This window comes from Rhincodon typus, chromosome 8, assembly GCF_021869965.1.
Source record: "Rhincodon typus isolate 14 chromosome 8, sRhiTyp1.1, whole genome shotgun sequence".
In the NCBI taxonomy this organism is placed as follows: domain Eukaryota; kingdom Metazoa; phylum Chordata; class Chondrichthyes; order Orectolobiformes; family Rhincodontidae; genus Rhincodon; species Rhincodon typus.
In genome coordinates, this window is record NC_063339.1 from 71,439,938 (window position 1) to 71,512,026 (window position 72,089).

A 72,089-nucleotide genomic window follows, 5' to 3' on the forward strand; every position below is an offset into this window, starting at 1 on the left:
ATTCAGAACTTTGGGATGTAGTCCATCTAGTCCAAATGATCTATCTGACTTCAGATCTTTCAGTTTTCCCAATAACTTCTCTTTAGTGATGGCCACTACACTCACCTCCACCCCCTGACTCTCTTGAAGTTCTGATATGCTGCTGGTGTTTTCCATTGTTAAGACTGGTGCAAAGTACCTATTCAGTCCTCTGCCATTTCTTTGTACCCCACTACTACTTCTTTAGACTCATTTTCCAGTAGTCCAATGTCCACTTTTGCCTCGCTCTTACCTTCTAGATATCTAAAGTAAAAACTTCTTGCAATCTTCTTTCATACTAACAACTAGCTTAATCTCATATTTCATCTTCTCCCCTCTTATTGCTTTTTTAGTTATCCTTTGCTGGTTTTTGAAGGGTCCCAAATCCTCTGTCATCTTCACCACATTGTATGTTCTTTCTTTTGCTTTTATGCTGTCGCTCACTTCCCCTTGTCAGCCATGGTCGCTTCATCCTCCCCTAAGTATATTTCTTCTTCCCTGGGATGAATTTCTGTTGTGCCTCCCAAATTACCCCCAAAACTCCCGCTATTGCTGTTCCACCATCTTCCCTGTTAGGCTGCCCTTTGATTCAACTCTGGCCAGCTCTTCCATCATGTCTTAGTAATTACTTTAATCAATTGCAATACCACTGCATTTGATTCTAACTTCTCCCACTCAAACTGCTGGGTGAATTCTATCATATTATGGTCACTTTTCCCTGAGGCATTCCTTCACCTTAAGCTCCTTAAACGAGTCTACTTTATCACTAAATCCAGTATTTCCTGTTCCCAAGTGGGCTTGACCACAAGCTGCTCCAAGAAAAATCTCATAGACATTCCACAAATTCCTTTTTCTTGGGATCCGCTACCAACCTGATGTTCCCAGTCCACTTGAATATTGAAGTTTATTGTAGCAGTGCCTTTCTTACATGCCTTTTCAATTTTCTGATTTATTTTCTGCCCCATATCCTCAACTACTTGAGGCTTTTAGATAATTCCCATCAGGGTCTTTTTTACCTTTGTGGTTCCTGAATTCTACCCATACAGATTCCAGTCCTTCTGACCCTGTATCACTTCTTGCTATTGATTTAATTTCATTTCTTACAAACAAGGCAACTCCACCCCCTCTGCCCATCTGCTTGACCTTTCAATAGGACATGAATCCATGGATATTCAGTTTCCAGCCCTGATCCCCTTGCAGCCACATCTCTGGCATAGACTCCAATTTCAGTCTGTGTTGTTTTGTATACTGTGTAAATTAAAGTACAACACCGTGAGTCCTGTGTTGACTGGCCCCTTGCTCTTAGTTGTCCACTTATCAGCTGTGCTTGAAGTTAGATTCCTGAACCTTTATACACTCCCTGTCCTTTACTTGCTCTGGGGACTTTAATAATCTGTGCTGACCCTTCCCGTTCTAACATTTTCCATAATTTTCCATGCAGCTGAACCCAACACCCTAATACTTGGTTCAAACCCCTATCCATAGCTCTAGTTATGCAATTCACCAGAACTCTGGTTGCAGCATGGTTGAGGTGGAGCCCATCCCATTGGAACAGCTTCATCCTTCCCCAGTACTGGTGCCAAGGTCCTATGAATTTGTCCCTGTTTCTCCCACACCGATCTTTGAGTCATGTGCTAACCTCTTTATTTTTGTCAGTCTGCAGGAATCTCAATCTTGGCCACAGAGAACAGTGTCTATTCCCCTGATTGTACTATCTCCAATTACAACTACAATTCTCTTTTCTCCTCTTCTTGAATGGCTTCCTGCAGCACATGGCTATGGTCAGGTTGCCCATTAGACCATAAATTCGTAGCTGGGAGAAGTTGGTTGCTGAGCAGATGTTTCCTGTGCAAGTTCAGCCTGTTGTTGACTGTCAGTTTCCTGTCAATGATCAGCCTCTTGTTGAGTACCGGTTTTGAGTGAATGAACTGCCTGATGTTGAGGGTCAGTTTTCTGTGAATGATCAGACTTTTGTTGAGTATTAGTTTCCTGTGAATGATCAGCCTGTTGTTGTGTGTCAGTTCCCTGTAAATGATCAACCTCTTGTTGAGTCTTTGTTTCCTAGAATGGTCAGCCTGTTGTTGAGTAATGCTTCCCTGTGAATAATCAGCCTGTTGTTCAGTATCAGTTTCCTGTGAATGATCAGCCTATTGTTGAGTGTCAGTCTTCTGTGAATGATCAGCCTGTTGTTGAGTATTGGTTCCCTGTGAATGATCAGCCTGGTGTTGAGTGTCCATTTGCTGTCTATGATCAGCCTGTTGTTGCGTGTCAGTTCCCTGTAAATGTTCAGCCTGTTGTAGAGTCTTTGTTTCCTATGCATGATCAGCCTGTTGCTCAGTGTCAGTTTCCTGAGAATGATCAGACTGTTGCTGAGTGTCAGCTTCCTGTGAATGATCAGCCTGCCAAGCATACGTTCCATTGAATGTTCCATCTATTTAACTGTCAGTTCATGGGCTGCAGAAGATTGTTGCTGAATGGATGTTTCCTGTGAATGATCAGCCTGTTGTTGAATAATGGTTTCCTGTGAATGATCAGCCTGTTGTTGAATAATGGTTTCCTGTGAATGATCAGCCTGTTGTTGAGTGTCAGTTTCCTGTAGATGATTGGCCTGTTGTTGAGTATTGGTTGCCTGTGAATAATCTGCCTGTTGTTGAGTGTCAGCTTCCTGTGAATGATGAGCCTGTTGCTGAATGTCAGTTTCTTGTGAATAATCAGCCTGTTTTTGAGAGTTCGTTTCCTGTGCATAATCAGCCTGTTGTTGAGTATTCACTTCCTGTGAATGATCAGCCTGTTGTGGAATGTCAGCTGTTGTGAATGATCAACCTGTTTGTGAATGTCCATTTCTTGTGAGTGATCAGCTTGTTGTTGAATGTCAACTTTCTCATAATGATCACCTTGCTGTTGAGTGTCATTTCCGTGTGAATGATCAGCCTGTGGGTGAGTGCCCATTTCCTGTGAATGATCAGCCTGTTGTTGAGTGTCAGTTTCCTGTCAATGATCAGTCTGTTGTTCAGTGATCATTTCCTGTGAATGAACAGCCTGTTTTTATGTGTTCGTTTCCTGCGAATAATCAGCTTGGTGTTGTGTGTTAGTTTTCTGTGAATAATCCACCTGTTGTCAACCATCAGTTTCCTGTCAATGATCAGCGTGTTGTTGAATATCAGTTTCCAAAAAATAATCAGCCTGGTGTTGCATATCAGTTTCCTGTGAATGATTATCTTGTTGTTGAATGTCAATTTCCTGTGAATAATCAGCCTGTTGTCAACTGTCAGTTTCCTGTCAAAGATCAGTGTGTTGTTGAGCAATGGTTTCCTGTGAATCATCAACCTGTTGTTGAGTGTCAGCTTCCTGTGAATGATCAGCCTGCCAGGCGTTTGCTCCTTTGAATGTTTTGCCTGTTCAACTCTCAGTTCACGGGCTACAGAAGACTGATTCTGAATTGACGTTTCCTGTAAATGGTCAGTCTGTTGTTGAGTGTCTATTTACTGTAAATGGTCAGCCTGGTGTTGAGTGGCAGTTTCCTAGGAATGACCAGCCTGTTGTTCAGTGATCGTTTCCTGTGAATGACCTGCCCATTGTTTAGTCTCAATTGATGTGAATGATCAGCCTGTTTGTTGAGTGACAGTTTCCTGTGAATGTTGTTGACTATTGGCTTCCTGTGAAAGATCGGACTGTTGTTGAGTGGCAGTTTTCTGTGGCAGTTCAGCCTGTTTTAAGTATTGGTTTTGTGTGAATGATCTGCCTGATGTTGAAGGTCATTTTGCTGTGAATGATCAGACTTTTGTTGAGTATTAGTTTCCTGTGAATGATCAGCCTGTTGTTGAGCGTTTGTTTCCTGTGTATGATCAGCCACTTGTTGCATGTTAGTTCCCTGTAAATGATCAGCCTGTTGTTCAGTGTTCATTTCCTGTGAATTATCTGCCTGTTGTTGAGTGTCAGTTCGATGTGAATGACCAGCCTGTTGTTGAGTGGCAGTTTTTTCGTGACAGATCGGCCTGTTTTGAGTATCGGTTTCTGAAGAAGGGTCTAGGCCCGAAACGTCAGCCTTCCTGCTCCTCTGATGCTGCTTGGCCTGCTGTGTTCATCCAGCTCTACACCTTGTTATCTCAGATTCTCCAGCATCTGCAGTTCCTACTATCTCAGTGAATGATCAGTCTGTTTTTGAGTGTTTGTTTCCTGTGAATGATCAGCCTGTTGCTGATCATCAGTTTCTTGTGAATAATCAGCCTGTTGTTGTGTTAGTTTCCTTTGAATGATCAGCCTATTGTTGAGTATGTTTCCCGTGGATGATCGGCCTGTTATGTGTTTGTTTCCTGTGAATGATCAGCCTGTTGTTGAGTGTCAGTGATCAGCCTGTTATTGAGCGTTCATTTACTGTAAGTGATCAACCTGCTTTCGGGTGTCAGTTCCTGTGAATGATCAGTTTGGTGTTGAGTGTCAGTTTCATGTCAACGATCGGACGGTTGTTAGGTGTCAGTTTCCCGTTCATGATCTGCCTGTTTGTTGATCGTTTTCCCTTCTTGTGAATGATGAGCCTGTTATCGAGTGCCCGTTTCTTGCGGGTGATCAAGCCTGTTGTGTCAGCTGGGTGTCCACTCCCAGTGAACGATCTGCCTGTTCCGAGTCTCAGCTGCAGAAGCTTGCTGCTGAGCCTGGGTTCTGAACAGCCAGCCGGCTGGTAAAGTGCCTGTAACCGCGGGCTGTGAGTGGGTGTTGGTTTACACTTCCTGTTGTGCAGCCGGTGGGTGTGGAGTTACACTACCTTTGCTGAGTTTCCGGGTTCACCTGGAACAACCAGCGCCCCGGTTGAGCCGAGACAGACGGAGAGATTCGCAGCCGCGATAATGTGCTCCCTGCGCCCAGGGCTCCTCAGCCTCCTGTCCTGTTCCCTCTGTTTGCTCCAGGTGAGCCGCGCCACAGATAACCAGCAATGCCTGAGCGACTACATCCTGGGCCGGGATGACTTCGTGCTGGACACCGATGACTCGGTGGCTGACGGAGCCACTTTCCTGGGCTCCCCCAATGTCAGCCGTGCCCGAGACTGTGTGAGAATGTGCTGCCGGACCGCGGGCTGTAATGTGGTCCTGCTGGAGGACCAGTTCCAGAAGAGCCAGCACGACCCCCTGCTCAGGCAGGTCAGCGGCTGCTTCCTGTTCAACTGCCTCTACAACCAGGTCTACGTCTGCAAGTTCTTCAGGAGAGAAGGCTTCAGTAACTTTATACTGAACACTGTCCATGAGGCCTACATCAAACCAAGGAAACCCGGTGCAGGTAAGCAGCTCCCTCCCCATTACAACCCACCCTTTTCCCTCTTGCCCAGGGGTGAAACTGTCATCTTTTCTCCCGTCCCTCTGTTCTCGCCCTTTTGTTTGCTGTGCCCTTTACCCTCTGCGTACATTGCCCCCCCCCACCCCCCCCACCGAGTTATTGGGGTGCGCAAACAGGATGAGGGGAATTGAGAGCCCAACTAGATCAGCCATTGAATGACAGAGCAGGGCTCAAGGGACCGAATAGCCTACTCCTAATCCCTAATCCCTAATCCCAAATCCCAATTTCCTCTCAGCTTTGCCACATCCTTCTTGATGCATCCTTTGCTGCTCTGCACCCTCAGTTTTAGCTGGTTATTACGCTGGTTAATCCCATTGGCATCCCGGAACTGGCTTGGCATCCTTGCCAACCCTGTGCATCAAAATGTATCCCGGTTCAGTGAGTTAGTGGAAATTTCCCTGGTGGTTAGGAGGCTCTTGATTAGGAACATAGTATGCTCTGAAACTGAGCAGGATGGTGTGTAAAGAACAGGCAATTGTGCCTCGTGTAGCTATCATTTGGTTCTCTCCACCCTCTCAGAAAGTAAGATTCAGTGCCCCTCAGACATGAAAGAGCAAACTTTCTAACAAACCTACGCTTGCTCCAATTCATATGTATGTAAACCCGAATGGTCTGAAAGCAATTTGCTGCCAATTTTTAAAGTATAGTCTCTGTTGTTAGCCAATGAAACATGGTAGCCAATTTGTACATTGGAAACTCCCACAAAGACCAATGTGATAGTGATTAAAATTAGATAATCTGCTTCTGTGTGATGTCAGTTGAGGAATAAATATTGACCACAACTTTAGTGAGGGGAATGCCTATTATTCTTAAAGTAATGGAATATTAATACCTACCTGTGAAGGCAGACTTAATAGCACAAGCAAAAAACTGAGATTTTGCGCTACACCTCTACAAGTCATTGGTCAGACCACATTTGGAGTATTGGGTTCAGTTCTGGGCACCTTTATTAGCAGAAGATTGTTAAAGCCCTGGAGAGAATCCAAAGGAGATTTATGTGAATGATACCAGGATGGATTTGGATACAAGGAAAGATTAGAGAAATTGGGCTTATTCTCCTTGGATCAGAGAAGATTAAGAAGTGACCTTATTGAGGTGTTCAAAAGTGTGAACAATTTTGACAGGGTGAAGAAGGATATTCTGTTTCCACTAGAAGTAAGATGAGGAGAAACTTCTTTACTCGGAGTTGTTAGGATTTGCAATACACTGTCTGGGAGACTGGCAAAGGCAGATTCCATAGGAGGTTAGAAAAAGAGAACTGAATATATATTTGAAAGTGATGAATATAGAGGGCTACAGAGATCAGGCTGGAGAGTGGGACCAGCTGGGTATTTCTTTTGGGAGGTGGTACAGACACAGTGAGTTGAATGGCCACCAATCTTCTGATTCAGTGGGTTTTTGAATATAGTAAAAAAGGAACAAGTCTGAAGAATGTTTCCTGTGAAGTCTCTCTGTTTTTTGGTCAGGAGCAATTGCCTCTCTGTCGCTAATTGCCACCTCATCTAGGCATGTCTAATGAAAGGGATAGAAGAGGGGAAGATTACAAATTCTGCATTGTGAATGCAGGGCAGGGCATGAGACTGTTCAAAACTAACCTGTGCCCCCAAAGTGGATTTAATTAGCCTTGCGGTTTCTATGATTCTCATACCGAGGTACCTGCGATAGCAGCTGACGACGGTAATCATTAATGAACAAGGGCATGCCTCCCATACTTAAACGACATTTTTTCTCCTGTATTCAAACCAAATCAGCATCGCTTCATTGACTTACACCAGCTATGTGAAAGAAGCAGTTTTTACCCGGAGTCGATTTTTCCCTCCTTGGGCACTGATGCTCAGTTTAAAGAATGGTTGGCAGAGCAATTACTGAGGAAGCTGGTGATCCCTGTGGAACTGCACCTCTGTCTGAGTGCAAAGCTCCAAAGACCAAAGGGAGAGAAAAAAAAGAGGTTAAGTATTGATAACACTTCAAGCTCGGTGCTGTTGATGAATAATATTTAAATGACTTTAGGGTACTTCGTGAAATTTCTACAGCACTTTGAAGGAAAGAATTTTCTCATTGTCCATTGAAAATTGTAGGATGTTCTGAGGTACATCACTTTTTAAAGTATATCATTGTGTCAAGTAATTCTTGTAGGAAACACAGCAGTCGGCTTGTCTACAGCAAAGTTCTCACTATGCAGATGTTCAGAAAGTGATAACTGCTTCTTAGAGTAAAATATCTGCTCAAACAGAACTTTTTGCACAAGAATACAGATTCTCATTGAAATGGCTCTTGGATCTAGGTCTCGCAATGATCCCATGAGTCCATTAACCTTCCTGTCTCATTTGCATGTTGCCGCAATCATTTTAGTTTATACCTAATACCTTTTGTGGTGACTATGTACTGATAATCCCTCCCCTGCATTATGCTAGGTTGCATTTATAGCTTAAATCCCTGGAAACAATTCTAGAGCAATATTCTAACATAACACATTTCTCATCTCCTGGTGAGTCAGAGTCCATATTAGTCATACAGGAAGTTGTGTACTAACTTAACTGCCATCTGTTTTGATTTGCTAACTTCCCCGTCTCTCTGAATACCACTGAATTATGTGACAGTATGATTCCATTGGTTTGAAGCCCTTTAGTTTCTTGATCATGGAGGCATGCATTGGCAAACTGGCATTTCAACCAAATCATATCCCAACATGAATGCATATGCACTTCCAACTGGGGGTGATATCTGGGGCTGGGTGGCGTTAGTTCATTTTAGTGCTCCTAGGCTACATTTGAAAGTGATGAATATAGAGGGCTGGAGAGTGGGACTAGCTGGGTTGCTCTTTCGGGAGCTGGTACAAACACTATGGGTTTAATGGCCACCTGTTCTGTGAATTTTATGATTCCTCTGGTGTGGAAATTGAACATACAGCCTTCTGACTCGGTGGGTTTGTGATTTTAGAAAAAAAAGAACAAGTCTGAAGAATGTTTCCTATGAAGTCTCACTCTTTTTTTTTCGGTCAGCAGCGATTGATTGCCTTTTCTGTTCGTCGCTAATTGCCATCTCATCTATTCAGGGCAAATGTATACTGATGGCATTTCAAACAAATGAAGTTTATATCTGAGGCTGCGTGGCAATAGTTCATTTTCGTGCTCCTAGTCATTGGAGTTAAAAGTATATACTTAGTTGTATCAAATTGCAACATTAGTTCAAGATGGCTGAGTGCAACAATTGTGGAGTAAATGCTGGTTTACCAGTGATGTCCACGTTCCTGAGAACGAGCAAAGAAGTATCATATTGGTGAAGGAGCCCATATTCTGAAAGAAATGCATAATTCTAAAGGATTAGGATTAAAATGCAGAGTTGCTATCTTCAACAAAGTCTTGGCTATCAAACACCTACAAGTACTGTGCTTGGTTCTGATTTTGATTCTACAAAGATAGAGAAGCATCGCAGAAGTTGGAAGAAAAAGAATCACAAAAATGATATCAGAACTGAGAGCGTTCACAAAAACAGGAACTGTTGAGCAGGCTGGAGATCTTTTGAGAAAAGAGGAGACTGTGAGAAATGGCTTGATAGAGATGTTAACATTAAGTCGGGGTTTGATAGGGGAGATACAGGGAAGAAATTTCCATTGACTGAATGACTGAAGGCCTTGAGTATGCTTAATAAATTCAAAGATCGTCTCTGGAAAAAGATCTTTGCCTGAAAGTTGATTGGATTGTGAAACCCGCTCCCTTAAGATCATTAGGAATAGGAGCAGAAGTAGGTCATTTGGCCCATCGAGCCTAGTCTGCCATTTAATCACATTGTAGTCAATCTAATTCTAACCATAGGTTGCGTTCTCTGTCTGTTCTCCCCCTAACCCTTCAATCCCTTATCGATCAAGCATTTGTCTACCTCAGCCTTGAACATATGCAATGACTCCACTGCTCACTGGAAAAGAATTTTAGACTAACAACCATCTGAGGGAGGAAATTCTTCCCCAACTTAAACAAGACGCCCTCTATTTTGAAGCTAATGCCCCCGATACAAGGAAACATCCTCTCAGCACCACACTGTCAAGCCCGCTCAGAATCTTTCCTATTTCAATAGGATCATGCAGTGACCAAGGTCTGTTACCTTTCAGGGAATGCTGTAAAAGTATGTGAGGGAGAAAGGAGTAGAAAGAAAGGCTAGCATTTTCATCACTCCTTTGGTGACCACTGGCCATCATGCCCTTTGAGGTGTCCAGAGAAGTTCTTTTTACGTGTCAATTTGTGCATAGCAAGACCTCACAGAATACAATGAGAAGAGCAAATCTGTGCTCGAGATGTTGTTTGTGGGCGAGCATTGGCCAGGATCCCAGGAATGGTGACATGAGACCTTGCATGTGTCCCTGAGAGGGAAAACAGGGCTTCAGTTTAGTGCTTCACTTTTGAGGAAGGCACCTCTGACAGTATGGCACTTCCTCAGCACTGTCTTTGAGTGTCAGCTTGGATCATATGCTTAGGTCTCGGGTGGGACCTAAAGATGTGATGACTGTCTCAGAAGCCAGAACACTGCCACTGAGCAACAGCAGATGGTATTGGAAGTGTTATTTTAGGTGAATGATGGAAGGCTTACTGCAAATATAGATGCGTTGGTTCTAGTGGCCTGCTTTTGTGCTGCATATTCGGTAAAAGACCTTTTGTGCAGTTGTGTAGCTGCCTGTGAATGTGATGGTTTGAGTTGGACTGTGGACTACTGCACTGATCTGCTCCCCTGTGCCTCCGTACGGTTTCCTTTCTAGTCATTACTTAACCTTTTTTCCCCAGCTGATTGTTTGCAGAGCTGCCCAACTGTACTTATCACTGACATAGGCTGGAATCAGAAAAGTGTGCTCTGTCTTGGGTTAACAACACATGAACATGGGATTGATCTCTGGGGCAGACAGAGGGTATGGGATGGAAGTCAACATAATGAAAATAAATGTTGAAATATGCAAGTTCCTGTGGACAGAGAAACAGTCAGTGGTTCAGATCAATGACCTTTCATTAGTACTGGGAGCATTTAAATTAAGATGCCGATATTCTGCAACTATTTGCGTAATATGGTGATAGCTTCACCCATCTTGACTGCTGCATCTAGAAAATATCTGACAATCGCTTCCTAATTATTCTGAGGCTGTTTTTTTTTGCAGCACCTGCAAGTCTCTCCCATCTGTAGTTGACTGCATGAAGGAAGAGCTGCCCACTCCCCACTCTAAATCTGCCTTTTACCAGTTTGATCTGGTGTTCACACCTTATCGCCAACAAACGTGCACTCATCTAGCACCTTTAAAGTAGTAACACCATTCCAAACTACTTCAAGGGAGCTTAATCGGACAAATTTGATGCCAAGCCACAGAAGGAGATGTTAAGGAGATGTGGAAGAGATAGGTTGCAAGGTGCACCTTTTGAATAGAGAAAGCTAGAGAGGTTTAAGACTAGTTTGTGAAAACTGGGCGGCACGGATAGGTTGGGCTGAAGGGCCAGATTCCATACTGTAGACTTCTATGACTCTAAATGACTTCCAGAGTTTAGACCCTCAGAAATTGGAGCATGACCACCAGTGATAGGGCAGAGGAAACTGACGATGTGCAAGAGACCAAAGTTATTAAATTCCTATTGTCTGAATTTCTACAGTCTGTATGTGTGTGTGCTAGTCCCACTGTGATTTGTTTACTGTGAGTGGTAGATAGTGTGACCGAGAATTTGAAAGAGAGAACTTTTTTTTTTCCATGTATGGATGGAATAACTAGTTTTAGCTGAAATATTGTCTTGTGTTGATTAAAGTTTGGTGGGATCAGGGTTTCCATTCTTGAGTACCTGATGGCTGAGATACGAGAATTTGAGGACTGAGTGACATGGGATGAGGAGGAGCTAACTGGTTTTTACCCCTTCCTGAGCCCTCCCACCCCTTTCTCCTCCCCTCACCCCACTGCTGCCTGCAGAATACTGTCTAAGTTTGACAAGTTAACATGAAAACTGGGCAACAATGGCAGGAGGACCTTCAATTTGCAGAAATCTTGAAAGGGCTTGCTGACTTGTCACTATGGCAACTGTGCATTTTTCATGGTCCCAGCAGCTGCTTAAACTACTTGATATAAACCAGTAGGTTATTACATGAAGCATAAGGATCTCTTGTAGTACAGTGGTAGTGTCCCTACCTTTGAGTCAAGAGACCAGGGTTCAAGTCCTACCTGCTTCAGAATAACATTTCTGAACAAGTTGAGATCAAAAATATTTTTAACCAGTAGGTTGTTAGTGGTAATATTTCGAGTCCGGGAGCTCAGGAAGGGTCACTGGACCCGAAATGTTAACTGTGATTTCTCTTCACAGATGCTGCCAGATCTGGTGAGCTTTTCCAGCAATTTCTGTTGTTTGTTTCTGATTTACAGCATCCACAGTTCTTTCGGTTTTTATGCTGAATGGTTTGTTGGTGTTTGTCTGTTTCCATTGGCTGCCTGTAGTGAATGTAGATTAGAAGTGGTGGTAACGTCACTTAAGGCGTGTTTAGATTTAACTTTATTATTGTAACATTTGTCATCATTACCTCACTGAGATTTCAAAACTATTTATCCCCCACTCCTTGCTGATGCTAAAGGATGGTCTTATGATCTCTCTCTGCAACGGTGGAATATTTCCTTCTGTCTGAGACCAGGTCTTGTTTGAGTGTACGCACCATGTTCTGACTAAGCCACTATGCTATGACTTCCATTCAGTCCTACTGTGTAGCACCCAATTTGCTGTAAAGCTCAGCATTTAATTTGCAGTGGCTTAATGAGTAAAAATATTGTTTTGCATATCTTTAAAGATCTCTTGATCACTTCACCTCTAGCTACTTTGACCCTTTTGTGTAGTTATTAAAATGCAGACATGTTATTTTAATGCAGTCAGATTTTGTGCTTCTACCCAACTCCTGACTTGACCTCCAGATAAAATAATAGCATACATACTCCATAAACTCTTGTCTGTGACGTGCGCAGAAATGTTGTGGCAGTTGACCTTTTTCTGAGGTCTTTTGCAGTGGCCACCCATCACCTTATCCTGTTTACTTTTAAAGGTATTGCAAATGAGTTGTGTGTTATTCAGGCTAAACACGGGCTTTAATTTACTGATTTGAAATGTGATTAAACAGAATCAAAGAACCTGTAGTGGTACAGTCTTTGACTTGAGCTGTGCTTAGTCTTCTCTGAAACTGTGTTCCATAGCGCAAAATCTAAATCCTGTAAATTTTAACAGGACCCTCTTCACCCAGTGCCATTTGAAAATAGGCAACTGAACGTGTGATGGGTTTTCTTTAGATTTATGCCAAGTCTTGAACATTACCTGGGCAATGTAGCTTTGTGAGTTTGCACAGATTAAAAATTTCAGATTCGTGAGGAAATCTCTGGTGTAGACTGCTTTTTCAAAGACAGACATAGGAACAAGTTTACGTAGTCTGTGACTGAACAGTTGTTGCTTTTTATTTTTCTGCGTAAAGGAACATATGGATTATTTTCAGATTGCAGTGAGTCAGATTCCTGCTTTAAATTTACAATTGTTGCCCGACTGAGGCCATATATAAAGAAAGTACGCAAGGTTTTAGTTTCCCCTTTTGAGGCTCAGTCTGATTTCACCCCAGTTCCTACAACTCCATGTCTGAATTCCTCACTGACCACGGTTGGGTCCCCAGTCCGGTATTTCCTCAACTTGAAAGTTCTCATCCTGTGTTCTCAAACTTTTCCATCATGCCCTCCCTATTTATGTAATCTCACCAGTCCCATATCTTCCAATTCTGACCTCTTGTGCATCCTAGACTTTAATTATGTCACCATGAGTGAATAAAAGAGGCTTTAAAACATGAATAAAAAAGGTCTTTAGCTACCTAGAGGCCTAAGATATGGAATTCCCTCCCTAACCGTTCTGTCTTTAAAATACTCTTTAAAACCTATCTGTTTGACTGAGCATTTTTTGTCATTGGTAATATATCCATGCAATTTGGTGTCGTACTTTGTTTTAAAAAACAAAACTTCTTAAACTTCTTTAAAAAAGTTTTTTGAAAAAAGTTAAAAAAACTTGTCAAACATCTTGGGACATCTCGTTCTGTTAAAGAAATTATATCAATAAGGTGTCATTGCCTCTGTTGGTTGAATTATTTTTCTTTCATTTATGTCTGTCAATCTTGTTGTCCCCTTTTTTTCTTTATTTTCTTTTTCTTTTTCTTTTTCAGTTTCCAACTCCCCCGTCTTCCTCTCCCCATCCTGACTCCTTGCTTTGATGGTGCTCAGTGACCACAATTTTGAAAATACCATGATGAAGACTAACTGATTACAGAGTCCCTGCTGCCTCTGAATAGCTGACTGCACACTCTCACTTTTGAAGCTCTCAAATGCCAATGACGTAACCCCTATTTAACCCAGATCAGAAAAGATTTTTACAGATTTCCCAAACTGCCATTGCGTTGGCTGTACTACTGAAAGAACAGTGCCACATTCTGCATGCTTTGAGATTTCCACTCTGCTTTCCTGGGTCAGTCTTGACAGGATATAGCTGGACCAAGACTATACCCTAAAGCCAGCCTTCACTGTCCAACTGCGTATAAATGTAGTTCAAAGCTATCTGACAGTGTGGTTTGCATGTAGGACTATCTCCTGGGAGTTTGAAGGTCCTGGGTGTCTGGACTCAGGCTTTTAATAACCACAAGACATTTTCACCCCTTCCTTCCCACATTTATTCCAAAAAAGACTGTTCTCTCTGCAGCACCCTCGTCCCCTCCTCTTTTTCCCTTTAACACCACCTCCCTTTCCGTGAGCCGAATATTACTTAAATGGAGAAAGACTGCTGAAAGCTGCAGCACTGAGGGACTTGGAAGTCGTCATGTGTGAATCACAGAAAGCTAGCATCAAACTTCAGGTAATAGGGAAAGAAAATAGAATGTTGGCCTTTATTTCAAAAATAGGATCGTCTTGCTGAGACGATACAAAACACTAGTCAGACCACAGTTAGGATACAGTGAACAATTTTGGCCACCTTATTCTAAGGAATGATATGCTGGAATTAGATGCAGCCCAGAGAAGGTTCACAAGGTTGATACTCGGTATGGAAGGACTGTCTTATTGAGGAGATGAGCCGAGTACTCATTTGAGTTTGGAGTGAAAGGAAATCTTACTGAAACATACAACATTGTCATAGGGTTTGACAAGGTAGATGTGGGAGACTCTAGGACCAGAGGGCGCAATTTCAAAGTGAAGGGTCATACTTTTAAGAAGCAAAGGAAGAACATTTCGGAGGGTAGTGAAGTTGTGGAATTCCTTACTGTAGAGGGCTGTCGAGATGGTTACATAGACAGATTCCTGATCAGAAAGGGATTTGAGGTTAGTGGCAATAAGGCAGGAAAGTAGAGTTGAGGATTATCAATCAACTGTGATTTATTTGAGTGGTAGAGCAGACTCAGTTGGTTCAGCTCCTCTGTCGCATGATCTAGTGGCATTTCCTGTGTGAGTGTCGGTGATGCAACACTGCATATTTATCTCTTCTCATCCTCAAGGGCCTTCAAACACTCCTTCCAGGATAAACAATGACTAACTTATGTTTTTTACTTTGTACCCTGCATCCACTGCTCATGATGGATTGTCTTCTTGTTGTTGCATAGCATTTGAAAGGGTTGATGCTAAAGCAACTCCAAAAGCACCACGCATTTTGTCACAATTAATTTCCCACAATTAAAGGGGAAGATGGCAGCAACAATCACCATGAATAGTGGCTCACACAGTGTAAAGAGCTGCTTTAATCTTTAAGGTGGGGAGCGCGAATGTAGATTGTGCTACAGCATTACTGAACACCTTCCATCAGTCTGCAAACATGACCCAAAGCCTCCATGCACCTGTGATTTTCACCGTCAGCTTCCGATCACTGCGAATTCTCTATCTTCGGTCTCCTACAGTGCAGCTGAACATTAAGCTTGCTGTCTGATGAGGGGTTTTCTAGCAATCAGGATTTGGGCCTGTTCCATAATTTCTGTTTTAACCAACACTCCTGTTTCTGTTTTTAGATGGCAGTGATTGCTGCCGATTTTGCTACTCCCATCAACCCCTCCTCTAGACACACAGGGCTTGATTTAATCCAGTGGATGTGGGATCGCACCCACCCATGTGGGAAACTGACCTTAACTGCAGTGATGGAGGCCTGGGTGAATGAAGTGCCTTTCTGATGTTTGGCTAGCCACAGTCCCTTCTTCCCTGGAATTTAGTGGGGAATCCTCTGTACCAAAACCAGCACAGCTAATTTGGGAGGTGGGAGGTTAGGGGTAGCATTGTCAGCAGTGGGGTCTCCCAGTGTGTTGCACTAAAGCCGACCCATCTTTTGCTTCTTTGCCTGTCCCATTACCATCATAACGTCACCTCTCTTCACCACATAATGTTGCCTGCCTTCCACTCTGTTACAGACCTTCATTTTTATTAGGAACATAGGGACAGGAGTAGGCCATTCAGCCCATCATGCCTGTTGCCCTCCCATTTAGTATGATCATGTCTGATCAAATACTTCAATACCTTTTTACCCACCCCATCCCTATAACCTTACATTGGTAATCAGAAATGTATCAACATGGTGAAAGACTGAATTTTCACAGCTCTCAGGATTCTCAGCCCTTGGAGTAAAATATATTTCTTCACCCTGGACCTAAGTGGCATCCTGCTTGTGGTTAAATTGTGCCATCTCGTTTTAGACTGCACAGCATCTTACCTGTAACTGCCCTGCCTACCTCTCTAAGTATTTTGTATGTTTCAATGAGATGACCTCCCCTCCTTCAAAACTCCAGAGAGTACAGACCCCAGTTTGCCCAACCCCTTCACAGGAGAGTCCCACCATCACACAAACAAGTCTGGTGAACCTTTGTTTCCTTCCGTCCATGGCAATTGTATTTTCCTGAAAAACGATTCTTTCTAACACATCCCCACGCTCTCCCTCAACCCCACACCCACACTTAACACTGCCTGTGCAGGTGCTGCCAGATACTGGGTGTTTCTAGCATTTTCTATGATTGCAACCTTTTTTTTTTTAAAAGATCAGTAGAGCTTGTTTTCCCAATCAGAAATCAGAGGGGCAATGTTGAGAGCAGGCCTATTGCTGCTGGTGGCCTTTTAGCTGTCTCCATAGATTTTGTGGATACAAGAAAGCTTCAGGGCCATTCTCCCCAGTGCTTTGGTCAATCCTCCGACATTCTCATGGAATGAGATTCCAGCCAATTCCCTCTGTTCACCTTTCATGATTCTGCTTATCTGGACAAAACTCACTGGCCAGCTTTTCACTCAATGTGGGTTCAGTCTTTGATTAGCTGCAGTGTTAAAGAAAACAATAAAAAGAAAACTGGTTTCCCAGAATAGAAAATGTGCAGCATTTATATGCTGTTGCCATTTTGTTGTTTGCGAAAACGACCAAGTATTTTTTGAAGTCCTTGCAAGCAATGAGACCTTCTCTGGTTATTACTACCTCGCTTTTGCTGGAGCTGACTGGATATCTCCAATACGAAAATGACTGCACTTCTGGGAGCACTTCATCAGCTGTGAAACTCATCTGGATATCCCCAGTGTATCAAACTGCTTTTGTGAATGGCTTTTTATTGTAAAGGATCTAAAGCTAGTATGAAACATTTGCGAATCAGAAGGCAGGGATCCGTGGATGCTGGAAATACTCAGTCATAGAGATGTACAGCTCAAAACAGACCCTTCGATTCATGACAACCATATAATCTAAGTTAATCTAGACCCATTTGCCAGATTTTGGCCCATATCCCTGTAAACCCTTTCTATTCATGTACACATCTAGATGTCTTTTAAATGTTGTAACTGTACCTGCCCCCACCACTTCTGGCAGCTCATTCCATATGTGCACCACCTTCTATTTGAAAAAGTTGCCCATTAGGTCCCTTTTAAACCTTTTCCCCTCTCTCCTTAAACCCGTGCTGTTTAGTTTTGTACTCCCCTACCCTGGGGAAAAGACCTTCACTATTCACCCTATCCATGCCCCACATGATTTTATAAGCCACTACAAGGTCACCCCTCAGCCTCCGATGCTCCAGGGAAAATAGCCCCAACCTTTTCAGCCTCTCCCTACAGATCAAACCCTCCAATTCCGTCAACGTCCTTGGAAATCTTTTCTGTCAGGAAGCAGCTGTGGAAAGAGAAACTGAGTCAATGTCTCAGGTCATCAGGACTGAGAGAAGCTGTCTCATGTCCTACCTGAGAACTTCCTTTTCTCCCCTTTCCCACACAGTCAAAGCCTATTACATCTTTAACTTTTTAAGTTCTCACTTACCCCTACTCTCTCCCAATCCTCCGACTCATCTCTTCTATCCCCTCATTCTTCCACTCGCCTCTTCCATCCTCTGACCCACCTGCTTCCCCTCCTCTGTCTTAACCATCTGTCCCCTGACTCCCTCACTTGCCACTTTTACCCCTCTTTGCCTGCTGCCTGGTTTACCACTTCCCACCCAACCCTCGTCGTTTGCGATGGTTTGGGGCAGAGACAGTGAGTGGGGAGACTCAGGGTAGGGAAGTGGTGAATGGGGAAAACAGAACATAAGAAGTAGGAGCCAGAGTAGCCTGCTGTGCCTTTCAATAAGATCATGGCTGATATTTTTGTGGGGCTCCGCTCCACTTAGCCACCCACTCACCATAACCCTTAATTCCTTTACTGATCAAAAATCCAGCTTGCCTTAAAAATGTTCGACAAGATAGCCTCAACTGTTTCACTGGGCAGGGAATTCCACAGATTCACAACCCTTTGGGAGAAGAGGTTCTTCCTCAACTCAGTCCTAAATGTGACACCCTTTATTTTGGGGCTATGCCCCCTAGTTCTAGTTTCACCTGCCATTGGAAACAACCTCCGTGCTTCTTTCTTATCTATTCCCTTTATGGTTATATGTTTTATATGTTTCTGTAAGGTAACCCCCATCATTCTTTGAAATTCCAATGAGTATAGTCAATAAGTTGAATGTTACGCTAGAGCATGTTTGAGCCAGTTCAGTTCAGGCAGCCAATACATTTTAAAATAAATGTGACCAAGCAGAATCATCACCCACCTTTTGTCTGATGTTTTCTCCCAGGAAATTGATCTTTGTTTCACCTCTTCACATTTAGCACCTCTTTTTGCACAGGAACAGAAGTGCAAAATGATTGTTAGCTGTACTTTACTGTTTATGCCTACATATAATTTTGACAAACAAAAACAGAAATTGGTAGAAGAGCTCAGCGGGTCTGGCAGTATCTGTGAAGAGAAATCAGAGTTAACACTTTGGGTTGATTGACGCTTCCTTAGAACTGATGGTGGCTAGGAAAATGTCAGTTTGTCAGCAGAAGATAGGATGGAGGGGGGGGGGGATTGGTGGTGGGGTAAGGAATAAATGATAGGTGTGGGTAGAGCCAAAAGAGAGAGAAGAACAGTTAGACAGACAAAGGAGTGAATAACAATCTGGCTAAGACAGTGATTAGCTATATGGGGACTTTTTTTTTAATTTTAGTATCGTTTTTATATTTTGTTTTGAAGAGAATTAGCAGTGCTTTTAGCAAGGACAAACATATCAATTAACATGCATACCTAACAGAAGCTGGGGAGGCAGACAATGGTTTGCGAGGCCGTCGTGGATCAGGTAGTGTCTAGTTAGAATGCTACAGGCAATGTGAGGGTGGGAGCAGGTTTGATGGAACAGCTGGTCTGTTCCAGTCTTATCGCTTATATCTGTTCTTTCTGATCCTGTTGCTTCTGCTGTCCAAAGAATACAATCTGGATACTTGCTGCAAGTTGTATATCTAGTTCCAGTTAATGAACAGAGATCTTTATAAGGCTGATCCGGTTCTAAAGGTGCTTTCATTCAAGTCATTAATGGGGGGTCAGAATTGTAATCCAGCCTCCAGCTGCAGTGCAGGATTTAAACACTCCAGTGTTGGCCTGGACTTGACGGAAAACCATCTCGGTGAACGATGCGGCCTCATTCCAGGTTGACAGACCCACAAAGTCAGGTACTGACATGTGAATCTATGTAGTCCAAGCAGTCCTTCATCTTTTATTGTGTGGTTTAATGCCATACAATTTGAGTTCTTTATAGACTAATCAAGGAGAAGGCAAAGTCAAGGACTATCTTCAGACTTAGCACTATTTATTATGCCTCCATACAAAATGCCATTATACATTGCAAAAATAGTTATACCGGTCTCTGACTTCCACTTATGTTACCTAAGGATTGAACTACCTTCTTTGGGCGTTCATGTCTAAATGCTGCCCGAGTTTTCTTTTCAATATACAGCATTCCTACTGAGCCCATGCTGTGCTAGGTATACTGTGTGGAGTTTGCACGTTCTCCCTGTGCCTGCGTGGGTTTCTGAGTGCTGCGGTTTCTTCCCACAGTCTAAAAATGTGCAGGTCAGGTGGACTGGCTGTGCTAAATTGCCCACAGTGTCCAGGGATGTGCAGGGTAGGTGGATTAGCCAGGGGGAATGCAGGGATATAGGGATGGAGTAGGGGGTTGGGTATGGGTGGGATCCTCTTCAGAGAGCTGGTGTGACTCGATGGGCCGAATGGCCTCCTTCCACTCTATAAGGATTCTATGAAAATGTTTGGACGCAAATGCAGTGATTTCATCAAACGTTGTTGTTAAGTGACAAATCAGAACCTGAGAGATTATAACCACTAGGAACAGTGGGAACTGGGACAAGATTCTTTGTCCTCCAAAGAGAAGAATACTGAGGAAATTGCAATCATTTTCTTTTTTTGTGCAGAGGGATAGCAGAGCTTGGAGACGACCTGATAGAAGTCTTTAAAAATTGGGCCAGACATAGAGATGTTTCCACTTGTGAGAGAATCCAGAAGCATTGATCTTAAATAGAGGACAGTCACTAATAAAATCCTATAAGCGATGCAGAAGAAGATTCTTTAGGTGGAAAGTGATGAGAATGTGGAACTTGCGGAATAGTTGAACTAGGTTATATAGATGCACTTAAGGAGCAGTTTGAGTTATAATGTGAGGGAGAGTAGAACAGATGGATTATGCAGTTAGGCTGATGCCCTGGGATTCGGAAACACTGGGAGATGCCATTTTTTCGGTGATTTGAGGTGGATGTCACCGTTCCTTCCCTCAAGGAAGAACAGTGGGATTTCTCTCCAGTGTTCTGACTGACATTCCACTCGTTACAGTTCAGCTTGTCGCTGTGTGCAGGGGCTTACTGGCACAAGGTAGCGAACCATTTCAGTTAATCTCATGAATTATCCAGCTCCCTGTATCCTAATGCACACCCAGTCCTGTTTACCCATCATGTCCCTGCTTACAATATCCTTTTGATGGACAACCTCTCAGATTTAAAAGTCTGAACCAAAAGTGGAAAATTGCTGGAGAGACTCAACAGGACTGGCTGCATCTGAAGAAAGAAAGCAGAGTTAAAGCTTTGGGTCCAGTAAGCCGCCTTCACCACTTTTATTTTAGAAATCTGCTTGTGTTCAAATTCCCCCAGGGACTTGCTCTACCCAATTCTAACAACCACCTCTAACACTACGAATTCCCTAATTTCCAATGTTGGTTTCTTGTATGTCCCTAATTTTCATCACTTCCCTTATGTTCCTATGCTTTCAGCTGACTAGACCTGGTGTTCTGAATTTCGTCCCCAAACACGTTGTCCACAAATTTCTTCCTTTTAAGATGCTCTTTTGACAAATGTTTAGTCACCTATCCTAATTTTCCTATGTTCATTCATTTTGGATGTAAAATACTTCCGGATGACTTGGTCTATTAATGTTGTTATATAAATACCGGTTTCTGTTTGCTGTTGAAATTATGCTCTTCAAGTGAGAGTGTCAGTCACTACTTTTTTCTCTCTCTCTTTCACCCTCTGTTTCGCATAACTATGTTGTGCCGCATTGAGGGTGTGGTATGGAAACGTACCGAGTCATTACTCAGAACCTGTTCCACCACAGACAGTATTCAAGTTAAGTAATTTGAGACTGCTACAGATGTTATGCAAAAGGGTGAGCACTTCAGAGGATTGAGGTGCTGGGTACCTAGGCTATATGCACAAGCGAACACCCCCTCCCCACCCCTGTGGCTACTGTATTTCCCCATCATTCTGTACATACTGTCCTGCTCTGACCAACCTAAATTCAGCATTCAGAGATAGTAGGAGCTGCCGATGCTAGAGAATCTGAGATAACAAGGTGTAGAGCTGGATGAACACAGCAGGCCAAGCAGCATCAGAGGAGCAGGAAAGCTGACGTTTCGGGTCTGGACCCAGCTTCTGATGCTGCTTGGCCTGCTAAAGTCAGCACTGCTGTGATTTGAGGATACTTGAGAACTGATTTCAGTCAACAGTCTTCAGGAGCCACACAGACCCGCCTACTCTATAATTACAATTTATGAAGATGCTGGATTGTCCTCCATTCAATCTCCGACCTAAATTTTTTAACAATGGGAATCGGGGGTCTTTGAGATATAGTGAGGAATAAGTGACAAGAAGGTATTCTAATAAAGGCCCGTACCACAGCCAGGGCCCACTTTCCACAGTGTACCTGTCTCGTTTAAGGACAGCACCATTTGGAAAGGATTAGCAGTGAGAGGTTTAGCTATTGTTTAAAACTTGATAAAACAAAAGGAAGAAACTAAGACATATTTCACAAAACTTGGCACATCGAAAGCAGCTTAAATGAAAGGAGTTTAAATACTTCGGAAGTGTAATCAGCGTTGCGATGTAAAGTATTGGCACCAGCCTATTCTGGCACAGAGCTTACTATAAACAGCAATATGATAATGACCAAATGAACTGTTTCAGTGCAGCTAAATATTAGGCAGGACAGTGGGATGGCTTCTCTATTCTTCGAATATAGCCATTTTCTTTAAATGCCCATTTGCGGGACACACAAGATGAGGATTAACATCTCATCTAAAAGGCAACGAGAGAACCTTGATTTATGTAACATCTGTGAAGATTTCACAGTGCCCAATGTGCTTAGTAGCCGACAAAGTATTTTCTGCAATTCAGACACCATTGTCATGTAGGAAAGACATCAGTTAATTAATATACAGGAACATCTCATGTATACCAATGACTTGATCAGCTATCACTGGTGCAGTGCTTCCTTCCATTAGACTGAAGGATCACTCACAGTTAAATGGGCCTTTTACTGATTTATTATCAGTGATACTAAGGAAGCTGTGCAAGAGCCTATTTGTGCATAACAAGTTTTCACACAAAGCGCTAATGTCCAGCTGATCTTTTCAGAGGCTATTGCTTTGATCCACCTGCTGTTCTGATCAGTGTCAACTTATGTCTTGTAAAAATTATATTTTTGTACAGCACTTTAGGATCACAACAAAGGTGCTATATAAAGGCAGGGTGTTAATGAGATAAGTACTGTTTGTGGATGTAACTTTCTACAGCTATTGGTAATTGTAAATATTGGGCACATGTAATTTTCTTTTGGTGTGGGTCACGTGATGACAGGTAGAATTTCCTTGCTTTTAATTTTAAAAGTTTGTTCTTTTCATATAATCCTTTTCTCCCTGAACTATAGTTCCGTCAAAAAGGTATAGATCTGGCTTCATTATTTTGTGGATGTCTTTGTGGTGAGACGAACCAATCCGCTCAGCTGTCTCAAGTGAATAGTATCTGAGGGTGGTGACTAGTTTCCTGGAGGGCTGTAATTACATATACTCCCAGGATAATTCTTTCAGAAAATCTTTCATGATTATATCGAAATCGGTGTCACAGCAAAATTAAACTAAAGGATTTGATTCACTTTTAATATATCTGGATGTTACAACAACATAAGACCACAAGATATAGAAGCAGATATAGATATAGAGGCCATTCAGCCCATCGAGTCCGCTCCACCATTCAATCGTGGCTGATATGTTTCTCGACCCCATTCTCCTGCCTTTGCCCCCAAAGCCCTTGGTCCCCTTACTACTCAAGAACCTACCCATCTCTGTCTTAAATACACTCAATAACCTGACGTCCACAACCTTCTGTGGCAATGAGTTCCACAGATTCACCACCCTCTGACTGAAGAAATTCTTCCTCATCTCAGTTCTGAAGGGTCATGCCACACTCTGAGGCTGTGCCATCAGGTTCTAACCTCTGCTACTAGTGGAAACATCTTCACATAGGCTATATCCAGCCCTCTCAGTATCCTGTTAAGCTTCAATCAGATCTCGCCCTTCATCCTTCAACTCAATCGAGTACAGACCCAGAGTCCTCAACTGCTCCTCATATAACAAGCCTTTCATCCATAGGATCACACTTGTAAATCTCCTCTGGACCCCTTCCAATGCCAACATATCCTTCCTTAAATACAGGGCTCAAAGCTGATCACGATATTCCAAATACAGTCTTACCAGAGTCTTCTATAGCCTCAGCAGTACATCTGTGCTCTTGTATTCTAGCCCTCTCGAAATGAAGGCTAACATTGGATTTGTCTTCCTAACTGCCAACTGAATCTGCATGTTATCCTTAAGAAGACTTCTTAAGTCCCTTCATGTTTCCGATTTCCACAGCCTTTCCCTGGTTAGGAAATAGTCTATGCCTCCATTCCTCCTACCAAAGTGCACAGCCTCACACTTTAACATGCTGTATTCCATTAGCCAATGTTTTGCCCCCTCCCCTTTGTCTGTCCCAAGTCATTCTGGAACCTCCCCTCTTCCTCAACACTACCTGTCCCTCCACCTATCTTTGCATCATGCTCACTTCAGAGTTTTCGTCAAAGAAATCAGTTTGTACTTCACTGGAAGCCACGAGTATGAGAGTAGTCTTTTGGATGTTTGATTCCTATTTGTCTGTTTGCTTGCCTTTACTATAAAGCCTGGATGAAAACTGGAGTTTGGATGTAGATGGTTTCAGAATGTTAAAATAAGTTGAGCATTGTGTGGGAAGATTCTGTAATGTCTGTATAACTCAACTTGGAATAAATCTCAGTTGGTAGTTTTAATGTAATGTGTAGCCTAGCTGATGGAGTGGGAGGGATTGAATAGTGTTCTGCTGTATCCCTGATGCCAACATGGAATTTTTTCACCTGGAGAGTATTGAATCTGTGGAACTCTTTACCGCAGAGAACTGTTGAGGCTGTACCTCCGAAGTGTATTCAAGGCTGAGCCAGACAGCTTTTTAATCAATGAGAGAATCGAGGGTTATAGGGTTAAGGCAAGAAAGTGAAGTGGAGGATAGGGCGGCATTTTGGCTCAGTGGTTAGCAATGCTGTTTCACAGTGCCAGGGACCAGGTTGGTCACTAACAAATGTCTAATTTGTCAAGTACAGTAAATAAAATTGGGCAATCTACTCCTCCTTACTATCATGATTAAAAAAGTAAGCAATTGTTTAAAATTGCTTCTCAGGCAACTGTGTGGAGTTTGTACATTCTCCCCATGTCTGCGTGGGTTTCCTCCGGGTGCTCTGGTTTCCTCCCACAGTCCAAAGATATGCAGGTTAGGTGGGTTGGCTGTGCCAAATTGCCTGACAGTGTCCAGGGATGTGCAGGCTAGGTCAGTTAGCCATGGGAAATGCAGGGTTACAGGGAGAGGGTAAGAGGGTGGGTCTTGGTGGGATGCTGTACGGAGGGTCAGTGTGGACTCAATGGGCTGAATGACCTGCTTCCATTCTGTAGTGATTCTATGATTATCAGATCAGCGATGATCTCATTGAATGGTAGAGCAGACTCAATGGACTACTTCTGTACCTATGTCTTATGGCCTATAAGATTAAACTATAGTTTCTAAAAAAAAAAAAGCATTGTATTGCAAATGCTGGAGATCTGAAATGCAAATAGAGAGCACTGGAGAGATTCAAGCCATGAGTATGACAGCAGTCTTTTGGATATTTGATGGCGGAGGGTGCAGATTCGGAGACGATCGGATATTTTTGCCATTTTGGGGAGCCAACAAAGTTGGGTCCATCAGCAATTGAACAATGTAGCATTGGGTCGCCCTGCCCCTTTGAGAGGTGAGGTTACGTCTCCAAGAGCTGTTGGTCATTTGGAGCTACAGCTGGGATCACGCCCACCCTGAAGCAGCAGCAGGGAGGGTGGGGTTGGGAAAGTGGGGCAACTCCAGCTGGGGTGCGAGTTGGGTAGGGACTTGGTGTGGGTCCGAGGAACACTGCACCTAGGAGCCTGTTTTGACCATTTGACCTCTCAGTTCTGTTCAATGAGATCTGATTGTGGTCTGAACGTTACTTTCTCATCTAATCCCTCATAACCCTTGACTCCCTTGCCTATCAAAAATTGATTGAACTCAGCCTTGAATAAACTTAATGACCTAGTTTACACTACTCTCTAGGGCAGAGAATTTCACAGACTAACAAACTTCTGAAAGAAGACAATTTCTCCTTAAGCACTACCTGAAAAGAGAAATCTCCTCTTAAGCCATGTCTAGTTCTAGTCTCCTCAATAAGTAGAAGCATGCTCCAGTCAAGTCGCCTTATAGTCTTGTACGTTTCAGTAAGATTACCTCTCGTTCTTCCAAACTCCTTTAGGTGATGGCCTAAGAAGCCCAATCTTGCATCAGAGGAGCTGGGTCTGTGTGGGAGTTGTGGTGCAGGAGTGGGGCTGCTGTTTACACATGTTTGTTTCTGGCCTGCCTGGGGGGAAGGCAGGCTTTTCCAAGGACCACGTGCAGAAGGGGGTGTGCAGAACGGCCACCGGTTGACACAAGCGGTCCCTCCCAGCTCCCATCATGGTGGAGTGCACCACACTATCTACCACCCCCATCACCCGCAACTGGTGGACCACCAACAGTGGTAAATGGAAGTGCTTAAGTAGCCCTTAATTGGCCACTTAAAGGCTTCAGTGGGCCTCTGAGCAAAAAAGGCCACCCTCAACCTTGCCCGTCTCTTGATCTAATTCCCCAGGGCACACCACCCCATTGTAGCGCCGTACCTTCATATCCCTCAGCTCCCAGCTGGGAGGCAGATTGAGTTCTCCCTGGATTTATAATGTGAAAGACACACCAGGTCTGCTGGAAGAGACTTGCCAAGGGCTGGGTTGAGGAGGAGGAAATAATTGCCTTCCCATGCAAGTGTGGCGGATTGACATCAGCCGCACCAGAATTTATTGCCCATCTCTAGTTGCCTTTGAGATGGTGATAGTGAGCTGGCCTCTTGAGCTGCATTTGCTGCAGGTAGGTCCTTACTGTTGCCACGGAGGGAGTTCCAGGATTTTGACCCAGCAAGAAGAAGGGTCCCGACCGGAAACGTCAACTTTCCTGCTCCTCTGATGCTGCCTGGTCTGCTGTGTTCCTCCAGCTCCACAACATGTTATCTCTGACTCCAGTATCTGCAGTTCTTGCTATCATTAAAGGAACAGTGATGTATTTCCAAGTTAGGATAGTGAATGTCTTGGAAGCAAGCTGGTAGGTAGTGGTGTTACCATATATTTGCTGCCCTTGTCCTTCCAGGTAGTTATGGGCTGGAAAGGTACAGTTTGAGGAGCCTTGGTGATTTTCTGCAGTGCATCTTAGAGGTGGTACACACTGTTTTCTACCACGTATTGGTGGTGGAGCGAGTGAGTATTTAGGATATGTTGCTAATTGAGTGTACTGCTTTGTCCTGAATTGTGTCGAGCACTTGAGAGTTGTTGGAGCTGCACTCCCACAGACAAGTGGTAGTCATATTCCTGACTTGCTGAAGAAACTCAGCAGGTCTGGCTGCATCTGCGGTGAGAGAAATAGAATTAACATCCTGAGTCCGATATGATTCTTAGTTATGTTTTTTGTTTTAATGAAGTGGTCTCTCTCTGAAACCCAAGCACACAAAGCTTATTGCAACAGGAACAAAGATAAAACAGAATAACCCAAACTATCTACTTATAATAAAAGTTCAAAGATTTTGAACACAGTAGAAATATAATGCTGTTAATCTCAAAACAAACCTTTATAAATTGAAAAGAAACTAACAGCTTTTGTATGCTTGAGCACTCCTTGTACAGTTTTGAATACACTCACCAGTATCTAACATCTCAACAGGCACTTGGGACTACAGGTATTAAACTGGAACTGTAATAGCTTCTTCTTGAAGCTTACGTATACTTGGGTTTCACTGCAGTGGGCCTAAACAGCCACTTCCGAGTTTTTATTTGGTCTGGAATCAACGCTAGCTCGTCACTATAAGGACCTAACTCATCATATCCTTCTGTCAGGAGCACTGCTCTATACAGTTACCCTGTTCCAAAGACTTCACAGGATGAACAAGCTACTCAAAAGTTGAAAGTGAATCTAATAATCATTGTGTCTCAACTAAGTGCATCTCCCCTAAAGTAGGAAAAATAGATACTCTAGAAATCTCTAACAAACCTTTTGAGGCTCCATTATTTGCTAGACTGGGTTACAACCCAATCTAAAGTAAACAAAAGCTCACTGGTGCTCTAAAATCCATTCACTCTACAGCCAGGCTTCAAAATCTGTTTCTAAAAGAAATCAACGTGTTTACAGAAATATTTACAAGTTGATAAGTAACTTCACCCGCACAAACTAACATTAAAAATTATGTGCACAAATCTCCTACTTTATGTTATAGAGAGCAAGGAGCTTCATTTCTCCAGGTACTCTTGCCCTCCCTTGCTTCCTGCCTATCGTCTATGTCCCTTTTGAGGGAACTGAATATGAAAAGTTCTCAAATTTCACACCTTCCGGCAATCTTGGGCTTGTTGACTGTGGGGAGACAAAAGGAATGGATGTGACATGTTCTTGGTGTGGTTGTTCTAGTATAGACTGTTCTCAGAAGAACTGGCAATAATACTAGATGAAGATTTCAAGACTTTTTTTCAAGAAAAGTTGAGAATTAAGAATCTTGAGTGAAGGTGGTAGTGAGTGATGTGTAGTGCTGAGGTTGAAAATTGGAGAAAGAAAGAGCAGATAAGTCAGGAAAACCGTGATTAGACTATAGGAACTCGGATTGTAGATTTTAGAAGGAAAGCCAGGTTGAGACAACTGTGGGAAGTGGCACAGTTTTGAAATTCAGAGAAACAAAGATATGGCATAGAAGGACAATTGAAAGGTCCTGATTATGATACAGTATGTACAGGGGGCAAGATATTCTCCCCAGTGGTTAGGACACAGTGAATAAAAGTTAACAGGAATACTGTTTTATAGACACTTATTGTGTGCACAGTTCAAACAAGCTTAGAAATTATAAATGGGAGATGCATCCCATCATGGGTAAAGACTAATTTCAGCTCCCTTTCTAATATGAAAGAAAAGCTTCAATCAGATAGGGCTAGCTTAGCCCTTCAAGCCTGTCCTATCCACAAAGAATGTCCAATGGACTGTATAGCAGGGAGGTAACTATTTCCAAGTCATTAGTAGAAGTGCTCCATCATCATGATTCTCATACTATTGCTGTTGAACATTGTATTTGGAAATACATGATTTTTTTAAAAACGTAGATGTATGATATCCTATCTGTCTAAACCCAGTCCTGCCTGTCCTAATGGTTTTTATTTTACCTTCTTTTGTAGGTGACAAGCTACCAAGGGCAAATGCAGGAAGAGATCGAATTGTGCAGCCGAATGAGCAAGTAATATTAAGTGGGTTGGCGAGCAGAGATGACTTTAGAATTGTCAGTTTTGATTGGAATCTCCTTGCCGGAGATCCCTCTGTGAAGTTAGAGGTATCTATGCATTAAAAGACCTAATAACAACACTTCGATAAATAGATTAAGTTGCAATTTCTTGTATTTCAGCTAATAGGAAGGGGTCTTTTTTTTTCTTTAAACATACAATATCTTTCAACTGATCTTGATTCGTATGTCACATGTCTGTTCAGTGTTCTGAACAGATTATTGTTATTATTTATCTGCTGTGTTTGTTGGTTGCCTCGACCCTTCATGTCCCACATATTTTTAAAATTTGAACCCTTGCCCTTCGCAATTTGGTTTAAAACACTCTCTACTTCCCCAGTTATGTGGTTCACGAGGACACACTGGGTCCAACACCGTTCACCTTCCTGAAAGTACAGCCTCCTTTCCCCACATAACTCGGCCAAAGTTCCACACTGGAACCCTAGTTCAACATTGTCGGTATATTCGTGCTTCGTGATAACCAGATCTTCTCCTTCCCACTGCCAGTTCCCTTCCAGCCCTGTGTCCTGAACCTTGGAGTATCAGGCAGGATATACGGCTGTCTAGCATCTCATCCTCCCTATATCCACCCCTCCAACTCTCCCTGTCTACACTTCTCATTCTCTCCCCATCTCTGCCTCCCACTCTCTCTACTTTCTGCCGTTCCCGTCTGTCTGTTTCTCTCTCCCTCTCCTCATTCTCTGCCTCTCTCTCTCTCTTCCCCCCTCTCCATACTCCGCCTCTCTCTCTCTCTACCCCCTGTCTCTCTTTCCCACCCTCTCCCCCTCTCCATTGTCCGCCTTTCTCTCTGCCTCTCTCCCCAATTTCTGCCCTTTTTTACTGCACATGCATATGCGCTCTCTCTCTCTCTTTCTGTCTCGTTTGCACTCTCTCGTGCTCTCTTTGCTCTCTCTCGCTCTCGCTCTCACTCCATACTTTACAGACTGCAAGCTTTATACCATTACTCACATGCCACAGTACAGAGCATGTCCTGTAAAGGTATAACACATATTTACTGTCATGGCATATTTGTCACCTTTCTGACAACAAATTTAAAAAATTAATACGTTTTCCTTTGAGGTTTTGGCAGGTTAGTCGAGACCAAATTTTCAATACCCCACCTTTTTAAAAGTCTGTGTTCTCATCATATTTTTCTGCTGTTGTGTTTTTTGTATCATTGAGCAAATGCTATGGAGCTTTCTGAGTCATAATTTTACATCATCTTGAAAATGTTAAGTTTTCTTTTACCTCCTCAGATGCATTGAAGAGAATTCCAATTTTCTCAAATATCACTCTCTCGGTCCCTGATAACATCCCAGTGAAAGTGTGCTACTTTTTTCCCCACTGCTTTTGCATGCTCTATAAAGGGAATACGTGTTTTTATAACTGTATTCAATATGACCACTGCAATAATAAGCAATAAAACTGCAGGAGGTACTCAGTGAGCCAGGTCCTTTCTGCAAAGAGAGAAACTTTTAACATTTCCAGTTGATGATAGTCTTTTTGTTTTCTCTCATTCATTCAAGAACATGGGAGTGATTTACTGGCATTTATTGCCCATCCTTAGTTTCCCTTAGGAAGGTGGTGTTGAGCTACCTTCTTGAACTGCTGTAGTCCATGTGCTGTAGTTAGACGCACAGTACTGTTGGGGAGGGAGTTCCAGGATATTAGAAAATTTGTAATAAATTTCTTTGTTGGAATGATTTTTAAAAATTCATTCATGAGACCTTGTAGATGTTTATAAAATCATTAGGGGCATGGAGAGTGTGAATAACCAAGGTCTTTCCCTAGGGTGGGAAATCCAAAACTAGAGGGCATTGGTTTAAGGTGAGAGCGGAAAGGTTTAAAAGGGTCATTAGGGTCAACAAAACCTTTTCAGTCAGAGGGTGGTAGGCGTATGGAATGAGCTGTCAAAGAAGGCTGGTACAATTACAACATTTAAAAGGCACATGGATGGTTACATGAGTAGGAAGGGCTTAAAGGAATAAGGGCCAAATGGGACTAGGTCAATTTAGGATATCTGGTCAGCATGGGTGAGTTGGCCTAAAGGGTCCGTTTCCATGCTGTAGAGTTGTACAACTCCATTTTGTCACAATCCTCCAATACATTAACTTCCCACCCATTTTTCAGCACTTGGTCCAAAGCCTTTTATCGTATGGTATTTAATTTGCTTATCTAAATGGCTCATAAATGTCTTGTGGATTCCGGCCTATACCAACACTTTTGAGGCAGTGAGTTTTATATGCTCTCAGCCCACGAGCTGAGAAAAGATTGCCTCCAACCCCTTCTTTACTTTAAAACTGTGTCCTTCTACTAAGGGGAAGTGTTTCTCCCTATCTACCCAGTCTGTGCCCTTCAGAGCATTGTACACCTCCCATCAGATTCCTCCTCAGCCTGCTCGGCTGTAAGAAAAGTGACTCCTGCCTATATTGTGTGTCTCTTGGCTGAATTGCTGCAGCCCAGGCAACATCCTGGTGCATCCTAGAGGAGTTCAGTTCCAACCTCGGGCAAATATGTGTGGAGTTTGCATGTTCTACCGGTGTCTGTGTGGGTTTCCTCTGGGTTCTCCCATTTCCTCCAACAATCCAAAGATGTGCAGGTTAGGCGGATTGGCCATGGGAAATGCAGGGTTACAGGGATAGAGTTGGGGGGTGGGGGGTGGAATGGGTCTGGGTAGGATGCTCTTCGGAGGGTCAGTGTCGACATGATGGGCCGAATGGCCTGCTCCAACGCTGTAGGGATTCGATGAGCTGGGCCTCAAATTCTGGAGTTGTCCTGTAACCATCGCCAACCCTTAGTACCTCATTGTCCTCCTTTAAAACATTCGTAAAACCTATCTCTGTGTCACCAAGCTTTTGGTCATCTGCCCTACCATCTCCTTACGGCTTGGTTTCAAATTTTTTTAGGCTGCTGTGAAAGACATTATTAATCTGTTAGAGGTGCTATGCAAATGTGATTTGTTGCATACGGTTTTGTAAGTCCCCTGGTCATGAACTACAGGCTGCAATAAAATCCAGTATTGAGCCCCACCCTAGTTTCACTTGGAAGTGTGCTGAGAAATCCCAGCAGTATAACCGAGAAAGTCAGCTGGGTCATTAGATTATGGTTACATTGTTTGTGTAGATGGCGGCTGCTTTCATTTATATTGAATGGAAGTGTTGGCATAGCACATTATCAAGATGTTCCATTATCTCTGCTCTTTTGATTGGCCCTGGTGATTTGTTTGTATTTGAGTTTGCCCTGCCCTGGTTGCCCTGGTGACATTACAGTGTAATGTGATATGATACTAACCGGGCTTAAACAGTTCGTGGAAAAGCGTCATGTTTGAGTCTCATCAGTGACATCTTGTTGCCCCACCCCAAGCCCCTCTCTCACCCTATAATCCTCTTGACCTCCTCTCTCCTCCACACTTTCTTACCACCCACCCCTCCTTCTCTTCATACAACACCTCCCCACTCTCCCAACCCTCCCCTCCCCTCCCCTCCCCTTCCATCTGTCAATCCCCTCCCCTCTTCTCTCTCAATTTCCCCACTCCCCTTCTTCCCCTCCCCCTTCTCTCTCCTATTCCCCTCCCCTCTCTCTCGCACGCGCTCTCTCACACACACAAACCCCTCCGCCCTTCCCCTCCTCCTTTCCTCTCTCTTTCTGTCTCTCTCTCTGTCTTTCTCTCTCTGTCTGTCTCTCTCTCTCTCTCTCTCGGTCCCCTCCCCTCACCTGTCCTAGGTTTGACTGTCTAGATGTGAACAGGACTTTGTTGTTTGAAGACAGGGTGGGTCACGAGGTTTCTGAGAGAGTAGAGCTTGGTTTTGCTCTAGTTTTGTGGTTTGATACCTGTGTTTTATTAGTGTCAGAGAAACTGAACCAGCCAGCCTAACCAGTGCTGGATTAAATAGCTGGTAACATGCTCTAACCTGAGCTGGTCCTGCCTGCTGTCTCAGTGTCTGACTAAATCCCAACAGTGTATTGGATTCAGGGTCTTTGCTCCCAGGTCACATTGACAGTGATGTTAACTCTGTACCCCATGACAGGTTGGGAAATAGGGCGATTGCTTAACCATCAATAAATGGCGAGCATTACCCTGAACCCACTGTGTACACGCCAGCTTTAGTTTTTATGGCAATGGTTTGAAATCCGTTGTTATATCGAATTTTGAGGAGATGGGCAATTAAATTGAGTTCCTTGGGTGCAATTTGGAACCTGACTTACATTTAGTAAGCGCTGGCTGAGTTTTCCATAAATATGGAAATATAGTCCAGAAATATGGACAGTAAAATGGAGACTGAAGATGACTGCTTCTGAAGTTTATACTTCCTTATGGTCCTCGTGGAGCAGGAGATTATCTATACTCCCTGGCACCTTAGGGAAGCCTTGAGCTTCCCCTCTGCCGACTTGATAAGGCTAACGTCGTCTCTTCTGCCAAATCTGAACCTCCTCCCTCATGATTTCGGGGACTATCCCCAAGAGCTTCGTACTGTATGTTCTGCCAACTGATGGCTGTGAAATGGAAAATAATATCATGGATCGCCTGACACCTGCTGTTTTGGGTATTACAGACACACACAGACACACACAGACACACACAGACACACACAGACCTTTGTACATAACCATAATTATTGGGCCCACTGGGTCTTGTATCATTGCCATATTCCACACCACACATGAGCCTGTACCTTTAAACCAGCTGCCTGACATTATATCACATGAGGGTTACCTCTATACCAGAACATCCTCCCCTTCAGTCACTTGCTGTGTCAAGCATTCAGTGCAGTCACTCTGTTATGGGGGTGAAGTGGACAATAATGTCATTAAGCACAGAAAACAGACAGCCCAGCATTTTTTTTTGTGTGGTATCAATAATCTTCAAGACATGTGACTCAACAGAGCCTGACTGTCTGTGGTATTTACTGTGTAGACTCAACATAGGGCAAACCATAAACAGCATCAATTATATCTTGAATGGAAACCTTAAGCAGACAGATTTGGTGTCAAACCAAAAACTAGATAAATACTCGCAGTTAATGACCAGGGCCCCAAATGATATCTCTTTCCTAGTGTTGGCTTTCTAATATTTAAAGGGCCAGTGTCTTCTTAGGAATTGCTTCGTAGATGTTTTAAGTGGGTAACTAACGAAAGTTTGTGCCGTCGATGATCTGTCAGCTACACTTGATGCTTTCTGACGTTGCTGACGTAGAGTGGCCATGGATCAGTGTCTACCACTCTTGTCTGTGTCGGGAGATTGTGGATTTCTGCTTGGGAGCCTTGAGCCTGCTATCTTGACTGATGGCCAGTGTAGGACAGAGCTCCGTTAAAAGCAAGAGCTCAGTTTAAAACAAACAAAGATTGTAGGTGATTCTGCCAAGGCCAGCATCAGTGACCCATCCCTACTTGCTGTGTAACACAGTGCCCCACAGAGGGCAGTTATGAGTCCAACATATTACTGTGTTCTGAGCCATATGTAGGCCAAATTGGGTAATGATGGCAGATTTTCAACCCTGAAGGACATGAATGAGCAAGATAGCGTTCAGGTTAAACCCTATAGCTATTACCAAGAACAGCTTTATATTCGATTTCAATCTGTGAATTATTAGCAGGGGTAGGCCATTCAGCCCCTTGAGTCTGCTCTGTCATTAAATAAGATCATGGCTGATCTGATTGTAGCCATAAATCTGCATTCCTACCAACTCGGGGAAGTTGGCCCAGTGGTATTATCACTTGACTATTAATCCAGAGAGACCCAGGTAATGTCCTGAGGACTCTGGTTCAAATCCCGCCATAGCAAATGGTGGAATTTGAATTCAATAAAATATCTAAAATTGAGAGCCTTATGATGCCCATGAAGCAATTGTTGAAAAAGCCCATCTGGTTCACTAATGTCCTTTAGGGAAGGAAAGTGCCATCCTTACCTGGTCTGGCCTACTTGTGACTCCAGACCCACAGTAATGGAGTTAACTCTTAAACTGCCCTCTGAGCAATTAGGGATGGGCGATTATAATGCTGGCCGAACCAGCAATGCCCACATCCCATGAATGAATGGAAAAATAAACTGCTGATAACTTCTCACCACTTGCTCAGTAAGAATCTATGTACTTCTGCTTTTAAAATATTGAAGGACTCTCTTCTTGAAAAGCAGAGTTCCAAAGACTCATGATCCTCTGAAAGAATGTTTGGTTCTTCTTGTGGAAGGGGCTAGAACTAGGGACCACTGTTTAAAAATAAGAGCCAAACATTTAGGACAGAGATGAGGAGAAAGCTTTTGGAGCCATAAAAATATATAGCATGGAAACAGACCCTTCGGTCCAACATTTCCGCGCCGACCAAATATCCTAAATAAATCTAGTCCCAATTGCCAGCATTTGGCCCACACCCCTCTAAACCCTTCCTACTCATATACGCGTCCAAGAAACATTGTTTTAATTTTTTAATTTGTTTTAATCTTTTAAATGTTATAATTGTACCAGCCTTCGCCACTTCCTCTGGCGGCTCATTCCATAGATGTACCACCCTCTGCATGAAAAAGTTGCCCCTTAGGTTCCTTTTAAATCTTTCCCCCCTCACCTTAAAACATCTTCGGAACTCTCTTCCTCAAAGTTTGGTGGAAGCAGAATCTGTGGATATTTTTAAAGCAGTGGAATATAGATTTTCGCTCGGCAAGGGGTGAAAGGGTTTTTTCTTTGGGCTGAGGTAGAGAATGTGGAGTAATCCGAAGATTTTTATTGAACGGGGAAAAGCCAAGAGTGGTGGGAAGGGGTGTCTGTGGAACAGTGTAGCCTACTCTTGTTCCTGATCACAGGGAGGGAGATTGTCCTTTTCGAGATGAAGTGTCCATGGTAACCACTGCTTTAGCAGCAGCAGCTAACGCCTGACTCACTTTCCAAAAACTGGGCATCACTGACGTTGCTGCTGAAGGCAAAGTTCTTGGAGTCTGGAAGGATGCGTGAAAGTTTGCTCTGTTCTCTCTCCTCAGAAAACTGAACATCAGGATGAGCAGCTGGTGTCTAACTTGAAGGTGGGACAGTATGTCTTTCAACTGACTGTCACAGACACTGCTGGCCAGAAGACCACTGACGATATGTCCATCACCGTCCTCTCTCCTGAACAATCAGAGGGTGAGTGCGTGCGCGTCAAAATGGAATTTATTCACTCCTGCCCACTGATCCTGCTCACAATGGAAAAGCGAAGAATTTATATTTGAACCATGTACAGAGCGACGTTTAGATCGTGCTAGGATTACAGGGCAAAGATCTGGACTCTGACTATGAAAAGATAGTGTTGATATGCAAATTGTGATTCAAAAGAATGATACGAAAAGGAAGTGGTTAGATGTTTCGGGAAGGAATGAACAGGCTGGGGTTGTTTTCTCTAAAAGAAGTTGAGAGGCAACCTGATAGAGATGTTTAAAATAGGTGCTCAAAATGAAAGGCAGAGTGATTCTATTTCCATATTGCAGTCGCAGGTCAAAACCTGGACTCATAAATGTAAGAATACCAATATGCCAGTCACTAAAGGCTGCATTGCAGGTAGCAAGACTTTAGAATTAAAAGAAACAAAGCATTGGGTTTAAAAACAAAGTTGCTGGGAAAGCCCAGCAGGTCTGGCAGCATCTTTGAAGGAAAAAACAGAGTTAACGTTTTGGGTCAGGTGACCCTTCCTCAGAACTTCCTCCCAGCAACTTTGTTTTTGTTCCTGATTTACAGCATCCACAGTTCTTTCGGTTTTTATAGAGCATTTGGTTTTATTTTTTTCAACAACTGAATTGAAAAGAAGGAAAATTATGTTAAACCTGCATCTAACATTGATTAGACCTCATGTAAGAACTCTTCATGTAGTCCCTGCTCACCATTTTTTAGAAAGGACGCAGAACTAATAGAGACGATACACAGATAAGTTACAAGAGAAATGTTTGAGTATAAATATCAGAAAAGAATTGACAGGCTGGCTGTTCTTTTCTTGAAACTGAAGGCTACAAGATGACCTGATCAGCATTTTTTAAAATTAAGAAAGGTTTTGATAGCGTGGGAGAATGCTTCTTGTGGGCAAATAGCAAAACTGGCGGTTGTCAATATAAAACAGTCACTGATAGGGAACTGGGAGAAAACCATTTCACCCAGAGAGTCGTGAGAATGTGGAACTGTCTACCACAGGCAGAGATTGAAGGGAATAACATCGATGCATTTAGGGAAATGAGACCAGGATGTCAGGGAGAAAGGGAATACGTTGTTCTAATGCTAGATTCAGACAAGGAGAGGGAGGCCCCAGTGAAGCATAAATATCGATTGGTTGATCTGTTTCTGTCAGGTTCTACATAATCCTAAGACAGTCAATAAATCTAATGATGAATTCAAAGCAAACATATTTGGTCAGAGAGAGGTGTGAATGTGGAGCACGCACCCCACAAGTTACTTGAAGAGAGCAAAAAAAACACAAGGGAGAAAGGACTAGACGATATGTGAATGGGGTAAAATAAAGTAGGAAAATGCAAAGTTATTTACAGCATGTAAGGAGGTCATTTGGCCCATTAAATCCATGCCAGCTCCTTGCCGAACAATCGGTGAATCCCATTGCCATCGCTTGTTCCCAGAGCCCTGCAAGTCAATGTCTTTTGAGCGCCCATCTGATTCCTTTTGGAAATCAATGATTATTTTTACTTGGGCAGTGGGTTCCAGGTTGTTACCAATTGTTACACATTTTTTAAAAAAAAATTCTTCGCTATATTGTACCCTGCCCAATATCCCGGTGGGAGGGATGAGGCTGTTGGGATTGTCGAGGCTGGTGTTAATTAAATGGACTGAATGGCCTGTTTCTACAATGCAGTTTCTTTGTAATACCACCTCCCACCTCCCTTCCCCCCCCCCCCCCAATGGTGATTCATCCATCAGTATTGACCTCTGCTGTTTCCCCCCTTTCTTCTAGAATACTGTAAAGCAGACAAGAAGGTGGGGCCTTGCCGAGGGTCCTTTCCTCGCTGGCACTACGAAGCCAACAAGGGGAGCTGCGAGCCCTTCACCTACGGTGGCTGCAAGGGCAACAAGAACAACTTTGTGGGCGAGACAGAATGCAAGCAGGCGTGCAGCGGTGTCAAAGGTCAGTGGGCAAAGTTGGCAAAGGTTGAGTGAAGCGACACCTGAGCACCCAGAATCCTGCACGAGTCCTGACAGCTAAATTGGGAATACAATTTTACGTAGGCTGCACCCCTTTCAACATCCCATCCAACTCGCCATGCATACCAGCCTGGCCCCACACTTTGTTACAGGCCCATGCCAGTTTAGCCAGTTGGCATGAGCTTGGTCCCCAAGTGGGAGACATCGACCAGCCCATGCTGCTTCACCTCAGCTGGGGAGAGTGATTTCAAGGTATGATAGATGTGGAAGGCTAGATGTGGAAGGCTGCATTGATGAGCAGGGTGAGGTGGTAGCTATGATGTCCCACAGAGTTAATGGTTTGGAGTCTGGAATGACTCTCCTTCAGAATAGATTATGCATTGGACCTGCACCAAGTCAGCATTGTCAGTACTGGCCTGAGACATCTCGTGTGTTAGGTTCAGAATGTGTACCAGGCAAACCTTGTTCTGGAGCTGGTGCAATATTTCCTGATGCCCGTTAAGGCTGCCTCTAGATAATATAGCCAGCTCACTTGATTGGAATACGCCAAGAATGTGTCTAACCAGAGATTCTACCCCACACCTCTCTTACCCCAACACCCACCCCCGCCCACCACCGCCACCGCCCATACAGACAGAGGCAGACAGACAGGCACAATACTGAGGCCTTCAGTAGGAGCCTGGGTCTTCAGTACTATTTCTGGAATGTTGTGAGGACCCATAATGTTTACATTATCCAGTGCCTCCAACCATTTCTTGATAGCACATGGAATACATCAAATTGGCTGAAGGCTGGTATCTGTAATGCTGGAGACTACAGGACGAGGCTGACATGGATGTTCCACTCAACACGTCTATGAGTACCTTGGCTGACACAACTTCTAGCTGAAGATCGTTGCGAAAGCTTCAGCCTTATTTTTTGCGCTGATATCCTGGGCCCTTCCATCATTGAGGATGGGGATATTTGTGGAACCACCTCCTCCAGTGAGTTATTCAATTGTCCACCACCATTCACGACTGGATGTGGCAGTACTGCAGCACTTAGATCTGACCCATTGGTTGTGGGATCACTTAGCTCTGTCTGTCACTTGCTGCTTATGCTGTTTGGCGTGTAAGTAGTCCTGTTTTGTAGATGCTCCTGATTGACACCTCATTTTTATCTATGCCTAGTGCTGCTCCTGGCATACCCTCCTACACTCTCTATTGAACCAGTGTTGATCCCCTGGCTTGATTGTCATGGTTGAGTGGGGGATATACCGGGCTGTGAGGTGGCAGATTGTGCTGGAGTACAATTCTGCTGCTGTTGATGGCCCACAGCGCCTCATGGACGCTCAGTCCTGAGTTGCTGGATCTGTTTGAAGTCTGTCCCGTTTAGCACGGTAATAGTGCCACACAACACAATGGCAGATATTCTTAATGTGAAGGCGGGACTTTGTCTCCACAAGGACTGTGTGGTGGTCACTCTTACCAATACTGCCCTGGATTGGTAACAACAAGATCAATATCTTTCTCTCTTTGGTTCCCTCGCCACCTGCCGCAGACCCAGTCTAGCAGCTATATCTTTTAGGACCTGACCAGCTGGATCAGTAGCTTTGCTGCCAAGCCACTTTTTGTGCCCGTGCTTTGGGAGTATCGTAAAGTGTTTGTGTTGGAATAGATACAACTATGCTTAGCCGTTCATTTTGAAATCTTCCAAATCATGTTCTATGTAAGTATCTTGGTTTGTTTTATCTTCCTTTTCTTTCGCTTGGGTAGACATTAGTTTTATTGCTAAAGGTAAATCTGTAACTTTGTGTTTATTTGATTGAAAGACCGCCATGCTGAATAAAATGGAGAAAATATGACATATCAAAGCTGATTTTCGGGGTGGGATCAGACTTCTCCAATAGCACGGTGGCTCAGTGGTTAGCACTGCTGCCTCACAGCACCAGGGATCCAGGTTCGAATCCACCCTCTGGCAACTGTCTGTGTGGAGTTTGCACATTCTCCCCGTGTCTGTGTGGGTTTCCTCCGGGTGCTCCGTTTTCCTCCCATGGTCCAAAGATGTGCAGAATAGGTGGATTGGCCATGCTAAATTGCCATAGTGTAGAGGGATGCGTAGATTGGGCGGGTTATAGGGGGATGGATCTGTGTGGGATGCTGTGATGGGCGGTGTGGACTTGTTGGGCTGAAGGGCCTGTTTCCACACTGTAGGGATTCTATGAATCAGCTGGGATCATCATAAAGGTACTAACTGTTCATTGTTCTTTCTTCCAGCAGACAAAAAGTCTTCAGGCAGATCAGGCTTGCCACGTGAGTTCCACTTCCATGTATATGACCTCTTCCCAATTGCTCACACTAAGAAAAGAACTTGCACTTTTGTAATTCTTTTCACTTCTTCAGGAAGTCGCAAAGTCCTTCAAAGGCAAACAAGTGTCAGCATTGTTGTAGAGTAAGAAATTTGCAACAACAATTTTCCCAAAGCAGAGCTGAGGCAAAAGACCAGCTAGGAGAAATATTGCCCAAGACTGGGGGGAGAACTCTCCAGCCCTTCTATGAGATCTACCAGGTAGATTTTATCCAAGATAGACCAAGCGTCAGGTTAATGAAAGACTAAGTCTCTGACTGTTCAATGCTCCATCAGGTACAACACTGAGTGACAGAGAAGGCTTTTATAAAGCAATAATTCCAAAGTCACAGGTAACGCTTTTAAAATGCTGCTTTTATTTCTTTCTAAGTATGGAACATCCTTCATTAGCCAGTCTCTCTCCTAGGAACCCCCACTGTGACTGGTAACAGGGCATAATTTCATCAATTCAAATTCCAAGCAGTTGTCACAAAGATTATCCTCTTCCTTTTATAATGTTCCTTCAGACCCCAATAGCTCATTCTGTGACTCAGCATCAAAAAAAAATGGTTTTAGTTGGGATTGCTTAAATTGTAGTGTGCTTTTGCTGCAGTTGGACAAATTGGAGCCTGGGGAACTGATGATTGTTCTTCTGGAGACTACGGATATCAATTGGAGCTGAGATTCAGCTTATAAATGTGAATCTACAATGTCGATTATTTATTTTGTTTCCATTCCATGCAAAATAGTGGAACTGTTTAGCAGGAGGATGATTTGCATTGTCATAATACGGTAGACTATAATCAGTGTAGAATCAGGAGGCAAGGTTCCTGACTAACCATCTTTCCCGATGATCCACGAGGCAATGATGTCCCAAAAATCTATTAGCGAGGGATATGTGGGAAAAGCGATTCAGATGAAGTAGTGAGGCCTTAGCTGTAGAGTGGGAAACAGTCCCTCATGAGAGGAGTCGGGTCAGAGTCAGGGAATGGCATGGTGGCTCAGTGGTTAGCACTGCTGCCTCACAGCACCAGGGACCCGGGTTCGCTCCCACCCTCGGACGACTGTCTGTGTGGAGTTTGCGCATTCTCCCTGTGTCTGCGTGGGTTTCCTCCGGGTGCTCCGGCTTCCTCCCACAGTCCAAAGATGTGCAGGTCAGGTTGATTGGCTGCCTGTACTGTATTACCCGTAGTATACAGGGATGTGCAGGCTAGGTAGATTAGGCAACGGCTACAGGGATGGTGGTGGGGTGGCGGTGGGTCTGGGTGGGATGCACTTCAAGGGTTAGTGTGGACTTGATGGGCCAAATAGCCTGCTTCCACATTGTAGGGATTCTATGATTCTATAAGAATGAGGTGAGTACAGAGTGGAGTGCTCCTGTTAAGAAATACCACACCTTGGAAAGGAGAGCTATTGACCATATTGTACAATGGAGAATGAAGTTAAAAGAATCTCTGTCAAGCTGACCCTCAAAATATCTGATCAAAGTAACAAATGGCTCAGGTACAATTTTATAAGATTTGTCTCTGAAGGGATTTCTACATAAAGCAGAAGAGAATATCAAATTCTTAGTTAGATCACAACTGGAACACCAGAGTGCCCAATTTCAGATGTAATGAGAGTAATGTAAAGACACTACAGAAGTTGTAAAAATAAAAATAAAAATAGACAAGGTTTGATCCCAGAACTGAGAGGTTATGTCAGATGGAGATGAATGAACAATCAGGTGCTCACTCTTTGGAAGACAGAGGACTGAGAGGTGACCAAATCAAGGTCTTTAATTAGTGAGTTGATGAGGCAGACGTGGAGAAGATGTTCTCACTTTGTGGGACGGAACAAGCCAAGAATTGTGCTCACTCCTGAAGACAATGATAAGTTTAGCAGAAACCTCCCTACCCAGGGAATGGTAAAAATGTGGAACTCACTGCCATCAGGAATAGTTGTGATAGTTTTAAGGAGAAAGAACTGAAGGGTATGTGTGGAAGGACGGGAGTGAGATGAAAAGGGATGAGAAGAGGCTTGAATGGAGCAGAAATGCTGGTACAGACCCACCAGGCTGAATGGCCTGTTTTTCTCCTGTCATGTCTATTCTACTTGCATTGCATAGTCAGCTAAGCTGAACTGTCAGCAAGTGTAAATCAGAGGATGTCATGGCAAGAAGTGCTCTGATCAAACCACATCTCCAGTGTTTCTGCACACTAAGGTGCAAAGCACTAGCTGAACAACTGGAGACCATTTGGGGAAAGAAATCTCCAGCTGATCCCTTGTCTCTGAGGTCTGAATTTTAATGAAAGACTGGACAGGAGATTCCTGAAAAGGTGCTTCAAATTAAATTGCATGACGATAACAAAATGGTATAAATTAAAGCCAATAATGGGTAAATGTAGGACTAATAGCACATTGTGGTTAAACCAGGATAGTTCAGTAAGGCAGGAGAGGAGAAAAAGCAATGTTGGCTTTTTCCGTTGGATACGAAGCATCCAAATGGACACAGCTTCGATGTGTTTATACCCTCAGTGATGATGTTCAATGACTGAGGAGTGATTGAACTTTTGACTCTCACTGTTACACTGCCTGGCTCACTCTTGCCCTTTCATTCCTCCACAGAATGCACAGGGAACTGCCATGAGAACCAGTTCAAGTGCAATGATGACTGCTGCATTGATAGCAACCTAGAGTGTGATGAAACTCCACATTGCAAAGATAAATCAGATGAGGCCAGCTGCAAACACAGTGAGTACAACCTTCAGACAGTAGTCAATCTTTGGATGATCCTGCTCCATTCTAGGTCAGGTTGGAGCATCCATGTCACCGGTAGATATAGCCCATCACGTCGGTGCCAGCCCTTTTTTTGCTTGCTATTTTTCTCGCTCTTTCTCCATAATCCTTGAACTGTAGACAGGAGACTATAGAACCTATTGTGCCTGTGCCTGCTTTTTGAGTGATCTGCCCACTTATTCCCATCTCCCTGCCCTCACCCTCTTTAATCGGCTAACATTTTCGACAGCTATCATTTGGATTCTGCTTCCACTCCTGTTTCCAACGTGTGCACATGTCTTGAACTGCTTGCATGAAAAGGAAAATAAAGCCCTTTCAGAGATAAGAGATGAAAACATGTTTGAATGAGATAGGAATGCTGAAGTGAGGCCATAGGAAAAAGCATTACGGTCAAAAGAAAAGCCTTCCAGCCTCACAACAGGCAAGAGAACAGTCAGACATGATGCGCATGGCCTTTCAAAACAAGGGAGAACACTGTGTGTGACCAGTATTTGTAAAGCAAAGACTTGAGCTGCCCATTTTCTCCAAACAGAAACATTCTGAGTGTAATCACTACCTTTAAGAATGAGATAGCAGAGCTAGATGTGCTAAATAGGCTCAAAAACACGTTCCCAATGATGGCAGATGCACATCTCTTGGGTCCAAGGAAAGGCCATAGAGGAGATTAATTAATGACCATTGGTATAGTGTTGGTGGACACTGGCAAAGGGACTAGTGAATTGACAACAGGCTAAAGTGTCTGTATTCCAAAACATTGTTAATACAGATACAGCCATCATCAGATCCAATAGTTTCACTTCTTGTCTTCATCAAAATGAATAGACTCGATTGTCGAGAGTAAGCTTGAGGAATTTCTCTATAACAAGCACCAGATTAACAATGGGCAGCCTGGGTTCCAATTGGAAAAATGCTGTCTGAACCTCGTCCCACCTTTCGAGAAAACTAGCATTTTCTGGTATACCCCTGTTTAAAAATGGTCACCTGACAGCTGTCGGCCAAGCGCCAGATCTGGCAGCTCAGCAGTGCCACCTGGAGAGGTGGTCACCACCGGGACTGCACCTGGCAACCTATGACATAGGCTTTCCCACAGTCTAGAGGACCCCTCAACTTCATTTCAAGGTTGCTTGAAAGTGATAGTAATCTGATTGAAGGGTTGGAAACATGAAGCACCGTTACACGAGTTATGACCACGAGGGCAGGGTGGAGATGGAATGAGGTCCCACAGAGTTTGTGGTTGGTATCATCACAGCTTCGAATATCATTGGAACTCCAGGGGCCAAGAATAGCTGTGTATGTGCACTTGGCTAACACTTTGTCGACTGGCACATTCAGGGTTTGTGCCTTTTTACTGAGGAAAGTGGTGTGCGGCCACCAGATGGAGCCAGTACTGGTTTGCATCTGACAGCACTGACAATCCATCAAACACAGGCTGGTCTGCAAGCAGTTGGTGCACAGAAAGACGGTGAACCCTGAGGCTTCACAGGACCTTGACTGCCAGTGTTTCATCTCCCATTCCTATTCTATCAGGTATCAGTTTGTCCACCGGGGCCACAATGGGCAAATTGTGTTAGGTATAGGCAGGAAACAACTACAGACACACTTCCACAGTTTGTCACCAGCTTGCAATTAACAAGAGAATGTCTGGATGATTCTTGTCCTTTATTCATCACCTCGCCCTCTTTCCAAGCCAGTTGGATACTTCTGTTGATTCACCTTAGGATTTGAGCCTGAAACCTTCCTGCCCTTTCCATTTTTATTTGCCCTTCTGGATCAGATTTGTGCTCAGTCCAGGAAGTGAAGACCCAGTATCTTTATTCATTTGTTCTGTCTCAACCTGCTGCCTCAGTTTATCTGTTGTAACTGAGCGCAGCCTTGCATTATCCTGAGGAGCTTTTCTTCTGTTCTGTCCTGGCTGTCTGTTCATGTATAGCGCTACAGGAAGAGGTTGAAGTGAGTTTATTGTAACAAATTCACCTTTTGGCATTTGTTTTGCAGTAAGGGAACGATTCAACAAACTGCTGGACATAGACATCCCCAAGGAGAAAGGTAAACTTTTCAATACTAGATGTGCAGTACATACTAGATTCCCCGTGCTGTTTAATTGTCATGGCGAGTGTTATGATGATTTGTTGGGCTCTTAGGAGGGAGCGAGCTGGGGGGACTCTTGCTTGCATTGACTTGAAGCAAATAATGTTTGCATTTTCAGTGAGACCTATTGTCTACAACAACAATTATGTGCGTGTGTCTAGCACCTTGACTTGGGAAAGCCAGGGGCTGTCCCCACCACTGGCATTTTCTGATCTATCCCTTTTAAAAGATGGTCACCTGATTCCCCACCAGGGAGCTGTCAGCCAAGCATCTGGCAGCTCAGCAGTGCCACCAGCAGAGGTGGTCCCCACTGGAACTGCACTTGGAAGATGAGGACATCTGGCTATCAACCATGGGTTTTCTGGGGCTCCAACAAGGAGAATGGGGGTTTCAGAGAGGTGAGGGCAGGCATGTTCCACCAGATGAAGGAGTACCTAAGCTTTGAGCCAAAGGGGAGACCCCACCAGTGTTTACATTCAGGTGGAGAATAGCTTCCCATGCAGAAAGAGAGCCTTAGTTGTTTGCTTAAGAAACACAATGGGCCTTTGCGTGGGTGTGTCTTCCTCAACCTTCCCCAAACCGAAGGCAACTGATGCTCTAAACCCCAACTTCCCTCCCCATTTTGGAGGTCCCATTCCTAGCACCCAGCTCATCCCCAGAGAGCTGGTAAAACTCAGGCCTTTGCTGTTGATGGGGTGGCCCACTAAGAACATGCAGATTAATGATATAACCGCAGTTTTGCTGAAATGTCATTGTTGAACAGAGGAATTGTAGAACCATATCCAGTTGAAAACTGATTGAAATATATTTGGAAGGGCAGACTCTGGGAGAAAGTGAGAGGGAGAGACACATTTCTGTAAGTGGGATGATGCATAAGATTAGGTGGGATTCACAACACGGTAATGGGCCCTTTGGCCCAAATACTCCGTGCTGTACTTCTCTTCCACTTTCTTGCCCGCGGACCCCTCCTCCTGCTCTCTGCTCTCTATCTCCTCTCTAAGTTTGCATCAAAGTTTCTCTGAACAATGAGCAGGTTGCGGTGGTTGCCTTTTGGAGAGTTAACTCACGTTGTCCCTGTCTCTCGCTCCCAGCTCGCTGTGTGTACCCACCCATCACTGGCCGCTGCCGGGCCGACTTCAGCCGTTTTTACTACAACCCATATACCAGCTCCTGCGAGCGCTTCACATACGGAGGCTGTGACGGCAACGAGAACCGCTTTGAAACGGTGGAGGAATGTGTGGCTGCCTGCAGGGGAGTGACAGGTAGGACCATGTGCAGCCTCCACACCATTGCCCTGGGCGCCAGTGAGAAATCTCTATTCCCCCACCATCGTCCTGGATCCCAGTGGAGCAAAAGCCTTCCCACAGAATAGAATCCCAATGGAGCAATATCACTGCAATCAGACAAAATCAATGCTGCAGAGTTAAAATCGGAGCCTCCTCTCTGATCTGTCATCGCATACCCTCCAGCCTCAAGGCCTGATGCTGGCCTGAAATTGGGCCTTGAGCCTCATTTCAATACATTTGCGTGACTGTGGCATCTCCAAAAGATGTTTGACTGTTTCAGAAGACACATTCTGGGCAGTTTGCACCCTGCCCCGCTCCCCCCACCCTGGCCCTTAGGAGGGAGTGAGGTGGGTGGACTCTTGCTTGCACTGACTTGAAGCAAATGATGTTTGCATTTTCAATGAGACCTATAGTCTACAACAACAACTATGTGCGTGTGAGTAGCAGCTTGACTGCGACAAAAAGGTGCTTTACAATGCCATGATCAAACAAAATCAAGATGCTGAAACCCACTGGGAGATGTTAGGACAAGAAATCAAAAAAATTTGGGCAAAGACATAGGGTTTAAGGAGCGACTTAAACAGAGTTGGAGCATTATAAGGAGACAACTTCAGAGCATAGAGATGTGGAAATGCTCATGGAGATTACAGAAGGGGGTGCAGGGTGAAAACTAGACACTTGGAAACAAGGACAATAATTTTTAAAGTTCTACACTGTTCAACTTGGAACTATTGTATGATCGATGGGAGTGACTGATTTAGGAATATGGGGGCCTGAGGTTTTTTCAAATGAGTCGATGAACTGGGCTGCTTCTTCGTCTGGACTTTAGAAGAGTAAAAGGTAACTACATTAAAGTGTATAAGATCCTGGGTGGTCTTAACGAGGCGAACATGGAAAGGCTATTTCTTCTGGTGAGTGAGTCCAGAGCTAGTGGGCACAGTTTTAAAATTAGAGATCACCCTATCAGGACAGAGAATTTTCTTTCTTTCTGAGGCTGTGAGAACTTTGGAAGGAATTGCAGGCGGAGTCATTAAATATTTTTAGGGCGGATAGATTCTTGCTACACAATATAATTAAGGATTACGGGCAGGTAGATGAAATTGGAGACACAAACCGATCAGCCAATTATTAAATCGAAGAGCAGGCTCAGAGCCAAATGGCCTACTTCTGTCCTTATTTCCTATGTTCATAAGCCTGGACAGAGTAAATCCAATGCCTACTGCTATGTAGGCAGTCCAATTTCACGGCCCTGTGAGTATCAAATTAAGGGAGAAGATAAATCACTCAACCGCAGTGTTGTCTTCCTTGTGGCTCAGTGGGTAGCCTTCTTGGCCCTGAATCAGAAGGTCCTGGCTTCAACACCCATACCAGAGAACTTGAGCAAACAATTCAGGCTGAAAATTCAGATCAGTACAGAGGGAAATTGAAGTAAAGTAATTGCTGTTCCTACATTCCAATTGAGATTACACTTCAAAAGTACTTCATTGGCAGCAGAGTACTTTGAGATATTCAGCAATTGAGAAAGGTACCACATAACTGCAAGTTTTGTTCTTTCTGAGTTCATCTGAGGCTCTTGAGTGGGACAAGTTACTTGTAAATGGGCAGAGTTTAACATGGGAACAGGAATAAGGCCATTCAGCCCTCAATTTGTAACAGACTGGAGTGGCTGAATGGCTCATTTCCCCCATCCAAAAATCACAATTAGTGTTTAATCACATTGGCGTATTGTACAAATAATCCAAGGAACAGGAAGTCCAAATAAAGCCACAACAACTTAAGAATTTGATTTTTTTTTTAAAAAAGAAATTTGGGAATAAAGTGTTGAATTATTGTCAAAACCCAGTTGCTTCATTAAACGGCTTTTAGGGAAGAAATCTTGCTGTCTTTGCCTGCCCAGTCTACATGTGACTGCAAACAAACACAGTTGACTGACTGCTGAAATAGCCGAACTGAATGGGCAGTCACATCAAACCTACTACCAGTGACTCTTCAATGAAGGACAGACTTTCTCTGGGAAACAAAGGCTGTTTACTGATGGCACTGGAAGCTAAAACGAGCGAGACCCCTATCTGTTCTGAATTGCAAGTACATTGCCAGGAAAGTGATTAACTCAAAAGTTTTTATGCCTCCCTGCGGTCTGGTGACCCTGCAAGAACGCACTGCCTGCTTCGACGTGCAGAGAACAGGATGATGTGCCGTCCCGTCCAACTGCTGTGGAGTTTCGAACCATCCCAACTCTGCCTGTATGTATGGAGGGGTGTCTATTTTGAACAGGTTTCAGATCTTATCATTCACGCTGCTTGTTTCATGCTGGATCAGACTTTGTTTGGAATGATGTTCTGACCCCCACCTCATCCTTTCTTTTTTTTTGTAGGAAAGGATGTGTTTTCCCGGGGCCTGTTTGAAAGGCAGAAAGAGGAAAAATCTTCAAATAGTGAGTATTCCATGGGTAGGAGGTAAAAAGGTGGTTTTAAAAGTGAAGTTAGCGAAGGACGAAAATGGGGATGGATTAAGTGTGGGAAGTATGGAGGGTAGGGAGGGAGTGATGGTGAGCAGGATGAAGGGTTGGCAGGGAGTGACAGTGGAGAGAGAGCTGAAGGATGGAGAGGGACAAGGGAGGGAGTGACGATGAGAAGGGTGAAGGATTAGGAAGAGAGTAATAATGGAGAGGGATTAAGAGTCCTGCAATCCCTACATTGCATAAAAAGGCTGTTTGGCCCATTGGGTCTCCGATGAGCATCCCACCCATTCCTGTAATACTGCATGGGTTTTTACCATGGCTAACCTAGACAGCCTGCACGTCCCTGGACACTCAGGGGCAATCATCTTTTTATCTGACCTGCACATCTTTCGACTATGGGAGGAAACCAGAGCACCCAGAGGAAACCCATGCAGACACTGGGAGAATGTGCAAACTCCAAGGCCGGAATTGAACCGGGGTCCCTGGCACTGAGAGTGGGATAGATTAGGAAGGGAGTGACAGTGGAGAGAGATGAAGCATGGAGAGGTATTAGGGAGGTAGTGACAGTGGAGAGGCATTAAAAATTGTAAGAGCGTCGTGTGACGAATCTCTCTCTCTCTCTCTCCCTCCCTCCTGATCTGACTTATCTCTGTCTCTGAAGCTGGCGTTGCCATTGCTGTGGTCCTGGCCATCTGTATCGCTGTGGTACTAGCCCTTGTGGTCTACTACCTGCTGAAGATGAAGAAGCAGAACCACCGGCAAGCGAGTCTGCCCAGTTCCACCGATTCCACGGATGAAGCAAAAAAGCTGGTGGCATTGAATTCGAAACCGGTCTGAGGCAGGCAGTGGCAATGATCATCCATTTAAGACAATGGGTAGAGGGGGGAGGGAGGGAGGGAGGGAGGGGAGGGCAAGGCCGGGGCATGAGCTGACCCATTCCTGTTTATAGATTATAAAATAACGTTTCCTTTTGAGCACCTGGCTGAGGTGGCAATGATGCGCTTGCAGACGTTTTGTTTAGTCTGTACAGGTGCTGGTCTGGTCGCCCAATTATCCCAACTGGATTTGGCCCTGTTTGAGTAAACAGCTGTTTCATTCCTCCATGGGGTTCCTGGTGACACTGTCCTCAGTATTTTGCTGCGCTGTGAATCAACGCCACGGGTCCATGATGAGCACACAGTTGGCCGTTTCCTCTGAATGGATGGGACTGGGGACGTTGAATTTAGGAAGTCAGCTTTTGGGGCTGTTAGATACAATTTTGGAGATGGGGAGCTTGGAATTTACAGGTGATCAATCCCAGATCAGGATGTTATCTTGACCTTCAACTTTGAGTTTAGCCTTGGTGCACTGAATCTTCTCATCACGCGATGATCAGACTCCACAATAAACATGGGACAGAGGTTGGTTTCTGACAATAACTCCCACTGCCCCATTCGCGACTGCTGAATATCTGCCAAATGGTTCATGCATTGGTCAGTGTTATTTCACTGCTGGTAAACAGGGCTCTATCTGAGCATGAAAATCGAACCACTGCAAAAAAAAAAGTGTAAATTGTGTTTTTGTCAGTACTGTCTTTGCTTTCCAAACTCTATCAGTATCTCTTTATCCCTTCCCTCCCCCTCTGTGTTTCTCTCTCCCTTCTCTCTCTCTTTCTCGCTCTTCCTCTTTGCTTTTGATTCCTATCTCTCTCTCCCTCTCTCCCTTTCTCCCTCTCTCCCCCTCTCCCCAACTGTTCCACCCCACCTCCCAATCACCAACACCCTGACAAACCCCAGCCTATAACTGTTGCTACAGTGTTCTGCTGCCCTCCCTCATGCCAATCTCCATGACTATACAGTGCTCCTTCCACTTTGTCTCCCCAAGGTGTTTCTCTTCTCCCTCTGCCAGAAAGAGTGTGCTCAGTGTGTTCCTTGGGCTACCTGTGTGTGCGTATTTGGTTCTGTGAACAGAAGCTCCACGCAGTCTTGGTCCCTGGCTCTCCAATCCAGATCTCATAAAGAAGTGGCTCAAGAAGGATTAAGAAACCAGTGTGGGATGGATGGACATATCTGATTGCATGTATATATGCTTTCAGTTTTCTGATATGGGGGATTGTTAACAGGAAGGGAGGGGACACTCGTGAGATCAGTGTGATGGTTTTCCATACAAGAAAATTGGAACAGATTAATAATCAAATGTGTACAGATCTCGGTACCCATTGTGTTCTTCCTATTTATTGTCTAGCTATTGAGGCTTAGGTTAAACACAACTCCTATTTTAGTCAGACAAGCGGGTGTCTGACATACTGGTGGAAACTCATCGCTGTGTGGCACAGTATACCGCTCACAAATTTATATTTTAGTCGTTGGCTGGTGGGATGTGTCTTGCTTCCTTAAATCTAAAGACTTCATGACTATAGCAAAAAGCTTAGAATTCCTTAAACAAGTGTGTGCAGGAGCTTTTCAGAAAGCTATCCGGCTGCAGTAGCTCAATGGGAACCTTCTCTCTCTCATCCCTCTTCCTCCATTATTCCTTGATAACCCTTTCTCTCCTTGCCCAAACTTGCCTGTTAGTGTGTTAGTAACCAGACAACAGAAGGGAAGTGACTCGTCTCGCAGTAATCACTCGATAGCACTGGGTTACCACTAGTCATGTGGGCCATCTCATGATCTATGCAGTCGTATGTATCCCTCAATGTCGTCATGAGCGGCTTGTGTGAAAGTTGAATCATTTGTGGTTGAGGCTTTTGTTCCCCTCCCCCAATGCTTGATACTTGGCTCATGGAGAGGCACACAGGGTCAAATTGTAGTGCCCAACCTCCGTGCCAGTCAGAATTATGGGCCCAATGTTGCAGCATTTGCAGTTGTTCAGTGAATGCATTTCTATTGGCAAGTTCACTCCCTCAGCCTGAAGCTTCAAAGTCACTTTACCGCCTTGGGGCACTCAAAGAGTTAATTCAGGCTACTGCATTTATAATGCTCCCAGTTTTTTAAAGTTCTTTTTATTTACTTTGAACTGCCTTAGAATTATTCCACAATATCCAATGCCATTTGAAGGAATACCAATCTGTGACCCCCCCTACCCCCTCAAAGAGTGTTGATAATTACCTTCCATCCAAAATATTGGATCCGGGAATGAGGCACAGTAGTTAATGTCCCTGCTTTTCATTGAGAAATCCAGTTTCTGGACATGTAGGAATCATGATGGTTAAGATCAAAGGGAAGACAAGGTTGCTGACCTCTTTGTTCCATTACATTTTTATAGCCACAATTTTAACTTTTGTTTCTTGCAGAATCTTTATTGTTGTCTTACCCCTAGTTACTGAAGTGACACATGAAGGAGCTACCCTTGGCAGCATCCATTATTTGTTTGTTTGAGGGGGAATTGGCTGAGCCTGATCCTGTCTATTTGTGTATATGGCTTTGTACATGGTGTGTGTGTATGTGGGAAAGAGAGAGAAACCTGAATCTGTGATCCAGACATGCTGGTGTTGCAACTTGTAATTCAGCAGTACCTGGTTAACTCCACAAAGATTGGTGGTCACACCTTTAATACTTTCAGCTAAACCATGAGATCATCAACTGCCTTTAGATTTGCAGCCAAATAATCCACATGCTTAAGGAAACAGGGAAACTGCACCATACCCTGAATTAACTGTCACAAGAACTGTTTTGTATCTATTGTTTTTTTTTTCTTTCCTTGTTCCACTCTCCTGTACATAGACCCACCTCCCCACAACTCTCCAAAAACCATTGATAGCTTCAACCTGCTATGCAATCAGTAATGACTCAGTGGAAGTTCTTTGAGGCAAATGTTATAAGTTCGGGTCCGTTCCAGAGACTCAAACACATGATCCAGGCTGATGTCCCAGTGCAGTGTTGAGAAAGCAAGTGCCATCGGCCGGTGAGCTCTTTAAACAATGTCTGTCCTCCCGAGTGGATGGAGATGATCTCACAGGCACGACTTGAAGAGCAGGAGAGTTCCTGTCCTCCATGTGCTGGTCAATAATTACTCCCTAATCAACATCATGGAAGCATAGTTTATCTAAACATTTAACACATGGCTGTCTGTGGAATCTTGTTATGTTTTAAAAATAAATAAATAAATTGCTGTCATTGATGTATTACAACAGTGACTGGTTCAAAAACAATGATCATTGCTTGTGAAGATCTCTGGAATAAGCATGATATAAATTCAAGATATATTTCTCTAAGCATTCCAGAAGCTTTGCAGAAAGAAAATGCCTGTATTGTATTGCCTGTACCACATTAAGTTGGAGTCCTCTTGAAAAGTGCAGGTCTTGATGGACTGTGGTTTAACGAAGCTACTGGGTTGACTCAGTAGCCAAGAGCAGGGGGTAAAAACCAGAATGCACAGAACAAGGGCAACAGTTCGTATGAACTTAACTAGCCACAATATTACACAGTCAGAATGTCACTTGAGAGTTAGAAGCAAGGCAGGACTCACAGGATAGAGTACATTTTTCAGCATAGTGCACACTCAGCAAACAGTTTGCCCAGCACACCACATCAAACAGACTACAGAGTCTATTGTTTTTAAGAAAAAGTCTCTAGCACTGCAGCAAACAGCCCATGCCCAAATTCCTGTAACTTCACCAGTTTCAAGTAAAGTGAAGGTTCCCAGCAAATGTGGTGAGTGGAGAATATATGCATGATACAAATTAAAGATATGAAATTGATCCCATTAGGTACAGAAGATGTCATTGAGGAGGGATATTTCACGTCATCTCCATTCTACCTAGAACCTGTGTTGTGTATACAGAATGTTACATGTTGAACATACTCTGCCTTCAGCAATGTATCGTATGAAGTGTCATTGAGCTTTCAGTTCCAGAAGGGAAAAAAGAAACACCTTCCCTTTAAGAGAAGCAATTTTGGCACAACATCAGTCCGCATACGTACAGTCCTTTGTTTTCACTGGAAATCCTAGTAATTTTGTCTGTCTTTAGGAAAGATTATTATACTGTATAATTTCTTTCTTGTAAGCGCCAAGTATTCTGTTTTGTTTAAATGCAGTCTGTCCAGACATGAATGTATTTTTTGCTTCCAGTTTCCATATTTTATTTGTATATTAAAGTATGTATTTTTAGACTAAGGATCTAAAGGCAAACAGTTTGTATTTTCTTTGATATCAAAGCAAGGTATAGAGCAGGGTTTCCCAAAGGGGCATTTGGAACATTATGTCTACCCCCTCCCCTTTCCATTCTGTTTTTCCACTTCCGGTTCCTCTTTTCTCCCCCCTTCCCCCCCCCCCCCCAACCCAGAGATTATCTGTCCCCTAGCTCTGCAGTTATAAGTCTTCCCAACCCTCATCTGACTTTTCGATTGTTCTCAGGGAAGGTTTGCAGCACTTTCCAAGCCTCAGAGTGGGGTCACAGTGGGGAAAGAATCTGTGAAGTGCTGATGTAGGGGTTAATCACAGCCCAGAAGCAGCATTCAAACCTCAAAGGCAATAAATTGAAAGTCAAGTCCTATTTGATAAACACAAAACCACTACCAGGAGGAATGTCTTCACCCAGAGTTGTGAGCCTGTGGATCTCTGAAACTGAAAGCAGTTGAGGCCAAAACATTGAATATGTCCAAGAAGCAGATAGATATATTTCTTAGGGCTAAAGGGATCAAAGCATATGGGGAGAAAGCAGAAACAGGGTACTGAGTTGGAATGATCAGCCATGATCATTTGGATGGTGGAGCAGGCCAGAAGGGCTGAATGGCCTATTTTCTCTATTTCTTCATCGAGTCTGCTTCAAGTGCTTTTGATGTGACAATGCAGCACTGTTGGAGGTGCTATCTTACAGCTTTAAGTGAAGATGCTGTTGGTTTCCTCTAGTGGACATAAGGACTCACAACACAATTTTCAAGAAGAGCTTAGGAGTTCTCCCTAATGTCCTGGTAAATAATTGTCCCTCCACCATCATCACTGAAACAGAATATCTGCTTATTAACACATTGTTTGTGTGAGCTTCCTGTATATGGTTTGGCTTCTATGCATCCTATGTTACAACACACACCACTTAATTTTTATTGGTTGTAAAACGCTTCGAGAAAGACTTGCTTTAAAGGCATATTTTCCTTTTTCTTGTGGGCCTAATGAACAAATTTGTCCCCTTTCTTTTCTCTGCCTTCCCCACTCATAGAGCCGATATGCCATACCCAATAGGTGTAGAATCACATGCAAGCTGGTCCATAAGGTACTAAGTGAGCATTTTAAAACTCTTCAATGGTGAACAGGATGCTGTCAATGGAACAATGAAGTAGCAGTGATAGGATTCATTATAAAGTTAGCATGCAGATACAGCAAGTCTTTAGGGAGGCAAATGCAATGTAGCTTTTTTATTGCAAGGGAACTTGGAGGGTAATAGTAGGGAGGCCTAGCTTCACATATACAGTCTCATCAATGCACTTTATCTCCAGTTTGGTCACTTTGAGCAGCAATATACTTGCATTGAAAGCAGTTCAGAGAAAGTTTACTCAACTCATTCCTGCTTTTTCTTCTGAGAAATGATTGAGCAGGTTGGCTCATTGGGGTTTTAGGAGAATGACTGGTGAACTAATTGAAGTGTATAGGATTATGAGGGTCTTTGACAGGATAGATGTTGAGTGAATGTGTCCACTCTTGGAGAATCTAGAACTTGGTTAGAGGGGGTGGGTGGCACATAGATTCAAAATAAGGGATCTCACACTCATGATGGAAATTAGAAGGAAATTCTTTGCTCAAGGTGGAGGGAATGTGGCATTAGTTTTTTGGCAGTCTTCCACCCAATGATTATTAGAAACTGGGGTATTGAATAAAATCCAGGCTGTGTTGGATAGATTTTTGATCCACTAGGAAATGACAGTAATGGAGGGGCAAGCTGGAAAGTGGTCAAGACCACAATGCAGTCAGCTATCTGAATGGTAAAGCAGGTACTGAAAGAGATTATATTGTACACCTCTGTGGAAAAACAAAGGAAGAGATAAACCTGATAACGCAACAGGTCAGTCCTCCCAATGTTGGTTGTGTGGAATCCTTTACAAGCAATTAGCCAGGATAGACTGTATTTGCCTTTGGAAAAGAGTGGGCTGATGGATTTATTCAAGGTAGATCATTAATGTGATTGTATTCTTTTGATGTAAAACAGAGATGAGGAGAAAGTGCCGATGATGATCTCTGCAAACTTTCAGGATGTGATTGTTAAAGCACCACATGATAAACTTTTTGGGAAAATTTAATGGGTGAGATTAAAGAGACAGTGAAAGTGCTGATACAGAATTGGCTATGGAAAAGAAAATGCTGATTTAGAGTTTAAGGACTTTTTTTTGTGGATGGAGAGAGGTACACAATGGTATTGGGAACAATGTATTTTTTAAATAATCTATCAGTGATCTTAAAATGGAAACAGGAATAAGCCATTTAACGCCCTGTTATTTAAGGTTATGATCTGATTTTGGCCTTTGCACTTTCCTGCCTATTCAATGTGCACTTATCATGCCCTTCATTCAAGAATCTGTCTCAAACTTGAATATGTTCAATGATTCAGCCTCCACAGATCTCGGAGTGAATTCCAAAGACATATGATGTTCTGGGAAAATAAACTCTTCCCCAATTCCAGCCTAAACAGGAGACAATGTGCAAGGAAATAGCAGATGTGTGAAGGGGAAATTAAAGTTTTAAGGAAGACATAAGCTGATTAAATGGACAGACTCTGCAGATAAACTTACTACACAAGTAGGAAGAGATGCCCTCTACGAGGAAGAATGGGGAGAGGCAATGTGAAATAAATGGTACAATTCGTCAATGGCTGCAGGAATAAAGTATCTAAGATGTTAGAGTAAATGAAAAAGGCTAATGAAATACTTGACAACAAGGTGCAGTCTCGTTTTTCAAGGACCGTAACTTCCCCTCCTCGGTGGTCGAGAACGCCCTCAACAGTGTCTCCCACATCTCCCGCACCTCATCCCTCACACCCCGTCCACGCAATAAAAACCAAAAAAGAATCCCCCTCGTCCTCACGTACCACCCCACCAACCTCCGGATCCAATGCATCATCCTCCGACACTTCCGCCATCTGCAATCCGACCCCACCACCAAAGACGTCTTTCCCTCCCCACCCTTATCTGCTTTCCGGAGGGACAACTCTCTCCGTGACTCCCTTGTCCACTCCACACTCCCCTCCAGCTCCACCACACCCGGCACTTTTCCCTGCAACCACAGGAAGTGCTACACCTGCCCCCATACCTCCTCCCTCACCCCCATCCCAGGCCCCAAGAAGACTTTCCACATTAAGCAGATGTTCACCTGCACATCTGCCAATGTGGTATACTGCATCCACTGTACCCGGTGTGGCTTCCTCTACATCGGGGAAACCAAGCGGAGACTCGGGGACTGCTTTGCAGAACACCTACGCTCGGTTCGCAATAAACAACTGCACCTCCCAGTCGCGAACCATTTCAACTCCCCCTCCCATTCCTCAGACGACATGTCCATCCTGGGCCTCCTGCAGTGCCACAACGATGCCACCCGAAGGTTGCAGGAACAGCAACTCATATTCCGCTTGGGAACCCTGCAGCCCAATGGTATCAATGTGGATTTCACAAGTTTCAAAATCTCCCCTCCCCCTACCGCATCCCAAAACCAGTCCAGCTCGTCCCTGCCTCCCTAACCTGTTCTTCCTCCAACCTATCCCCTCCTCCCACCTCAAGCCGCACCTCCATCTCCTACCGACCAACCTCAGCCCGCCCCCTTGACCTGTCCGTCCTCCCTGGACTGACCTATCCCCTTCCTAACTCCCTACCTACACTCACCTTTACTGGCTCCATCCCCGCCTCTTCGACCTGTTTGTTTCCTCTCCACCTATCCTCTCCTCTATCCCTCTTCTATCCAACTCCCACTCTCTCCCTATTTATTTCACAACCCCCTTCCCCTCCCCCTTTTCTGATGAAGGGTCTAGGCCCGAAACGTCAGCCTCTCTGCTCCTATGATGCTGCTTGGCCTGCTGTGTTCATCCAGCCCTGCACCTTGTTGTCTCGGATTCTCCAGCATCTGCAGTTCCTACTATCTCTAATGAAATACTTGGTTTTATCCACAGAACAATGGAGTACAAAAGCAAAAGTTACCCTGAACGTTTTAAAACAATGAATGGCAAGGTCTTGATGTAGAGAAGAGATTTGTGAAATTGACACCAGTGATAAATCTGCCGTGTTCTCCCTGAAGCTAAAGAAGAGATTGATTTATTGTTCAAAATTGTGATTGATAGAGGAATGACAATGATCAACTGGGGAGGCAATGGCTTGGTGGTATGATCAACGTACTGTTGATCTAGAGACCCAGGTAATGTTCTGGGGACCTAGGTGTGAATCCTACTGTGGCAGATGGTGGCATTTGAATTCGATATATAACAGGAATCAAGAGTCTAGTGATGAATCGGTTGTCAGGAAAACCCATCTGGTTCATGAATGTTCCTTTAGGAAGGGAAACTGCCATTGTTACCTGGTCTGACCTACATGTGATGCCAGACCCATACCAATGTGGTTGACTCTTAATTGCCCTATTGGTAATTAGGGAATGGGTAATATATGCTGGCCTAGCCAGCAATGCCCACATCCCATGAATAAATTTAAAAAAGCACTAACCCAAAGACACAGGTTATTGGCAAAAGACCAGAGGTGATGTGAGGGAACAAGAAGATGCAGCAATCTATCATGATCTGGAATAGTGGAACCAACCTAATTCCCTTTAGAAAGATACAACTGAATTGCTTGAAGACATATTCACGATGATTGGCAGAGGATATTGAATAGCTTTTGCAAAGAGCTGCTGTAGGCCACATGGCCACCCTCTGTGCTGTATTATTTTATGGTATGCTGTTCGATAGTAGAAGGCATCACAGCTGAGGCTGGAGGAGACCAACGCTTAAATATGTTGGGTAGCTATTGTACTAATGTGATTGCTGTGGTTCATTTATAACGCACATGTCCTTGAGCCAGAATGACATTCAAGCCCTACTCCAATGATGTGAGCACTTCTAAGCTGATACTGCCTCAGCACTGCAGTTGTCGGAGGTGAGATATTATCCTAAGGTCCCTTACCCTGTGGGGTAGATTTGGGAGAGCTTGGCATTATTCAGAGTGCAGAGCTATTGGCCAGCGGACAACGGGGATGTTTGTCCCTCAATCATCATCACAGCCACAGAGAATCTTGCCATTACCACCTTGCATTTGTGGGATCCTCCTGTATGCAAGTTACATTACAACAGTGACTATCCTTCAAAAATACCTCTTTGACTGTAAGCACCTTGGGTGGTTCTCAGGTTGTGAAAAGTGTTCAATGGGCGACTCTCTCTCTCTCTTTCAATCTCAATGGAATCTTCTCAATGGTGTATTCCAACGAAGGGCTTGATGAGGAAGCTGGAACTTTTTTTTTGCTGTGCTTTTTGGTAAACTGGGGTGAGATTATGGCGTTTTAGCTATATTTATTTGTAAACTTATTTATTATTACCAATTGTCCCCCAACCCTCTTATTGCTCCTGCTGTCTGAGCAAGCCAGTGATTTCCCCACTACAGACAGTAGATGGAGCTTCTGGTACATTGTTCTGCGGAGTTTCGATGAGAAATTTATCCCAGTGGCACGCTGACATTTAAACAACTTCTGATGCCTGATCTCCATTATCTTTGGAAGAAATGGTTGGTGTCTTAACGCTGATTAAATTTCGATGCTTCTACATCGTGAAAACCAGTGTAGTTGCACTTGTGTTTAAAGAAATGCACTTCGTGTTTTGATTTTCCAAAAGTATCCTGCTTAAAAATAGAGAGCACTGACATTACTAGCAGGTCAGCCTTATAATTAATGGTGACAGCGCCTACCATTACCCCTGAGCAGGCGTGAAACACCTCTATGGCTCTAATACATGGAGCGGTTTCACTTTCGCTGAGGTATATGGGTAATGTAACTGCCATTAGCATAGCTCCGCCTTTTTCAGCCGTTACTTTTTAACCACTGGTCTCTACTTTTAAGAATCTTTTAAGTTTAAAGGTTATTTTAAAACTTTAAAGATATGTGTTTCAATACATTCAACTTCCTCCGACTTGAACGGAGATCCGAGCTCTGATCAAATGTTACACACCCTCGTCCCTAAAGTAACTTTAGCCAGATTTGGAAATCCACATCAGCTGTACTACCAATGGCTGACGTTAAATTAATCACTGACAGAACAACATAGTCAGAGATGCTGTCTCCTTGGCCGAAACATTTAGTAGAACTTCTGCCTTGCTTCTGTAGGTGGACATTAAGATCCCAATGACATGAGTGGGAGGTCTGCTCTGTTTCTGGATAACAGCCCACCCTTGAACAAATGCTAAGAAATGAGATCAATTGATCGTTTGCATCACTGCTCTGTGCGTAGAGACGGGAGTGAACCATGCATTCCTTTGAGCCAGCTCCATCATTGCATTGGAACAACACTAATTCTTATCCCAATGTAATTTACAAGCCTTTGCTCCATGTATCCTGAAACTCTTAGTTAACACCACTCTGTCAATTTCAGTCTTAAACTTCACTTGTCCCCACGATCATGTCTGGCAGAAAGTTTCAGGTTTCCATATAATTTGTATGCAACCCTGCTTCCTGATCTTAATCCTGAAATACCTCCTGATTTAAAGCTTCAATCTCTATATCTTAGTTCCGTTCAGAAGGAGAAGGTTCTCTTCCTCAATTCTACTATAACCCTTAATCAAGTTAACACTTCACTCTGGGGAATACAAGCTAAGCTCGTGCAGCCTGTCCTTGATATCTGACCACGTATGCCCCAGCATCAGATAAATGAAGCTACGCTGTTCACACCACCAAGGAAAATCCATCTTTCTTAATATGCACGTTACAGAAATTAACACAGTACTCTGGATGGTGTCTGGCCAACATTCAATGTATTGTAAAATGTCTGCAAGCAGTCCTTACATAACATTACAGAAGTGGACAGGACCCTTAACCTAAGCCCCCCGCCCCCAGAAACAAAGGACTGGAGCATTTATATCCACTTTATCAAGGTCCTTCACAATTTTATACGCTTCTTCCTCAGCTTCTTCTGTTCGAAAATGAAGTCTGAAATTCTCGAGTTCACGCAACCTTCCGTCCGATCTTCTCTGTGTTCTTTGTTGTGCAAAACCATCTTCCACACAGTGCATTGACGAGAACAGCATTTGTCTTCCAGCTGTGGTCGAGTTAATGCTTTTATATATTCCCAGCTTAAGTTCCAAGCTTTTACATTCTCAAGAGAGCAAGTATCCTTTATGCCTCTTGGGCATCTTACCTACCTGTCCAATCACGCAGGGATCTGTGCACAGTTCTCAACATCTGACAACCTGTTGTCTCAAGTCCACCCTGAATCTGTATAATTTATTGAACTGATTTCTTGCAGTTCAGTTTTAAGTGTGTTGACTGGGTCCAAATTTATCATTTTCTTTAAAGCACTTCAAGTGTGAGAAGGTGCTATATAAATGCAAGTTGGACTTGTTGATTGGACACTAGCTAAAATAATCAGTGACGGCCGTTTTACTAAGTTAGCCTTGCTTTTGTTTTAACCCGCATAAGATCTACATTTAACTATCTGAAAGATGTGTTCTTTTTAAAAAAAAACTTTTTACCAGGTATGCTAAACTGGTGTGCAATTGTTAAATTCAGGATTTTATTTTTCTTTTGCTTCTGAAAGTTCATGTCAAATTTCGGTAATACATTGCTCCAAAATACGAAACCCAGCAGAAAGTGTACTTTACGCCCTCTCGAACAGCCCACTTAAAAAAAAATCATTTCCGAGCTGTCTGTGGAACTTGCTGAACACAAATTGGCGGCCTTTTTGCAAGAGTGACCACGCTTCAGAAATGCTTCATTGGCTGTAAAAGCTTTTTGGGAAATGTCCTGACGTTATGCAAGGTGGGAAGGGACCATAAACTGCCTTGCCCATTCAGAAATACTTACCTTAAAACATGTACTCCTGAGGTTTACATTCAGAGGCTAGTGATAAAGGGCCCTCTGGGTTATATGATGAGGGAGATGAGTTTTTCTGTCTGACTGAGAGGTGCATGGTCTCCATTCAGAATTTCAGTTGTCAGCTCCCAACCACGTGTGCAGCATTTAAAGGAAATGTTGAAACATTGCCTAGTCAGAAACCAGCAGACGTCCAATAATTACCTCATTTTCAATTCTTTGCAAAATACTGAACTCTTCAAACTTGAAGCAAATTTAAAACACAGACTCAATTGAAGAATTTAACGAGACCGAATGACATTCCTTCTGAAAAAGTCAGGTTTTCAAACGCTGATGTAATTGCTGCTGGTGAAAATGCACTTTTTTGTTGCAAATGGGATTAATAGTTGAGTTTAAATTAGCCAATGCATCTTTTTTTCCCCTCTGTCTTTTAAGTTCTGTATCTGTCTTTTTTTTAACATCGTGTACACTTTCTAAAGTTATTTTTTAAAAGGTACAACATCCAATCAAAGACTCAGACGGAGGGAGAAGGTGGAGTTTTTGGGAATCGATGAGGGCAGGGCGGTTATGGAAAAACTTTTTGAAAAGTTTAGGAAAGTTTTGGCGTATGTGCTGTGGCGGATTTGTCAGTTTCAGCTAAAACCGACCGGCGAGGCGTGTGTCCCGAGGCGTGCGGTAAATCTTTCAACTCCCGTCTCCACCAAACTCCCGGGGCCACTGGAAGAACGAGCCCTTTCATCCGATCCTGGGCTACATCCCCCGGTAAGAAGCAGCTCCTGCCGCCCCGCCTGTTTCTAGCTGTTCCCGGAAATCTCCAGAATTTTGTTTTAAAATTTGAAGTTGGGAGGGGATGGAGGGGGAGTTGGCATCTGCAGGAACTTGCTTAGCGTTTCCGTCGAAGGAACTAAATGCCAAGCGTATGTGGGCTTGGCAGAGTTGTGTGACAAATTCGGATACGGAATAAGGGATCTGCAGGCAACCAGAGAACTTGCTGGAGAGGTGAACGCGGGAGTGTGCGTGGAGAGGGTGCGGACGGAGGGGCCACTGAGAGAGGGTATTTGGAGAGAGAATGGGTGTGGGGGGTGCATGGAGAAGGAGAGAATGGGGGTGCATAAATAGGATGGATGAAAGAGGAGGGCACGGAGAGGGATGGGCGATTGGGTGTTGAAGGCACCGAGAGGGATGGGTGGTGGGTCATTGCTATTGAAAGGCTATGCATTTACTGAAAGGATTTGGCAAACATTGTGAGGTGGTGATGATATGATTTCACTGTTGAACTACTGTTTGCCCTGTGGTTAATATCAAGCAATGACACTCACATGAACATTTCACTCTGTTCTCGGCCTTTTACTGTTAATTGGTCTCCGTTAACCATTTGATTACAATGTCACACCAATGTGGCTGTGATGACCGATATGTGGGATATGCTTGTCTTTGTTTCTGTCTGTACACTCCTGAATGGTTACAATCAAAGGTGCAGTGAATAGGGGCTCTAGTCTCTGAACACCATAGGGAAATCTGAGATGTGATGTAATGAAAGACCTTAAGATCATGGAGCTTGACAGGATAAAGTTCTTTCTACTTGTGAAGGAGCCCAGAACGAGGGGTTCTCTGTATGAGGTGGCCACAAATAAATCAAATAAGCAGTTTGTGAGAATGCGGAATTTGCTGCTAGGAGTAGTTGAGGTAAATAAGGGGGATGCATTCAAGGAAAAGTTAACTAAATACTTGACTGAGAAAGAGAAAGGAATAGAAGAATATGCTTGTAGGAATTGATGAATAGGGTAGAAGTGAAGTTGTGTGGAGTATAAACACTGGCAAGGGCCAATGGACAAAATGAGTTGCTATATTTATGTTAGTGCTCTGTAAAGGAGAGCTAATCTATGTGTCAGACTCTCAAAGCTCTCTGTGCCATTACATATCACTCGAGTGTACTTATGATGTTACCTTTTGATCAGTCATATCCATTTTGAACTTGCACAAAATCATTGGAGTGTCCAAATGTCAGTTGAAATGTGCTATACTTATGTATATGTGCACGTGTGCAATTTTCATCCTATTAGTATGGTGAGTTATAAACACTGAGCTGAGTTTCTATGATGTCTGGAGAGAGTAGTTTTAACACTAGTGTTGAACTATGGCTAATAATTTATTAGTGATCGATTTGTATCCTGTGTATTTTCCAGAACTATTTCTAGGAACCACAGTACATAGAGCATTATTGCACTAATGATTAATATCATAGGACTAAAAGATAAAGAAGTTGCATTTATATAGCACCTTTCTAAATCTCAGCATATCCTGAAAGTTTCTTGTAGCCAAATAGTATTTTTGGAGCATAGTTACTGGCGCAATGTAAAGTATGTGGCAACCAGTTTAGCAAGCTTCCACAATTGAATTGACAGAGGAACAAATAATAGGGGATAAATAAATTAATACGTGAACAAATATTGTCCAAAAAGCAAGAAGAACCCACCTGCTGTTTCTAAAGCAATGCTGTGAGATTCTTTAACATCAATCTGAGAGGTGTTTGGCATTTCATTCAAGAAGATGACACTTTTTTGACAGCACTTCCTTGGATACAGTGGTTTGTCATCCTGGGTCACAATCTCAATTCTCTGGACTGGGACTTGAACTCTCAACTTTTTGACTAAGGCAAGCAGGCTACTCTGGTACATAGCTAACTTAAGCAAGAGTACCAAGGCAAGTTGTAATGACGTCACCACCGTCCCAAACCATGACGTGAATGATGCAGTATTAAAGCAACTTCTTGCAAATCTGTCAGAATCACCCCTCTACTCTCGACGCTGGCCCTTGACCCCAGCAATTTTTGTAAAACTTCTGTCCCATTTCCAACCTCCCTTTCTGAAGTACTTGAATATCTTGCCTCATCTGAAACCTGTGCCCGTTTTTCCTGAATATCATGTTTGAATCCCTCCAATCAGGTTTCTGCCTCTGCAATATAGCATGCACCGAGACAGCTCTTGTATAAGTCGCAGTGACAAACTACATGACTGTGGGAAATGTAAACTCTCCCTTCTCCTCTTTGTCAGCCTGTCTGTGTGATTGGCAATATCTCCCTCCTTCAACATCTCTCCCACTGTCGTTCAGCTGTGTGGAAATTGTCTTACCTGGTTGCATTCTTAGCTGCCAAATCATAGGTAGACAATCACTTGTATTGACTTCTCTTGTGTTCCCACTGCATTACCACTGGTGTCCCTTGAAGATCTGTCATTGGTCCTCTCTTATTTCTCAAATACATGCTGTCTTTCAGCAAAATCATTCAAAAACACAGAAAGGGGTTTTAAACATGTATGCTGATGACATTCAGCTCTAACTCATCACCACTTTTATCAACTCCTGCACTGCCTCTAAGTGTAAGATTACTTGTCAAACGTCCCTCTGTAATCCTCTCCAGCTCATAACCCTCCCAGATATAGGGTGGCACAGTGGCTCATTGGTTAGCACTGCTGTCTCACAGCACCAGGAGCCCAGGTTTGATTCCACCCTCAGGCAACTTATCTGCATGGAGTTTTGCACATTCTCCCTGTGTCTGCGTGGGTTTCCTCCCACAGTCCAAAGATGTGCAGGCTAGATGGATTGGCCATACTAAATTGCCCGTAGTGTTCGGGGATGTGTAGATCAGATGGGTTATTGGGGATGGGTCTGGGTGGGATGTCTGAGGGCCAGTGTGGACTTGTTGGGCCAAAGGGCCTGTTCCCACACTGCAGGGATTCTATGATCTTCTATGATTCTATATCTGCATTCCTTTAATTCTCTCTTGATTTTTTTTACCATTGGTGACTGCATCCTCAATTACCAAGCCCCTGAGTCCTGTAATTGGCCTCATCTCTCCTTCCCTTTCCTTCTTTAAGATGCTTTTTTTTGGCCTTTAGCCTTTGACTATCTGCTCTGATAGCTTCTTATGTGGCTTAGAGTGCAATTATACTTTAAAATGCTTCATGTTTTGCAGCACTTTATTATCTGTGTTTATACATATAAATGTTGTTGCTAGGATAACTGAAAGCAATATACAGCTGGTGTTGTTGCTGCTCCTTATTTTTAAGGTTTGTACTCAAATTCAGTTGTGCTCATTTTATTCTCCCTTTCTCTGGTATTTCACTTGGCTTCTGCTCTCATTGATCAGCCAGCTGCTGACCATGAGCTGGATCCAGAACTACAGCAAGGTGAGGAAGAGATTGCAGCTGTTCCAGAGCTGGGAAATGATTCCCAAAAAGAGGAAGAACACAAAGCCAACAGTGCATCGTAACATTCCAAACTCCACTTACAAGTGACTGCTTTTGAAGTTCACTCACAATTGCAAAGCCAACAGAGCAGCTAATTTGCACACAGTGGGGTTTCATGAATGATGAGTTAGTTTTGTTTTATTGATGTTTGAGGAATCATTGTTGGCTTAGGATTTTAAGTTCTGAAGTGTGATACCGGACTTGAAACGTTAACTCTGTGTGTGTGTCTCTCTCTCCTCCGATCTGCTGAGTTTCTTGAGCACCTTCTGTTTATACTTCAGATTTCTAGCATCCACATTATCTTGCTTTAATATAAAGTTTCAAGCAATTCACACTTAATATAATGCGGTCCCTCTCAACCTATTTTCATATGGATCCAATGCTTCCCAGTCCAGGATTTCTGGATTTAAGCAGCTAACAACAGTCTTTGCAAAGATAAATAGAATATTTTATTAGTGTATTACAGAAGGATTTGAAGGATGCCAAAGAATTTGGGTGTCTAGATACACACGTCATCTAAAGTTAGTGTGCTGGTACAAATCTAATGCAAAAAGCTCACGAGCCAGAAGAGAATCTACCTTTTAAACTTTAATTTAGATGACCTTATGGTGCACGGTGTAGTCTTTCCTTTTATTCTTAGTTCAGGTTGCTGTACTCAGCTGGTTGGGATAATCACTGAAAGTGAAGGATTGAGTGTTACACAAAAAGTGACTGATAACAGCAACCATCCCATCTTGCATACTCGCCAGGGAATGTGCATTCTGGATTCCTCCGAACTGTATTCCCAGGAGAGCAAGGGGTGGCCAACTGAAAGCTTGGGCTCATGGATTGTTTGTTAGGATTTCTCTAGATATTAGTACAAACTTGAGCCAGATGGGTTGTGGCTAAGTAGTGATCCCAAAGAAACAACTGTTTATATATAACTATTAACGTAACAGGTTGTCCAAAAGCACCTCATGGCTATCACCAGGCTGAATCGACAGTGGTCTATATAACCCAATATCAGAATAGATGACAAGAAGCTGGGTGAAATTTGAGTTACGAGGACCCTCTTAAACATGAGGAGATGGGGGGGGCAGTGTGGGGGGCTTAGCGGTGGTGGATGAGAGAGAGAGAGAGAGAGAGGTATCTATAGATATATCTATCTATCTCACACACATACACGGAAGAAATTCCAGAGCTTAGATGGCTGAAGGTGAATTGAGATGAAGGGAGTAGAGCAAGCTCAAGTCTACAGGTGGAGGAATGTAGCAATCTTAGAAGTAACAGGGGGTTACAAAAATTGAAGGTGTAGCGCGGGCCACAAGACCAAGGATGATAAGACAGGTTTGAATTTTGTTCCTTCTAGAAGTAGTCAGAAATGTGCCAATAGCTGGTGAGGTCAAATACTTAAATCTGAAACAATAAACTGAACAGACTCTCCATAGGATAAAGCAGGGTGGATGCATGTGCACGACCTTGCCTATAGGGTTATGAATAGAATGTATTTAAATGAATCCGCTAAAGAGCAAATGGTGTGCACTGACTTGTTTTATTGACTATGTATGTCTCTCCCCACTTGCGAAACCATATCGCTTCCATTTTCCCACCGCTCCCAGTCACTTCCCTGAATCCGTGCTCGTAACTCCCCTCCTAACCGCTTCAGAGAAACACATTGGAATGATTTGTAGTTTAGAAGGGCTATAAAAGAGTGAGCCATTGTTGACACTTGCAATGGGGTTTCTGTGGTAGTTAGTGCCTTAATTATTTCACTTTGGTCGCTGTTTATTTGAAGGGCAATTTCACTTTGTTCTTCTGGAAGTGAAAGCTTAAATGTCCAGTTATTTCTGGAAATACCCATGGGTTAAAGATTAACAGTATAGACGTACAGATCACAGTGGGTCCATGATTTAATTTGCTTTGGTTAAAAATAGCACTTCACAAAGCCCCAGCTGACCCATCGTCTCTGCCTAAAACTTTTGCCAACTTCACAAAGCTGAATGTGACAATATCAGGGCAGGTAACCAAAATCTTGGCTGAAGAGGTTAGTTTTTAAGGAGTAACGTAATGGAGGTGACAGCATCATGGGGAAGTTCAACAAGGGCATTCCAGAGCTTAGCATTTTCTTTATTGTTTCACGGCCTGTATATATCATTAATGCCTCATTTCTCTGGAGAAAGTGATGGTGGTGAGCTGCTTTCTTGAACCTCTGCAGTCCAGTGGTTGTATGTACAGCCGCACTCCTGTCAGGAAGGAAGTTCCACGACTTTGAACCAGTGACCCTGAAGGAATGACAATATAGTTCCAAGTCTCGATGGTTGGTGATTTGGAGGGGAACTCGCAGGTCGTGGTGCTCCTATGTAGTTGTAGATGGTGTAGATAGTCCAGATGGTGGCAGTCGTGGGATTGGAGGGTGCTGTTGAAGCAGCTTTGGTTAATTGCTGCAGTGCATTTTATTGATGGTACATACTGTTACCACAGTGTGTCAGTGGTAAAGGGAGTGAATGTTCACTGGGACACTCGGGTCTCATTTCACATTCCCCTTTCCCAACTAGTGCCATTTAGATATTGCTTTCCTATTTTTGATCCAAAAGTAGTTAATCTCACATCTATCCAAATTTATACTTCATCTGCCCACTCACTCAATGTGTCCAAATCACACTGAAGCACCTCTGCATCCTTCACCTTCCCACCCGCCATTGTGTCATTTGAGAAGCTCTCTTTATTTCTTCATTTATGTCAACCCCTTCAGTACAGTTACAGTTAGGGGGCCTATGAACCACTTTAAGAACAGACTTCTTGCCTTTATCATTTCTCATTTCTACCTAACCATTTCCAATCTTTGTCTCCCGAACTTAGGTTATCCCTCTCTATTAAGTGAGTTTCATCATGAACTAACAGAGCCACCCCTCCACCTTTTCCTACTCACCTGGCATTTCTAAATGTCTTCAAGATTCGGGTCCGAATCCATGTCATCCTGCAGACATATCCCTATAAAAATGGCCAAATAGAACTTATTTTTATTTGCACACTTAGCTCATCTTTATTTTGAATGCTGCATGCATTCAGATACAGAGCCTTTAGTTTTATCCTTAATCTCTTAATAGATTCCAGTCTCTTATTTTATATGATCTTATATCTTACATAGTTAACTGTTAGATTCAAATTCTCTATCCCTTTCCATCATGGCCTGTTTGATTTCTCATATGAATACATCTGTCTTTGTCCATGACTCTTTGACCATATCGTCCCAAATTCAAAATCTTGTCCTCTATTCAATTTAAAACACACTCTGCATCCCTAGTTATGTGATAGACAAGAACATTGGTCCAAACATGGTTCAGGTGCACACAGATCTTACTTTCTACATTCCTGGTGCAAGTGCTCCACAAACTGGAATCCACTTCTCCCACACCAGTCTTTGAGTCGTACGTTCCTCTTTCTCATCTGAATTGCCCGATAGCAATTTGCAAGTGGCTGCGGCCATCATGCTGAGATTGTGTTCTTTGAAGTTCTGCTTCTTGATTTGGAGACTACTCCCCCCATATTCCTCCTTACTACTGAGCACATGCCCAGCTAGCTCACTTGGTAGAGCACGAGACTCTTAATGTCAGGGTTGTGGGTTCAAGCTCCATGCTGGGCTTTCAACATTTTTTTTTTGCCATCAGTGAATCTACTCTTGTATCTTGGTTCCCCCAAGTTTTTCTTCAAAGCCTCCTTCCACTAGCCATGCTGTAGCCTTATGAGTCTCAAAGGGACATATTTTTTCCATGCATAGCCACTTGTGATGGGGCTGGTTGTCCCCTATCTAGTACCTCTATGTACATTCCAAATTCTCTCCAGCTTTGTAGTTCTTGTGGTTCAGTATCTTTTAGTAACTTGTCTTCTAGTTTGTTCATGGTCTCTAAGACGTTCCAATCACACATGGGCTTTTGCTGCTGGTGGTATTTCTGATATTCTTGTCCTTGTTAAACCAAGTGCTCTATCTTGCTATATATCACTTTCTGCCCTGCTACTGTTCAACCTCACTCCTCCAAAAATAGGACGACTTTCAATGGTTTGATTTTTCTTTTTTCTAGAGCCATGTTTGTTCCCAGACCTACTGTTTGAGTTTACACCACATTTTCTTGCTTTTCATCCTTGTATTTCATGTTCCAAACCATGGGTCTAACTTTCTGCTACTCATCCTGTACGTTAATCCAGCCGTTATATTTTCTAGGGACCTTCCCTGGTCTACTTACAATAATCGCATTTCTCCATTGACTAGTGCCTGCTAATGAATATTTCACTTTAGTATCCACTTTTGGAAGTTGTCCTTTGGAACCAATTCCTTCTCACTTATCAGCAGAACTGATTGGTCCATCATCAGGCAAACTATTAATTATAGCATGTTGATTCTCATGGCTGTGCAACATTTGTGTATGAGAAGTATCTGATGCTCTTCTCTTATTTTCTGTATCTTCTACAAAGTCTGCTAATTTCAACACTGAGCCACCTTGACGAGTGTACCTAAACAGTCTATTTCCCTTTGTAAAGACTGATCTTTTTATTTTTTTTTCTATATTTTTCATTGGACTGAAATGGGAAAACAACTGTTTTAAAAGTCTTGGATTGTTGAGCATTAGTGCACTTTTTAAAAGCTTTCTGACACTCCTTATAAGTGCTGTTTTGCCACAGCTGTTGGTTCAAGCAATGAGGTAAGTCTCGATCTTTTTTAAAAAAAAAATGACCTGGAGTCAGGAGCTGTGTTTGAACGGAGCAATGTCCAGCAACAAAGTAGCTTACTGATCTGCGATATGGTGACCATTTATCAATGTCAAAGGCTTTCTGCCTGTGAAGAGCTGTGTAATTGGCTTCTGTGCAGCAGAACTGCTTGTGGGTATGAATATGTGGGAAGAAACCATCAGAGCTCCAAAAGGGAAGGAAAACCACCTGCAGCCTGAAGAACGTGTCAATTTATTTCCCCCCCAGCAGTAGTTATAAGTTGTAGTTTCTTGACTAGTAAGTTGGAGACTCTACAAGTATGAACCAGTTGCTCTGTACCTCCTAACAAGCCCAGTGAAAGTATCTGGAGAAGAAAGAGTACATCCTGACAAGCCAAAAGGATCTTGGTGAATCCTGTGGACAGGAAAAATCATATGCTGACAGTTCATAATTGTTTATCAGTAGCTAGTGTTCCTCTAAGCTGTACCTGCCAATGCCGTTTGCAGCATTCACTTCTGATTTTGGAGTCACTGTTGCTTACAGACCCTGGAGTTCCAGACAGAAGAGGAAGATGTTAGGAGGAAAAGTGCTATGGAGTGCTAAATCCTGGTTTGCACTTTGTCAACCTAGGTCTAAAAGAGAGGTGATTTGGGGAATTTTTCACACTCTTTTAAAACCTTTAACGTTTATCTGGCATTCAGGAGTAGCAGGTCTTAACTTCTGGTGTGCTACCCCAATGAAGCTTAACACCATGCTGTAAAATTATCATCTTTCCATCTTTAGCAATAACCTTCCTTGGGCCTTTACTTTCTTTAAGCCCATCTCTCTCATAATATTTCATACTTTCTTGATTTGAGATTGATTTCCCATGGTCTCCCCTTATATCTTGCAGCTCTTTTTTTTTGTCTGAGACTTTGCTTTTATCGAAAGTCTTTCTGCCTGCATGCAGTGCATTCAAATGGTCTAAAAACAAATAGATCTATTTGTCGTTCCTTTCAAATCTGGGGGATGAATACTTATCACTAATGGAGCTTTAGGATTCCTACCAAAAACTAACTGGTATGGGCTACATCCTCCATACACCTGCAAAATGTTCTTACCAACAGAGCACATGATAATTTACAACTTGTCTGTAAATTTTATGAACATTTAGTCTATTACTGCCTGCTTCCTTTCACATACTCTTTGCTAAAAGGGCTTTCTGCCTTATTCATAACAATTACGTTCATATTTGCGCGCACACACACACATAAGGAATGCTTCCTTATAAA

At 43.4% G+C, this 72,089-nt stretch overlaps 1 protein-coding gene across 2 annotated transcripts; it reads left to right on the forward strand.

The window, feature by feature from the left end:
• Positions 1–4,592: 4,592 nt before the first annotated feature.
• On the forward strand, positions 4,593–49,811 carry LOC109915790 (kunitz-type protease inhibitor 1). Of its 2 annotated transcripts, none has more exons than XM_048600093.1 (10): positions 4,593–5,289; positions 28,792–28,943; positions 35,860–36,001; positions 37,806–37,976; positions 40,252–40,284; positions 42,926–43,051; positions 45,092–45,142; positions 46,276–46,446; positions 48,845–48,904; positions 49,593–49,811. In XM_048600093.1, the coding sequence occupies exons 1-10, from the start codon at positions 4,863–4,865 to the stop codon at positions 49,766–49,768; spliced, it is 1,509 nt and encodes a 502-aa protein (XP_048456050.1). In that variant the 5' UTR covers positions 4,593–4,862; the 3' UTR covers positions 49,769–49,811. The 2 variants fall into 2 exon arrangements, with proteins under 2 accessions (XP_048456050.1, XP_020371056.1); XM_020515467.2 differs by having other exon boundaries at positions 4,595–5,289; positions 40,249–40,284.
• Positions 49,812–72,089: the final 22,278 nt, after the last annotated feature.

What these genes read in the sequence shown, in the direction of transcription:
- LOC109915790 (XM_020515467.2), top strand. Translation starts at nt 4,863, where the DNA reads ATGTGCTCCCTGCGCCCAGGGCTCCTCAGCCTCCTGTCCTGTTCCCTC. An exon ending in ATCCCTCTGTGAAGTTAGAG is followed by an intron (nt 28,944 to 35,859) that starts GTATCTATGCAT and finishes CTCTCTCCTCAG; the next exon opens with AAAACTGAACATCAGGATGA. An exon ending in TGCCTGCAGGGGAGTGACAG is followed by an intron (nt 46,447 to 48,844) that starts GTAGGACCATGT and finishes TTTTTTTTGTAG; the next exon opens with GAAAGGATGTGTTTTCCCGG.